Source organism: Salmo trutta, chromosome 13 (genome assembly GCF_901001165.1).
Source record: "Salmo trutta chromosome 13, fSalTru1.1, whole genome shotgun sequence".
In the NCBI taxonomy this organism is placed as follows: domain Eukaryota; kingdom Metazoa; phylum Chordata; class Actinopteri; order Salmoniformes; family Salmonidae; genus Salmo; species Salmo trutta.
This window is the reverse complement of record NC_042969.1, coordinates 30,749,141-30,819,143: the sequence shown is the minus strand read 5'-3', so window position 1 is coordinate 30,819,143 and position 70,003 is coordinate 30,749,141. Positions and strand designations below refer to the sequence as shown.

Genomic DNA, 70,003 nt, shown 5'->3' with positions numbered 1-70,003 from the left:
TTCCCTCCACCCATCCATCCTTCCATCTCTCCATTCACTTCATCCCTTCACCCTAGTCACACGCTCTTGGCCCATTTTCCCATACTGAAATAGCTGGTTGCCCCAGTTCTGTCAGACCGCTACATACATACAGTACAAGCGGTGATTTCCCTTTTCTTCAGGGGGGAATTTCTCATGCTGTACCATGAGTGACAGGGGCCTTTCTCTGTTTGTTTTGCTTTGGTGTTGGACTCTACACCCTTTATGTTAAAGTGTGCATTTACCATGCCCTGTCGTTAATAAAGCTTCAGCATGCCTTCCCATAGAGAGAGAGAAGTGGTTGGTGGAGCAAAACGGAGGCCCAGAACCAGACTTTTCAGAACTCTCTGTACAAACAACACTATGTTACTGCAGATCATGTAACAGACTGCCCCGGTACTCATGGTCCCTGGTTGGTTTATCATATAGAAATACCATTGTTACATTTACATTACATTTAGCAGACACTCTTATCCAGAGTGACTTACAGTAGTGAATGCATACATTAGATACATTTTTCTCCATGCTGGTCCCCCGTGGGAATCGAACCCACAACCCTGGTGTTGCAAACACCATGCTCAACCAACTGAGCCACACGGGACCACATAATTGATTTAGAATGGGGTAGGCAACTAGATTCAGATTTTTGTCGAAGCAGATAGTCAGGTGGCCGGAACCTAATTATAATTTGTACACCGAATTGAACACAGTTAAGCCCAAAATAAGATTGGATTTGAAAACAGCTGTAATTTAATACCTTGATTACTTTAAGACAGGGTGGGAATACTTGGGAACAGAATTACTAAATATTTTTTTTTTAGCTGAATTCCTGGTGATTTTAGTCTTTTTTTAAAACAAAAAACAAAAAACTTTTGCGGGTCGGTTTTGCGGGTCGGTTTTGCGGGTCGGGTTTGACCTGTAGGTTGCCTTTTGCTGATCCCTGATTTATAATGTTAGCGATCTGTTTTGGTATTTGTGTCAAATATAGCCTGATACAACATATTGTTATCGATGATTACTATGAGCCAGGGCTACTTACTTCTATTTAAGATGATGATAAAGTAGTTTTATAAAATACTGTGTTTTCAGTTATTGAACCAGTGGATGAATAAACAAAAACACTAGTAGATGTATAACAACCGACAAATACATCATTTATTACTTCAATATTACTTCATCAGATTACACTTCATAAATACCAAAGAACATTAGCACATGGATCGTAAGCCCAACCAAAAAAGTGACAAATTCTTGTTCAAAAAGATCTTGAAAAAGAAAGGTATAGTAAACATTGAGCTGATACAACACTTCCACTCAGACCACACAACAAGTTCATTTACAGATACAGGTATAGTAAACATTGAGCTGATACAACACTTCCTCTCAGACCACACAACAAGTTCATTTACAGATACAGGTATAGTAAACATTGAGCTGATACAACACTTCCTCTCAGACCACACAACAAGTTCATTTACAGATACAGGTATAGTAAACATTGAGCTGATACAACACTTCCTCTCAGACCACACAACAAGTTCATTTACAGATACAGGTATAGTAAACATTGAGCTGATACAACACTTCCTCTCAGACCACACAACAAGTTCATTTACAGATACAGGTATAGTAAACATTGAGCTGATACAACACTTCCTCTCAGACCACACAACAAGTTCATTTACAGATACAGGTATAGTAAACATTGAGCTGATACAACACTTCCTCTCAGACCACACAACAAGTTCATTTACAGATACAGGTATAGGACTGTTTTATTTCTTAAGTGTGATCGTGAAATCTAAATGGTACCCTATTGCCTATGTAGTGCACTACCTTTGATGAGAACCCTATGGGCCCTGTACGGAATTGGGTGTTATTTGAGATGTAACTTAAGTGTATTTCGTCTGTGGTAACATATCCGTTGACCAGCCACTAGCATAGACTGCTTGTTCTTCTGTAGGACACATGACTCACAGTTAGGTACAGCAAAAATAAAACATTAACTGTCACATGTCATAAAGACATTGAGCGACTGGATGCTTCCCGTTTCACACTGAGTATTTAAATACTGTTTTACCCACATAGCTCATTTGGATATTTCTACTACTGTACATTGTATTCAGTTACACTGTTTATACACACCACATATTTATTTATATACTGGATTCTTTACATAGCCTACTCTAATATATCTACTGTTGTACATATCATTATTAGTATATCTACTGCTGTACATATCATTATTAGTATATCTACTGCTGTAACATATCATTATTAGTATATCTACTGCTGTACATATCATTCTTAGTATATCTATGGTTGTACATATCATTATTAGTATATCTACTGCAGTAACATATCATTCTGACTATATCTACTGCTGTAACATTTCATTATTAGTATATCCACTGCAGTAACATATCATTCTTAGTATATCTACTGATGTACATATCATTATTAGTATATCTACTGCTGTAACATATCATTCTTAGTATATCTATGGTTGTACATATCATTATTAGTATATCTACTGCTGTACATATCATTCTTAGTATATCTATGGTTGTACATATCATTATTAGTATATCTACTGCTGTACATATCATTATTAGTATATCTATGGTTGTACATATCATTATTAGTATATCTACTGAAGTAACATATCATTCTGACTATATCTACTGCTGTAACATATCATTATTAGTATATCCACTGCAGTAACATATCATTGTTAGTATATCTACTGATGTACATATCATTCTTATTATATCTACTGCTGTAACATATCATTCTTAGTATATCTACTGATGTACATATCATTCTTAGTATATCTACTGATGTACATATCATTCTTATTATATCTACTGCTGTAACATATCATTCTTAGTATATCTACTGCTGTAACATTTCATTCTTAGTATATCTACTGCTGTACATATCATTATTAGTATATCTACTGCTGTACATATCATTATTAGTATATCTACTGCTGTAACATATCATTCTTACTATATCTACTGCTGTACATATCATTCTTAGTATATCTACTGCTGTACATATCATTCTTAGTATATCTACTGCTGTACATATCATTCTTAGTATATATACTGCTGTACATATCATTCTTAGTATATCTACTGCTGTACATATCATTCTTAGTATATATACTCCTGTGTGTGTGGGCCTAATGCTTATGTCTGCCCCATCCCCCTCCCCCTGCATGGTGCTTGGCTGAATGCGGCAGAGTCAGCTAGTTGGTTCTAGAATCATTGTGCATAATGACATCGTCTCTCTCTCTCAGCTTGACTGACTAGAGACACAGATTTTATACTACAGTACACCACCTTATTAAGGAAAAGCACACAGGGCCGGCCCTAAGCATAAGAGACATAGGCGACCGCTTTTTTAGGAACTCAGTCGGGGTCTCAACTTACTGTTGAGAGGTAGAATAGTAGAATACACAAGGTGTCATTTCTAAACTTGGTTGCGCATCAGCTGTTTTTCTCTTGTTATATCAGTCACTGACAGCCACTCAGTTAGCCCATGTCCGCTAACATTTTTTGAATTGGTAAATTAGTCTAGTCAGCTATCTAATCCTGGTCAAATTACCGACCAGGCACACATGTGCCTAGGGGTCCTGACCTCCAGGGGGCCCCATTGATTTTGTTAGTCATTATCACTCAGATATCATATAAGCATGGAATAAGTCATGGCAAAATGTGTAGAATTGCAGGATTACTTTTTGTTATTAACGCTAAAACATTTTATTAACTTTAAAATGTTTTTTTAACTATAAAATGTTTTATTAAATCTAAAATAAATATTTTTTCTCTACACTGTCAAGAGGAGGGGCACAATTTTTTTTTCTTGCAAGGTGGGGGGGCCCAAAAGGCTAGGGCCGGCCCTGCAAGCATGCAAATACCTGCACCCACACACATACACCACAGTGAACTTTGACACACACAGAGCCAAGGTGCAGGGAGAGGGGATGACCAGGAGGGAGCAGTGTAGATGGCCAGGAGAGGACCAGCAGGGAGCAGTGTATATGGCCAGGAGAGGACCAGGAGGGAGCAGTGTAGATGGCCAGGAGAGGACCAGGAGAGAGCAGTGTATATGGCCAGGAGAGGACCAGGAGGGAGCAGTGTAGATGGCCAGGAGAGGACCAGGAGGGAGCAGTGTAGGTGGCCAGGAGAGGACCAGGAGGGAGCAGTGTAGGTGGCCAGGAGAGGACCAGCAGGGAGCAGTGTAGGTGGCCAGGAGAGGACCAGCAGCGAGAAGTGTAGGTGGCCAGGAGAGGACCAGCAGCGAGCAGTGTAGGTGGCCAAGAGAGGACCAGCAGGGAGCAGTGTAGGTGGCCAGGAGAGGACCAGCAGGGAGCAGTGTAGGTGGCCAGGAGAGGACCAGCAGGGAGCAGTGTAGGTGGCAAGGAGAGGACCAGCAGGGAGCAGTGTAGGTGGCCAGGAGAGGACCAGCAGCGAGCAGTGTAGGTGGCCAGGAGCGGACCAACAGCGAGCAGTGTAGGTGGCCAGGAGAGGACCAACAGCGAGCAGTGTAGGTGGCCAGGAGAGGACCAGCAGCGAGCAGTGTAGGTGGCCAGGAGAGGACCAGCAGCGAGCAGTGTAGGTGGCCAGGAGAGGACCAGCAGGGAGCAGTGTAGATGGCCAGGAGAGGACCAGGAGGGAGCAGTGTAGGTGGCCAGGAGCGGACCAGCAGCGAGCAGTGTAGGTGGCCAGGAGAGGACCAGCAGCGAGCAGTGTAGGTGGCCAGGAGAGGACCAGCAGGGAGCAGTGTAGATGGCCAGGAGAGGACCAGGAGGGAGCAGTGTAGGTGGCCAGGAGAGGACCAGGAGGGAGCAGTGTAGATGGCCAGGAGAGGACCAGGAGGGAGCAGTGTAGGTGGCCAGGAGAGGACCAGGAGGGAGCAGTGTAGGTGGCCAGGAGAGGACCAGGAGAGAGCAGTGTAGGTGGCCAGGAGAGGACCAGGAGGGAGCAGTGTAGGTGGCCAGGAGAGGACCAGGAGGGAGCAGTGTAGGTGGCCAGGAGAGGACCAGGAGGGAGCAGTGTAGATGGCCAGGAGAGGACCAGGAGGGAGCAGTGTAGGTGGCCAGTTTATGCTAGATGTTCTTCTTAAGAAGCTTTTATTATTATTTATTTTTTGACACAACAGACCACAGTATTAAAGAAACGACAGAGAGATGTCCAATACACACAAAACACATCAGACCATAGTATTAAAAAAACGTCACAGAGATTTCCAAAACACATGAAACACAGCAGACCACAGTATTAAAAAAACAGCACATGAATATTCAATACACGCAAACACATACAGAACACACATGCAAGCTTTTACAGGGGAATGCATTCATTCAAATGTGGGTTCTTGATGTCCATGGCTCAAAGTCTAAAACGATGTGTCTTTTTTGTACAATTTTTGGTTTTTGTAAGCTACTACTGCAAAAGTAGTGAGATGGTTGTTAAATTTGAACATTACATAAAGTAACGAAAATAAAAACAATTATTGCTTTCACCACGTATTTATGAATATAAACACAAAATCCAATAACAAAAACTATATTTATTTGCTAGGCACAAATTGACCCATATTTACTTATTTTTGTACAGCAGGACTTTTGACAACAAGTGGTGCTTCCAAAGCTATAGTACAGGACAAAGATGTTCCTCCAAAATAACAAAATTCACAGTTTCAACACCGTTAGCTGACAACACTTGAGACGGAAAGCCACTTGCACACACACACACACACACACACACACACACACACACACACACACACACACACACACACACACACACACACACACACACACACTCACACACACACTCACACACAGGACACTAACACTGTTATAGACAGGTAGAGGAAAGCCAGGCCGACAGTAGCTACATTTAACGTGGAACTACTATGATCATAGCATACTGTTGAGTTGATCACAAGACTGTCTACAGCTAGGGGAATCGGTAAGGGTTATGTCTAAAACAGCTAGGGGAATCGGTCAGGGTTATGTCTAAAACAGCTAGGGGAATCGGTCAGGGTTATGTCTAAAACAGCTAGGGGAATCGGTCAGGGTTATGTCTAAAACAGCTAGGGGAATCGGTAAGGGTTATGTCTAAAACAGCTAGGGGAATCGGTCAGGGTTATGTCTAAAACAGCTAGGGGAATCGGTCAGGGTTATGTCTAAAACAGCTAGGGGAATCGGTCAGGGTTATGTCTAAAACAGCTAGGGGAATCGGTCAGGGTTATGTCTAAAACAGCTAGGGGAATCGGTCAGGGTTATGTCTAAAACAGCTAGGGGAATCGGTCAGGGTTATGTCTAAAACAGCTAGGGGAATCGGTCAGGGTTATGTCTAAAACAGCTAGGGGAATCGGTCAGGGTTATGTCTAAAACAGCTAGGGGAATCGGTCAGGGTTATGTCTAAAACAGCTAGGGGAATCGGTCAGGGTTATGTCTAAAACAGCTAGGGGAATCGGTCAGGGTTATGTCTAAAACAGCTAGGGGAATCGGTCAGGGTTATGTCTAAAACAGCTAGGGGAATCGGTCAGGGTTATGTCTAAAACAGCTAGGGGAATCGGTCAGGGTTATGTCTAAAACAGCTAGGGGAATCGGTCAGGGTTATGTCTAAAACAGCTAGGGGAATCGGTCAGGGTTATGTCTAAAACAGCTAGGGGAATCGGTCAGGGTTATGTCTAAAACAGCTAGGGGAATTGGTAAGGGTTATGTCTAAAACAGCTAGGGGAATCGGTCAGGGTTATGTCTAAAACAGCTAGGGGAATCGGTCAGGGTTATGTCTAAAACAGCTAGGGGAATCGGTCAGGGTTATGTCTAAAACAGCTAGGGGAATCGGTCAGGGTTATGTCTAAAACAGCTAGGGGAATCGGTAAGGGTTATGTCTAAAACAGCTAGGGGAAGTGGTCAGGGTTATGTCTAAAACAGCTAGGGGAATCGGTCAGGGTTATGTCTAAAACAGTTAGGGGAAGTGGTCTTATGGTGAGTAAACTTGGGTATAATTTGGGACACAGCCGCAGACACTTGAGGAGCATGGGGAATAGATATCCCATTAGAGACTTGAGGAGTATGGGGAATAGATATCCCATTAGAGTCTTGAGGAGTATGGGCAATAGATATCCCATTTGAGACTTGAGGAGTATGGGGAATAGATATCCCATTAGAGACTTGAGGAGTATGGGGAATAGATGTCCCATTAGAGACTTGAGGAGTATGGGGAATAGATATCCCATTAGAGACTTGGGGAGTATGGGGAATAGATGTCTCATTAGAAACTTGAGGAGTATGGGGAATAGATATCCCATTAGAGACTTGAGGAGTATGGGGAATAGATATCCCGTTAGAGACTTGAGGAGTATGGGGAATAGATGTCCCGTTAGAGACTTGAGGAGTATGGGGAATAGATGTCCCGTTAGAGACTTGAGGAGTATGGGGAATAGATGTCCCGTTAGAGACTTGAGGAGTATGGGGAATAGATGTCCTGTTAGAGACTTGAGGAGTATGGGGAATAGATGTCCCATTAGAGACTTGAGGAGTATGGGGAATAGATGTCCTGTTAGAGACTTGAGGAGTATGGTGAATAGATGTCCCATTAGAGACTTGAGGAGTATGGGGAATAGATGTCCCATGAGAGACTTGAGCCCTGTGCTCCTCCTGCTAACCGTCTGTCAGACTGGGAAAACGTTATACATCCTAATCTAGAGATCGCTCCCTGCAAGCGACTGTTGTTTAGGAGGGAGGGAGTCGTCTGATTCCCCAAGTAAACAGCAGAGATAATGGATTTATCCCCTGTTTATCGGCCTGGACCGGGCTCAGCCCTGCAACAACACAGGAATTTCCTGGTGAGAAACAAGTCAGAGAGAGACGGAGAGAGATAGATAGAAAGAAAGAAAGAAATGGGAGAGGAGATAGATACAAAGAGAAATACAGGGAGAACTACAGAGATAGATACAGAGATAGATACAGAGATAGATACTGAGAGAAAGAAAGAGATAAAGAGAGGGAAACTAATTGATACAGACATCATCAACAGCTGTAGAAATAGGTCATTGTCTAGTGAGATCATTGCAAAGATATCCTGAACGATCCAGAATTCTGTTTACTTTGGAAAAACTTCACAGAGAACCAAAGACCCACCAGCGATCACACCCTGATTAGAAACATCTCAATCGCCCAGTCCACCTGTTGTCTCATGCATGTTGACTGGTCTGACCGTATAGGGCCCTGGTCAAAAGTACTGCAAGAGATAGGGAATGGGGTACCATTTCAGACGCAGCCTGCCTGGGTCCTGTAAGCAGCACCTCTAGGGCAGGAGACAGGGACACTGTTATCTCTGGCCTGGTTCCACAGACTGTTTGTTATTCCATGGAGTCGGTCTGTACCCTTCCCTCCGATCACTGAGGAAACTACTGACTCTGCTCTCAGTAAACATGGCTACTTCCCAGAACGACAACGACAGATCCAGTCAACAAACCGCAGACTAACCACTGACTTCTGATAGAAACACCCGGAGACTTGGGAGAGGAAATGGACTTCTGTGTAGAAGGGTAAAGATAGAGCAGAGAGTTGAGGAGAGGAGAGAGGTGACGGGAGGGCTGATGTGACACTGGATCAGATCATTAAGGCTAGGGGAGGTGTGGCACAGCAGCAATTATCAATTGACAGTTAAGTCATTGAATGCAAAAGCCATGTGTGCTCAACTCTAAAAATGTAAAAGTTTTGTGTGAAACTGAAGAAAATGGTCCATGGAAAAACAAATGGAACATGGTGGACCATTTGGACCAGGATCTTTCTCTCTCTCTCTCTCTCTCTCTCTCTCTCTCTCTCTCTCTGTCTCTCTCTGTCTCTCTCTCTGTCTCTCTGTCTCTCTCTGTCTCTCTCTCTGTCTCCCTCTCTGTCTCCCTCTCTGTCTCTGTCTCTCTGTCTCTCTCTTTCTGTCTCTGTCTCCCTCTCTGTCTCCCTCTCTGTCTCCCTCTCTCTCTCTTTCTGTCTCTCTCTGTCTCTCTCTCTCTCTCTTTATCTGTCTCTCACTCTCTGTCTCGCTCTGTTTTTCTCTCTGTTTCTCTCTCTATGTCTCTCTCTGCCTCTCTCTCTGTCTCTCTCTGTCTCTCTCTATGTCTCGCTATCTGTCTGTCTCCCTCTCTGTCTCGCTATCTGTCTGTCTCTTTCTATGTCTCTCTGTCTCTATGTCTCTCTGTCTCTGTCTCTCTCTCTATCTGTTTCTCTCTCTCTCTCTCTCTCTCTCTCACTCTCTCTCACCAATTATTCATAATAATATATGCCATTTAGCAGACACTTTTATCCAAAGCGACATACATTCATGTGTGCATACATTTCACGTATGGGCCACAGAGTAAAATGGTCTTCTGGATTTATGAGCCAGTCTGGTTTCTGTGGTCAGTGAATCAATGTGACATATTTAGATTATACATGATAAGAACGTATAGATATCTGAAACGACAAGGTGAGGTAGATGGAACAATCTACATGATCTCTCTCTCTCTCTAAATATACATTCAACTTAGCAAGCCTACTGGTGAAATGTAACAAATTCCTCTCCTGTCCTCAATTTAACAAGTCTCACCTGTGCTACCCGCTCACCATTCACCCTCTATCCATCCATCCAGTCTCATCTCAGTGACTTGGTGAAGTGACAATGAGCGATAACTGTGAAACATGTCTGTCTGTTCCAAAGGTTGTTCACTTCCCTTAGCAAGGTGAGGGGTTTAAAGTACAATTGTTAACCCTTTACTGCAGTTCCCGTTCGGGTCCGTTCCGTCTGCAGCTCCACTCCCACCCGCCTCTCCCCTCCCAGAGCTCCCGTCTGCAGCTGGGTCACTGTCCTCCGAGCTCCCCTTACTCCTCCCTCCCTGCTGCTCACTCTGCCAGCTATGTCCGCTGTACACGTATCCATTAGTAGGCCCTATGTTGGGGAACCGGACCTTCTTGATGCACAGGATCTCCTTGAATGCGTATCTGAACTCAGGGCTCCTGCAGTAGATCAAGGGGTTGAATGCGGAGTTGGCGTAACCTATCCAGTTGAGTATCCTGAAGGCGAGTCCGATGTCCCCCACCTTCCAGATGGCTACCACCACGTTGAGGACAAAGAAGGGTAGCCAGCACAGCGTGAAGATCCCCATGATGATCCCGAGGGTCTTCAGGGCCTTGTGTTCCCGCAGGCAGAACTTGGTCTTCCTGAAGCCTCCTCCAACTCCTCGGCTCTCATTGTTATTCTCCACCCCTCCTCCTCCTCCTCCTCCTCCTCCTCCTCCTGCCATGTTGTTGTTATGGGCGTGGAAGCGCCCCTCACTGCGGTCGATCTTGCGTAGTTGCTGCTTGGCCTCCTGGAACACGCGGCAGTAGACAAACACCATGACGACTAAGGGGATGTAGAAGGAGATGATGGAGGAGGTGATGGCGTAGGCTGTGTTGGTGTTGAAGTCACAGCAGTTGCTGTTCTGGATGCAGGCCTTTGCCTCCGCGTCGTCACTGATCCACCACTTCATGTGGATGGGTAAGAAGGAGATGAGTCCAGCGATCACCCACACCAGCAGGACCACCACGCGCGCCTTACACTTGGTCAGCAGAGACTGGTAGCGGAACGGAGAGGTTATGGCCAGGTAACGGTCCAGCGCTATCACGCAGAGCGTCTCGATGCTGGCCGTCACACACAACACGTCAGTGGCAGTCCAGAACTCACACCAGAAGCTGCCGAAGTGCCAGGTGTTGAAGATGATGTAGCAGGCGCCGAACGGCACCACGATGAGACCCATGACCAGGTCGGCACAGGCCAGAGAGGTGATGAAGCAGTTGGTGATGTTCTGCAGTCTCTGGAACCGGTAGATGGCTATGATGACCAGGATGTTGCCAAACACGATGCCAACGACCAGCAGTGACATAACCATGCCTAGGAGGACCATCTCCACCTCACTGTAACCTGGTTCGCCGCCAGCCGCCCTGGCCCATGATGTGTTGGCTGACTCGGTGACATTGAGGGAAGGCACAGGGGGGGTGCAGCTGCCCATTGTCTAAAGGTAGGAGATGGAGAGAAAGAAAGAGAGATGGAGAGAGAGAAAGAGATGGGTAAAAACAAGAAGCAGGTTAAGCTACAAAAAAGAAAGAGAGAGAGAGGGAGAGAGGGAGAGAGGGAGAGAGAGAGAGAGGGAAAGAGGGAGCGAGGGAGAGGGAGAGAGAGATGGAAAGAGGGAGAGGGGGAGAGAGAGGGAAAGAGGGAGAGAGAGAGAGGGAGAGGGAAAAAGAAAGAGAGGGAGAGAGGGAGAGAGAGAGGGAAAGAGGGAGAGAGGGATAGGGAGAGAGGGAGAGAGAGAGGGAAAGAGGGAGAGAGAGAGTGAAAGAGGGAGAGAGAGGGAGAGGGAGAGAGAGAGGGAAAGGGGGAGAGGGAGAGGGAAAGAGGGAGAGAGGGAGGGAAAGAGGGAGAGGGAGAGGGAGAGAGGGAGAGAGAGAGGAAAAGACGGAGACAGAGAGGGAAAGAGTGAGGGAAAGAGGGAGAGGGAGAGAGGTAGAGAGAGGGAAAGAGGGAGAGAGAGAGATAAAGAGAGAAGGAAAGAGGGAGAGAGAGAAGGAAAGAGGGAGAGAGAGAGAGATAAAGAGAGAAGGAAAGAGGGAGAGAGAGAAGGAAAGAGGGAGAGGGAGAGAGAGAGAGAGAGGGAAAGAGGGAGAGAGAGAGAGATAAAGAGAGAAGGAAAGAGGGAGAAAGAGAAGGAAAGAGGGAGAGGGAGAGAGAGAGAAACCGTGTGAGGGGCTAAGAACCTTCAGGATAAAACAATGGGTAACTTGAGTGAAATAACGTCCATGACAACAGCAGACAAAAACAAACAAATAAACACTACATGTACAAACCTCCACAGGTTGTGGTCCCTGTCCAACCTCCCATACACGTTGTCATAAAAGTATTCTTCAGGTTTGAGTAGTTCCTCAGTGTATAGTTTCCCACATCCTTCTGTCAGCTCCCCCTCTCTTTTGCTCTTACACTAGCTCTCTCTGTCACTCTCTCTCTCTTTCTGTCTCTCTTTCTCCCTCACTGCCGTGCAGTGTTTCTGCTAATGTCGCTCCCAGGCTGTCTGTCAGAACCCTTATAAGATTCAGCGATGACATCATAGCATGGACTGAGCCAATCATATGCCTAGCCTGACGGGAGCGCTGAAGGCTGCAGTGAGGTGAGTTTGAACAGAGGGGAAGAGAGAGTATGAGAGGGAGACAATAATGCATGCAGAGCAGAATTAGGACTATAGCGACTACTTATCCAAATCTAGAAAAGTGCCGTTAAATTCCACAACCACCTAAAGGAAAGTGATGCCTAAACTTACAGAGAGATGAACCTAGAGAAGAGTCCCCTCAGCCAGCTGATTCTGGGGCTCTATTCACAAATATAAATAGACACCACATAGCCCCAAGACAGCACCCAATTAGACCCAACCAAATTATGAGACAATTAAATGAGAGCTACTTGAAACACTGGAAAGAATCAACAAAAGAACCGAGCATGCTGGAATGCTATTTGGCCCTAAACAGAGAGTACACAGTGGCAGAATACTTGACCAATGTAACTGGGTTGTGTCATGGCGGAGATCTTTGTGGGCTATACTCGGCCTTGTCTCAGGATGTTAAGTTGGTGGTTGAAGATATTCCTCTAGTGTTGTGGGGGCTGTGCTATGGCAAAGTGGGTGGGGTTATATCCTGCCTCTTTGGACCTGTCCGGGGGTATCGTCGGGTGGGGCCACAGTGTCTCCCAACCCCTCCTGTCTCAGCCTACAGTATTAAGGCTGCAGTAGTTTATGTGTTGGGGGCTAGGGTCAGTCTGTTATATCTGGAGTATTTCTCCTGTCTTTTCCGGTGTCCTATGTGAATTTAAGTATGCTCTCTCTAATTCTATCTTTCTTTCTTTCTCTTTCTTTCTTTCTTTCTTTCTTTCTTTCTGTCTCTCTCTCTCTCTCTGAGGACCTGAGCCCTAGGACCATGCCTCAGGACTACCTGGCCTGATGATTCCGTGCTGTCCCCAGTACACCTGTCCGTGCTGCTGCTCCAGTTTCAACTGTTCTGCCTGCGGCTATGGAACCCTGACCTGTTCACCGGACGTGCTACCTGTCCCAGACCTGCTGTTTCCAACTCTCTAGGGACAGCAGGAGTGGTAGAGATACTCTGAATGAACTGATATTTACTCCTGAGGTGCTGACCTGTTGCACCCTTGACAACCACTGTGATTATTATTATTGGACTGGTAATCTATGAACATTTGAACATCTTGGCCATGTTCTATTATAATCTCCACCTGGCACAGCCAGAATAGCCTGGTTCCTCTCTAGGTTTCTTCCTAGGTTTTGGCCTTTCTAGGGAGTTTTTCCTAGCCACCGTGCTTCTACACCTGCATTGCTTGCTGTTTGGAGTTTTAGGCTGGGTTTCTGTACAGCACGTTGAGATATCAGCTGATTTAAGAAGGGCTTTATAAATAAATTTGATTTGATTTGCTATAGGTAGACCTGGCTCTCAAGAGGAGACAGGATATGAGGAAACCGAGCTGCACTTTCTAACTACTTACCAAATGTACGACCATATTACCGTAAGATACACAGTGAGCTCCAGAAATGTTGGGATAGTGACACATGTTGTTGTTTTGGCTGTCTAGCACTTTGGATTTGAAATTATACAATGACTATGAGGTTAAAGCTAGACTGTCAGCTTTAATTTGACCTTATTTTTGGGCTAACCGTTTAGAAATTACTGCACTTTTTCTACATAGTCCACACATTTTAGGGGAAGTAGCAAAACGTAAAGTATTTGTTCCCATGTTCATAGCACAAAATGATTACACATGCACACAAGCTTGTGACTACACATTTTTCAATGCATTTGCTGTTCGTTTTGGTTGTGTTTCAGATTATTTTGTGCCCAATAGAAAGGAATATATATTTTTTTACACTTCTACATTAATGTGAATGCTACCATGATTACGGAGAGTCCTAAATGAATCGGGAATAATAATGAGTGAGAAAATTATAGATGCCCCCCCAAAAATGCTAACCTCCCCTGTTATTGTAATGGGGAGAGGTTAGCATGACTTGGGGGTATGATATAAAATGCTAACCTCCCCTGTTATTGTAATGGGGAGAGGTTAGCATGACTTGGGGTTATGATATAAAATGCTAACCTCCCCTGTTATTGTAATGGGGAGAGGTTAGCATGACTTGGGGTTATGATATAAAATGCTAACCTCCCCTGTTATTGTAATGGTGAGAGGTTAGCCTGACTTGGGGGTATGATATAAAATGCTAACCTCCCCTGTTATTGTAATGGTGAGAGGTTAGCCTAACTTGGGGGTATGATATAAAATGCTAACCTCCCCTGTTATTGTAATGGTAAGAGGTTAGCCTGACTTGGGGGTATGATATAAAATGCTAACCTCCCCTGTTATTGTAATGGTGAGAGGTTAGCCTGACTTGGGGGTATGATATAAAATGCTAACCTCCCCTGTTATTGTAATGGCGAGAGGTTAGCCTAACTTGGGGGTATGATATAAAATGCTAACCTCCCCTGTTATTGTAATGGTGAGAGGTTAGCCTGACTTGGGGGTATGATATTTGTGTCTGTAACTTTCTCACTCATCATTATTCACGATTCATTCAGGATTAGACACTGAACACTTTTTTATTTTATTTTTTATATTCATGAAACATGTTCCTATTTCAATAAAATATGACACCATAATGTGTGAAGGCTTTACTGTTTCCTGCTAGTTCGAGTTAATAGCCAGGCTAATACAGTATGTTACATACATAAGAGTTAGTTCTCCCAGCTGAGTGTAATTGGTTTGTAAGGGGATATAACCATGGAGGGTAGTTCATGAAATCTGTGTTATTTCTTCTCTCTGCCTGGTGTTAAGAGTCCTACTGGTGATTTATGATGTGGTTTATATTCTGGCCCAGCCTCAGAAGGACTTTTCCCACTGACAAACCTGAGTGTGTGTGTGTGTGTGTGTGTGGAGGTGCGCGCGGACACGGGTCTTTGCGCATGTGTGTCCATGTGTGTGTGTGAGTGTGAATAAGGACTATTCCCACTAACAACCCTCTGCCAACACTGCCAGCACAGGATTCCAGCTTGTTTCAATAGCAGGATAGGTCTGTATAAAGCTGCATGTCTTAGGTGTACAAGACCTTAGTGGAAAAAATATTAACTTTGGACCAAATAACGTGTGATCTGAGTTTTAGCCGTTCTTCCCACCCTGTCATATGGAAATATTTAAGACAAGATCTTTGAATTGGAAACTTGCGGTTTAAACTCAGTCTGAATATTACCATACTTGAGTTCCTTGCATATACAAATACGTGGAGGTTACTCTTAGTTTTGTTCTTACTGCACTACGTCATTATGTCATTCTTGTTTTAAAAATGTCTAAAATAGCAACTTGATCAAATCTAAATCTTATACTGTGTACACTAAAGAGTTGGGCTAAATTCCATTTCAAGTTACGTCATTTGAAGGTCTCTCAAGCCTTGTTCATACCGCAGATCTTAATGCTCATGTCAGTTTTGTCCAAACAGGTTACAAGTGACCAAATCAGATGTGTGTGTTCAGACAGCAGTCATTAGCTGACATGGTTACACTAGCTGAACATTTTGGTTGTACTACACAGCTGATTCAAATTCTAACCAACACACTATCAAGGTCTGTCTACAGAGATGTTTCAGAAGATATTTGCATGGCGAGGCCTCCTGTCAATGAAGACTACAAGGAAAAGCTTGTGATATGATACATGCAAACATTCAGACATGCAAAGATTCCTGGATAAACTCATCTGATAAAACCCTACCAAGAGCCCAGTAGTTTAGCCCATACGTTATCTAACCCATATTTTACTAAGTACATTCACAGAGAACACAGTGTCTTCTACAGATGACCTGTGGGAAAGATTTGAATGTGAAAGAAGAGGGACCTTGGTTATGATTAAGAGGTGTGGTTGTCTCAGAGAAGCAGTTCAGTTATGATAAACCACTCTGGTGTATCAGTGCTTTTCTCAGGTACCAGCTGTAGTCTGCGGTCTGGTTCTGAGTTCCGGTTCTCAGTCCTTCTCCTTGTGAGTGTTGGCCTGCCTTTTCTCCAGCTCTGAACAGTGTCTCTGCGTAAAGAAAGTATCCAAATGACCATCATTAGTGTGTGTGTGTATCTGTGTGCATGTGTTTGTTCTCCAGTGTAGCGCAGTGTTATCAGTACTATTTGGCAGAGCACGACACACACACACACACACACACACACACACACACACACACACACACACACACACACACACACACACACAGAGGCAGAGACATGCACCAAATAGATTATCCGTTAACTCTGTCAGAGCCGTAACACCCCATCAACCCTCATGCCCCAAAGGAGACCAAAATCAAAACTAGAATCAGTGAGAAAAATCCAGCCAGGATTTCTGTTTCCACTAGAACACTTCTGTGTTCTGACACAAAGTACCAGCTCTGAGTGACAGGGGCACCAATAGCACATAACATATCAACCAGCCTAGCGTTCTGGGCTGGTGGTTCTTGGCTGTGGATCATAGTGTCGAAGATAACTCTACTGTAAGTGTTCTGCTGTCTGCATTGTGTGCGTGTGTGTGTGTGTATATGTGTGTGTGTGTGAGTGTGTATATGTGTGTGTGTGTGTGTGTGTGTGTGTGTGTGTGTGTGTGTGTGTGTGTGTGTGTGTGTGTGTGTGTGTGTGTGTGTGTGTGTGTGTGTGTGTGTGTGTGCATACGTATGGGTTTGTGTGAATGAGAGAGAACATGCTGTCCCTTTTTGCCTTCCAGTGTCAAGCAGACTGTAACACTGATTACCACTTTTACCCTGTTAGAACTCCACCATAGAAACAGCATGGTTAGAATAGATATACACTTTTACCCTGTTAGAGCTCCACCATAGAAACAGCATGGTTAGAGTAGATATACACTTTTACCCTGTTAGAACTCCACCATAGAAACAGCATGGTTAGAATAGATATACACTTTTACCCTGTTAGAGCTCCACCATAGAAACAGCATGGTTAGAGTAGATATACACTTTTACCCTGTTAGAGATCCACCATAGAAACAGCATGGTTAGAGTAGATATACACTTTTAGCCTGTTAGAGCTCTACTATAGAAATAGCATGGTTAGAATAGATATACACTTTTACCCTGTTAGAGCTCCACCATAGAAACAGCATGGTTAGAGTAGATATACACTTTTACCCTGTTAGAGATCCACCATAGAAACAGCATGGTTAGAGTATATATACACTTTTAGCCTGTTAGAGCTCCACTATAGAAAAAGCATGGTTAGAATAGATGTACACTTTTACCCTGTTAGAGCTCCACCATAGAAACAGCATGGTTAGAGTAGATATACACTTTTAGCCTGTTAGAGCCCCACTATAGAAATAGCATGGTTAGAATAGATATACACTTTTACCCTGTTAGAGCTCCACCATAGAAACAGCATGGTTAGAGTAGATATACACTTTTACCCTGTTAGAGATCCACCATAGAAACAGCATGGTTAGAGTAGATATACACTTTTAGCCTGTTAGAGCCCCACTATAGAAACAGCATGGTTAGAGTAGATATACACTTTTAGCCTGTTAGAGCTCTACTATAGAAATAGCATGGTTAGAATAGATATACACTTTTACCCTGTTAGAGCTCCACCATAGAAACAGCATGGTTAGAGTAGATATACACTTTTACCCTGTTAGAGATCCACCATAGAAACAGCATGGTTAGAGTATATATACACTTTTAGCCTGTTAGAGCTCCACTATAGAAAAAGCATGGTTAGAATAGATGTACACTTTTACCCTGTTAGAGCTCCACCATAGAAACAGCATGGTTAGAGTAGATATACACTTTTAGCCTGTTAGAGCCCCACTATAGAAATAGCATGGTTAGAATAGATATACACTTTTACCCTGTTAGAGCTCCACTATAGAAATAGCATGGTTAGAATAGATATACACTTTTACCCTGTTAGAGCTCCACTATAGAAATAGCATGGTTAAAATCGATATACGCTTTTACCCTGTTAGAGATCCACCATAGAAACAGCATGGTTAGAGTAGATATACACTTTTACCCTGTTAGAGCTCCACTATAGAAACAGCATGGTTAGAATAGATATACACTTTTACCCTGTTAGAGCTCCACTATAGAAACAGCATGGCTAGAATAGATATACACGTTTACCCTGTTAGAGCTCCACTATAGAAACAGCATGGCTAGAGTAGATATACACGTTTACCCTGTTAGAGCTCCACTATAGAAACAGCATGGCTAGAATAGATATACACGTTTACCCTGTTAGAGCTCCACTATAGAAACAGCATGGCTATAATAATTACAGTTGTAGTCGGAAGTTTACATACACCTGTCACGACTTCTGGCGAAGTCGATGCCCCTCCTTGTTCGGGTGGTGCTCTGCGATCGACGTCACCGGTCTTCTAGCCATCACTGATTCATTTTCCATTGGTTTTGTCTTGTTTTCCTACACACCTGTTTCCAATCCCATTCATTACATGTTGTGTATTTAACCCTCTGTTTTCCCTCATGTCCTTGTCCGAGACTGTTTTGCTTGTTATTGATTTCGTGTATTTTTGTATTGGTGAATTACGGGTATTTTTACCCATGTTATTTTTATGTACGTTGGTTTTGGAGTTCGTGTTTGTTTATTATTTATTAAACAACTCCAGTTATACCAAGTTGGTTTCTCCTGCGCCTGACTTCCTTGCCACCTACACACATGACGATGACAACACCTTAGCCAAATACATTTAAACTCAGTTTTTCACAGTTACGGAGGTTTAATCCAAGTAAAAATTCCCTGTCTTAAGTCAGTTAAGATCACCACTTGATTTTAAGAATGTGAAATGTCGGAATAATAGTGGAGAGAATGTTTAATTTCAGCTTTTATTTCTTTCATCACATTCCCAGGGGGTCAAAAGTTTACATACACTCAAGTAGTATTTGGTAGCATTACCTTTAAATTGTTTAACTTGGTCAAACGTTTCGGGTAGCCTTCCACAAGCTTCCCACAGTAAGTTGGGTGAATTTTGTCCCATTCCTCTTGACAGAGCTGGTGTAACTGAGTCAGGTTTGTAGGCCTCCTTGCTCGCACACACTTTTTTCAGTTCTGCCCACACATTTTCAATAGGATTGAGGCCAGGGCTTGTGATAGCAATTCCAATACTGTGACTTTGTTGTCCTTAAGGAATTTTGCCACAAGTTTGGAAGTATGCTGGGATCATTGTCCATTTGGAAGACCCATTTGCGACCAAGCTTTAACTTCCTGACTGATGTCTTGAGATGTTGCTTCAATATATCAACATCATTTTTCCTCCCTCATGATGCCATATATTTTGTGAAGTGCACCAGTCCCTCCTGCAGCAAAGCACCCCCACAACATGATGCTGCCACCCCCATCCTTCACGGTTGGGATGGTGTCCTTTGGCTTGCAAGCCTCCCCCTTTTTCCTCCAAACATAATGATGGTCATTATGGCCAAACAATTCTATTTTTGTTTCATCAGACAAGAGGACATTTCTCCAAAAAGTATGATCTTTGTCCCAATGTGCAGTTGCAAACTGTAGTCTGGCTTTTTTATGGAGGTTTTGGAGCAGTGGCTTCTTCCTTGCTGAGCTGCCTTTCAGGTTATGTCGATATAGGACTCGTATTACTGTGGATGTAGATACTTTTGTAACTGTTTCCTCCAGCATCTTCACAAGATCCTTTGCTGTTGTTCTGAGATTGATTTGCACTTTTCGCACCAAAGTACATTCATCTCTAGGAGACAGAACATGTCTCCTTCCTGAGCGGTATGACGGCTGCGTGGTTCCAAGGTGTTTATACTTGCGTACTATAGTTTGTACAGATGAACGTGGTACCTTCAGGTATTGGGAAATTGCTCCCAAGGATGAACCAGACTTGTGGAGGTCTACAATGTTTTTCTGAGGTCTTGGCTCAGAACTTCTTTTGATTTTCCCATGATGTCAAGCAAAGAGGCACTGAGTTTGAAGTTAGGCCTTGAAATACATCCACAGGTACACCTCCAATTGACTCAAATGATGTCAATTAGCCAATCAGAAGCTTCTAAAGCCATGACATAATTTTCTGGAATTTTCCAAGCTGTTTAAAGGCACAGTCAACTTAGTGTATGTAAACTTCTGACCCACTGGAATTGTTATATAGTGAATTATAAGTGAAATAATCTGTATGTAAACAATTGTTGGAAAATGACTTGTGTCATGCACAAAGTAGATGTCCTAACCGACTTGCCAAAACTATAGTTTGTTAACAAGAAATGTGTGGAGTGGTTGAAAAACAAGTTTTAATGACTCCAACCTAAGTGTATGTAAACTTCAGACTTCAACTGTTACCCTGTTAGAGCTCCATATTGAAACAGCATTGCACTTAAATAGTTATACACTTTTACCCTGTTTTTGCTCTACCGTAGAAACAACATGGCTAGAAAATACATACGTGTTTGTCATTAGTCTGTTCCTGTGGACACTGTTAGCCCTGTGGAGATGGAGACATTAGTCTGTTACTGAGGACACTGTTAGCCCTGTTGAAATGGAGACATTAGTCTGTTACTGTGGACACTGTTAGCCCTGTTGAAATGGAGACATTAGTCTGTTACTGTGGACACTGTTAGCCCTGTTGAAATGGAGACATTAGTCTGTTACTGAGGACACTGTTAGCCCTGTTGAAATGGAGACATTAGACTGTTACTGTTGACACTGTTAACCCTGTTGAAATGGAGACATTAGTCTGTTACTGTGGACACTGTTAGCCCTGTTGAAATGGAGACATTAGTCTGTTACTGAGGACACTGTTAGCCCTGTTGAAATGGAGACATTAGACTGTTACTGTTGACACTGTTAGCCCTGTGGAGATGGAGACATTAGTCTGTTACTGTGGACACTGTTAGCCCTGTTGAAATGGAGACATTAGTCTGTTCCTGTGGACACTGTTAGCCCTGTGGAGATAGAGACATTAGTCTGTTCTTGTGGACACTGTTAGCCCTGTGGAGATGGAGACATTAGTCTGTTCCTGTGGACACTGTTAGCCCTGTTGAAATGGAGACATTAGTCTGCTACTGTGGACACTGTTAGCCCTGTTGAAATGGAGACATTAGTCTGTTACTGAGGACACTGTTAGCCCTGTTGAAATGGAGACATTAGACTGTTACTGAGGACACTGTTAGTCCTGTGGAGATGGAGACATTAGTCTGTTCCTGAGGACACTGTTAGCCCTGTTGAAATGGAGACATTAGTCTGTTACTGAGGACACTGTTAGCCCTGTTGAAATGGAGACATTAGACTGTTACTGAGGACACTGTTAGTCCTGTGGAGATGGAGACATTAGTCTGTTACTGAGGACACTGTTAGCCCTGTGGAGATGGAGACATTAGTCTGTTACTGAGGACACTGTTAGTCCTGTGGAGATGGAGACATTGAATGGTTTTTGTGGAGATGGAGACATTGAATGGTTTTTGGGTGAACCAGTCCCCAGGTCACACCTGTGTGTGTGTGTGTGTGTCGTGCAGGCCTGTTCCAGAATGCAGTGTGTGTGGTCTGTGTGTGTGAGTGTGGTCTGTGTGTGGTGTGTGTGTGGTGTGTGTGTGTGTGTGTGTGGTGTTTGTGTGTGTGTGTGTCTGTCTGCTGTGTGTGTGCTGTGTGTGGTTTGTGCATGTGTGTGTGGTGTGTGTGCATGGTGTGTGTGTGTGTATCTGTGTGTGTATGTGTGCATGTGTGTGTGTGTGTGTGTGTGTGCGTGTGTGTGTGTGTCGTGCAGGCCTGTTCCAGAAAGCAGAGATGGTTTCCAGATTGCCAACATAGCATAGGTGTGTGTGTGTGTGGTGATTGTGTGTATGGTGTTTGTGTGTGTGGTGTGTGTGTGTGGTGTGTGTGTGTGGTGTGTGTGTGTGTGTAAGGAGGTCTGCAGTGTGTACAGTATGTCAAGTCAGAAGAGTCACAATAACCACTCATACTGACTGACACGATAGAAACCCTGGTTTTTGGTCTGTCAGATAAATACCTGTATCTGGGTCTCATCTAACAAGACTTATAATAAAATGTATTTCCATTCAAATTCAGTTTTTTTTTTTCCAGAAATGAATGACGATTTCCACATTCAATTTGCAACCTATTTTCAGCCCATTTCAATCACATCAAAATAATTGTGAATAGGCTAGAGATTTGCATGATTGTTAAGTTTGTCCTACACACGACAGGGTATCTAAAGGAAAAATATATTTATTATTCTATTCTATTCTCATCTGGGCCCCCCCCCCAAAAAAAGTACACCTTCAGAATATTACACTCCTTCTGCATGTAACTACATCCTACATGTATATGAACAAAAATATATTAAAATCCATCCAAACAATGTGTCTATACCATCATTTATTTAACAGTTTTACAGGTTCTTTGGAATGTTTTACATGTTCTTTGGAATGTTTTACAGGTTCTTTGGAATGTTTTACAGGTTCTTTGGAATATTTTACATGTTCTTTGGAATGTTTTACATGTTCTTTGGAATGTTTTACAGGTTCTTTGGAATGTTTTACAGGTTCTTTGGAATGTTTTACATGTTCTTTGGAATGTTTTACAGGTTCTTTGGAATGTTTTACAGGTTCTTTGGAATGTGTTGGACTGCATGTTCATAACAATATTATTATTGTTTATAACGATTGAAAACAGGAAATGGGGTTTGTCCCAAATGGCACCCTATTCTCCATAGATGGGTTGGCTGACAACGGCACAAAAATGATGCGTGTGCTTCGATGTTGCAGGAAGGTGTGCATTGTTATGATTCAGAACGGTCAGATACCTAGCAACAAAGACAAGAAGCTGCCATGTGGAGAATTGTAGGTGACTCCTTTTAGCTCGTTGTGTCTTGTGATTGATACCATGTCTCTATATAACACAGTGCTTTTGACCAGAGCCCTGTGGGATGGGCCCAGGTCAGAAGTAGTGCACTACGAAGGGAATAGGGAGCTATTTAGGACACATCCATGGACAGTATGGTCTGGGTGTGGACAGGACTAGGTGACCTGTATGTTCACCTTGCGCTCCATCATGTCTCACTTCCTCATATACTGCCGACAGGAAATGAGAGCTCTCTCTTTCTCCCTTTCTCTCCTCTCCTACCCTCTGTTCCCCCCCCTCTCTCACTCGCTCCCTTTCTCTCCTCTCCTACTCTCTCTCTCTCTCTCTCTCTCTCTCCCTCTCTCTCTCATTCCAGTATGTTCAGAGGTGAATGTATCAGTGTAAGCAGTGTTGTTTTCTTTGATGTAAAGCCTACATGTTCTCCCTACAAGACTTAACCTCTCTCTCTCCCTTTATCTCCTCTCCTACCCTCTGTCCCTGTCCCCCTCTCTCTCTCTCTCCCTTTCTCTCCTCTGCTACCTTCTGTCCCTGTCCCCCTCTCTCTCTCTCTCTCTCTCTCCCTTTATCTCCTCTCCTACCCTCTGTCCCTGTCCCCCTCTCTCTCTCTCTCCCTTTCTCTCCACCCCTACCCTCTGTTCCCCCCCTCTCTCTCTCTCTCTCTCTCTCTCTCTCTCTCTCTCTCTCATTCTCTCCTCTCCTACCCTCTGTTCCCCCTCTCTCTCTCTCTCTCTCTACCTTTCTCTCCTCTCCTACCCTCTGTTCCACCTCTCTCTCTCTCTCTCTCTCTCACCTTTCTCACTCTCTTTCTCTCTCTCTCTATCCCTCCCTCTCTCTGGCCCTCTCTGTTTTTATCTCTCCCTCTCTCGCTCTCTCTGGCTCTCTCTCTCTTTATCTCTCCTTCTCTCGCTTGCTTCAGAAGGTTCTGAAGGGGATGTGACATAGTCATGATGTTTTCATTGATGTAATCCCTACTTGTTCTTCTAACCTTAATGTATAAAGCATTAAACACAGAGAATCTCACTGCCGATTGACTGCTGATAAGTACTTGATAGAACAAAAAGCTCTTCCTAAAACAAAAGTTGTACCTGCTGCGTGCCGATCCAGTAGCAACGGATCTTCCATTTGTACTTATAGAATCCTAATGCTCTTCAGTAGCTAACAACTTTACTTTGAGACAGTCAGACTGCACGAACCCCCACGTGTGGGATCCAACAGGAGTGATAAGATGAAAAAAGAGGGCATTATCTTTGTACATCCACGGTTAAATGTCATGAGCCAGTCACACTTCATATGCATTGTAGGCTATGGGATGGTACTAGCTAACCACCGTAGCTAGTATTGACATTATAATTAAATCACAATGGATTACTTTCCATGAAATAGCTGCCTGTATTAGCTGCCAGGTTAGTGCAGTGTCCTTAGCTAGCTAGATATGTTGTGCTAGCTAGCGAAAATGCTAGCATGACCTAGCTAGCTAAACATTTGGCTATGGGCTGGCACTGGCAGTATGGAATTATGGAGAGTGAATTAAATTGTTTTTTCGTCATCTTGCTAGATAGTTAACTAGATGTGGCCATCTACAAAAAAGCAACTAGTTAATTGGAATCTAAACCATAAACAACACACACAGACATGCATTGCTGAACAACGCTACTGACACCTTCTGGTTTGGAGTATTTCAACGAAGCTGAGTGGCACCAGGTAGGCAAGTTGAGAACAAGTTCTCATTTACAACTGTGACCTGGCCAAGATAAAGGAAAGCAGTTCGACACATTTTTTATTTATTTATTTATTTCACCTTTATTTAACCAGGTAGGCAAGTTGAGAACAAGTTCTCATTTACAATTGCGACCTGGCCAAGATAAAGCAAAGCAGTTCGACAACATACAAAAACACAGAGTTACACATGGAGTAAAACAACATACAATCAATGATACAGTAGACAAAAATAAGACTATATACAATGTGAGCAAATTATGTGAGATAAGGGAGGTAAAAGCAAAAAGGCCATGGTGGCAAAGTAAATAAAGTATAGCAAGTAAAACACTGGAATGGTAGATTTGTAATTTGAAGAAAGTTCAAAGTTAAAATATAAATAATATGGTGCAAAGGAGCAAAATAATAAATAAAATAAATAAATACAGTAGGGGAAGAGGTAGTAGTTTGGGCTAAATTATAGATGGGCTATGTACAGGTGCAGTGATCTGTGAGCTGCTCTGATAGCTGGTGCTTAAAGCTAGTGAGGGAGATAAGTGTTTCCAGTTTCAGAGATTTTTGTAGTTCGTTCCAGTCACTGGCAGCAGAGAACTGGAAGGAGAGACGACCAAAGGAGGAGTTGGCTTTAGGGGTGACCAGAGAGATATACCTGCTGGAGCGCATGCTACAGGTGGGTGCTGCTATGGTGACCAGTGAGCGGAGATAAGGGGGGACTTTACCTAGCAGGGTCTTGTAGATGACCTGGAGCCAATGTGTTTGGCGACGATTATGAAGCGAAGGCCAGCCAACGAGAGCGTACAGGTCGCAGTGGTGGGTAGTATATGGGGCTTTGGTGACAAAACGGATGGCACCGTGATAGACTGCATCCAGCTTGTTGAGTAGGGTATTGGAGGCTATTTTGTAAATGACATCGCCGAAGTCGAGGATTGGTAGGATGGTCAGTTTTACGAGGGTATGTTTGGCAGCATGAGTGAAGGATGCTTTGTTGCGGAATAGGAAGCCAATTCTAGATTTAACTTTGGATTGGAAATGATTGATGTGAGTCTGGAAGGAGAGTTTACAGTCTAACCAGACACCTAGGTATTTGTAGTTGTCCACAAATTCTAAGTCAGAACCGTCCAGAGAAGTGATGCTGGACAGGCGGGCAGATGCAGGCAGCGATCGGTTGAAGAGCATGCATTTAGTTTTACTTGTATTACGGAGCAGTTGGAGACCACGGAAGGAGAGTTGTATGGCATTGAAGCTCATCTGGAGGGTTGTTAACACAGTGTCCAAAGAAGGGCCAGAAGTATACAGAATGGTGTCGTCTGCATAGAGATGGATCAGAGATTCACCAGCATCAAGAGCGACATCATTGATGTATACAGAGAAAAGAGTTGGCCCAAGAATTGAACCCTGTGGTACCCCCATAGAGACTGCCAGAGGTCCGGACAGCAGGCCCTCCGATTTGACACACTGAACTCTATCAGAGAAGTAGTTGGTGAACCAGGCGACGCAATCGTTTGAGAAACCAAGGCTGCTGAGTCTGCTGATGAGGATGTGGTGATTAACAGAGTCAAAAGCTTTGGCCAGGTCAATGAATACGGCAGCACAGTATTGTTTCTTATCGATGGCGGTTACGATGTCGTTTAGGACCTTGAGCGTGGCTGAGGTGCACCCATGACCAGCTCTGAAACCAGATTGCATAGCGGAAAGGGTGCGGTGGGATTCGAAATGGTTAGTAATCTGTTTGTTGACTTGGCTTTCGAAGACCTTAGAAAGGCAGGGTAGGATGGATATAGGTCTGTTGCAATTTGGGTCAAGAGTGTCACCTCCTTTGAAGAGCGGGATGACAGCAGCTGCTTTCCAATCTATGTGAATCTCAGACGACACGAAAGAGAGGTTGAACAGGCTAGTAATAGGGGTTGCAATAATTTCGGCAGATAATTTTAGAAAGAAAGGGTCCAGATTGTCAAGCCCAGCTGATTTGTAGGGGTCCAGATTTTGCAGCTCTTTCAGAACATCAGCTGAATGGATTTGGGAGAAGGAGAAATGGGGGAGGCTTGGGCGAGTAGCTGTGGGGGGTGCAGTGCTGTTGAATGCAGTAGGGGTAGTTAGGTGGAAAGCATGGCCAGCCGTAGAAAAATGCTTATTGACATTCTCAATTATAGTGGGCTTATCGGTGGTGACAGAGTTTCCTATCCTCAGTGCAGTGAGCAGTTGGGAGGAGGTGTTCTTATTCTCCATGGACTTTACAATGTCCCAGAACTTTTTAGAGTTTGAGTTGCAGGAAGCAAATTTCTGTTTGAAAAAGCTAGCCTTGGCGTTTCTAACTGCCTGTGTGTATTGGTTTCTAACTTCCCTGAAAAGTTGCATATCGCGGGGGCAGTTCGATGCTAATGCAGAACGCCACAGGATATTTTTGTGTTGGTTAAGGGCAGTCAGGTCTGGGGAGAACCAAGGGCTATATCTGTTCCTGGTTCTAAATTTCTTGAAAGGGGCATGCTTATTTAAGATGGTGAGGAAGGCATTTAAAAAAAATAACCAGGCATCCTCTACTGACGGAATGAGGTCAATATCCTTCCAGGATACCAGGGCCAGGTTGATTAGAAAGGCTTGCTCGTTGAAATGTTTCAGGGAGCGTTTGACAGTGATGAGTGGAGGTCGTTTGACCGCTGACCCATTACGGGTGCAGGCAATGAGGCAGTGATCGCTGAGATCTTGGTTGAAAACAGCAGAGGTGTACATACAACAACACAGAGTTAAACATGGAGTAAAACAAACATAGTCAATAATACAGTAGAAAAATGTGTCTATATACAATGTGAGCAAATGAGGTGAGATAAGGGAGGTAAAGGCAATAAATAGGCCATGGTGGCGAAGTAAATACAATATAGCAAGTAAAACACTGGAATGGTAGATTTGCAGTGGATGAATGTGCAAAGTAGAAATACTGGGGTGCAAAGGAGCAAAATAAATAAATACAGTAGGGGAAGGGGTAGTTGTTTGGGCTAAATTATAGATGGGCTATGTACAGGTGCAGTAATCTGTGAGCTGCTCTGACAGCTGGTGCTTAAAGCTAGTGAGGGAGATAAGTGTTTCCAGTTTCAGAGATTTTTGTAGTTCGCTCCAGTCATTGGCAGCAGAGAACTGGAAGGAGAAGAGATTTCCAAGGTCTTTTCTGGGTGAACACAAAAAAGATTGACTGCCGACCATCTGTTCAGAGGTGCTAAGTTCCGTCGGCAGGCAAACATTTTACAATCCTACCGGTGTGTCTGAGCCATGAAAGGCGAAAGGTGTTCAGGTTTCCCTCATATTTTCCCAAACGTGTTTTTGAAAGCATGCCAGATCTATTACCGTGGGAACAGTTGTGTCATCCCCACTTGAATCCCCATTGACAGACACCAGTGTTTCTATGACAACTAGCCCTTTCTCAGCTCCCAGATATTCTGTTTTCACTGTTCTACTGAAAACACGGACTCTTCACGCACCATGATTGGATTATAAACTATGATAATAGAGAGAAAACATCTTGCACGAGAAAATATGATGAGAAATTACAGTTTAAACCATCAAAAATAAAGAGAGTCACACACTCCATATATAACTCCCAGTAATTTAGTTTAATGTGGGATAGTCCTCCAGTTTCCTATCGGACTCCTTTTGACTGCTTCAATCCAAAATGGCACCTTATTCCCCATATAGTACACTCTATAGACTATGGCCCATAAGTCTCTGGGCAAAAGTAGTGCACTATGTATGGAGTAGCATGCCATTTGGTACACAACCACATCACTAATAGCTCCGGTTGGTATGAGAAGACCCCCTGGGGACTGCATGGGTCTGAGTCTAACCAGCCCTGGTCACATAGCCAGAAATACAATTAGAAGAACACACACCCCTAGTCCAAGCAAAGCTCCACGGCGGGTTGAAAGGTCGCCAATGTGGGTGTGGCAGTTGAAATATTCGACCCAACTGATGCATCATCAAATGACCTCACAAAGTTCCTTTCTCAGTTTTCTGTGCATGAAACTAATGCTTCAGTTTTCAGTAAAGTTCACTAAACTAGAGCTAGTTATATCTACTGTATGTATCCGTTCTAGTCATTGTGGTTCTATGTCCTGAATCCTGTAGGGGCTGACTGGCTGCAGGTCTCATTGTTCAATGCTCCATCTACGTCTCCACGGCGACATTTCTGTTTCTAATGCCAGGAACTGGTCGTAAAAACATGGGAGTCACCACCGGCGAATCAGAACGACTTGGCTGTTTCACTCTCTGGGTGGAGGCACTAGGTATGTGGGAGACGAGAACTGACACAATCTACAAGGGGAGAATGCTGTATATATGTAACCAGTGGGATATGAACCTGGGTTTCCCCCGGAAGTAACCAAGATCATGAGCATTAGAGCAAGAGGAAATTCCCTCTAGGGCCGACACCAATTTTGAAATAGCAGACTGGGGCTACCTCATCAGGTGACCATGAGTAACCATGATCGACTCATGTCTACTACATATATTTCTACAGATATTTTTGGCTGTGAAGCAAACTGTAACAAATATAAATTAAAATCAAATCAAATGTTATTTGTCACATGCGCCGAATACAAAAGGTGTAAACTTTACCATGAAATGCTTACTTACAAGCCCTTAACCAACAATGCAGTTCAAGAAATAGAGTTAACAAAATATCTACTAAATAAACTGAAGTAAAAAATTTAATAAAAACTAACACAATTAACTAAAATAACGGGGCTATATACAGGGGGTATTGGTACTGAGTCATTGTGTAGGGATACAGGTGAGTCCAGGTAATTTGAACATGTAGGTAGGGGTAAAGTGACTATGCGTAGATAATAAACAGTGAGTAGCAGCAGTGTAAAAACATGGGGGGGTCAATGTAAGTAGGTAAATAGTCCTGGTGGCCATTTGATTAATTGTTCAGCAGTCTTATGGCTTGGCAGTAGAAGCTGTTAAGGAGACTGTTGGATCTAGACTTAGCGCTCCGGTACCGCTTGCCGTGTGAAGCAGAGAGAAGAGTCTATGACTAGGGTGACTGGAGTCTTTGGGCCTTCCTCTGACACTGCCTAGTATATGGATGGCAGGAAGCTTGGACCCAGTGATGTACTGGACTGTACGCACAACCCTCTGTAGCGCCTTATGGTCGGATGCCAAGCAGTTGCCATACCAGGCTGTGATGCAACTGGTCAGGATGCTCTCGATGGTGCAGCTGTAGAACTCCTAAGGGGGAAAAGGCATTGTCGCGCCCTCTTCATGACTTTCTTGGAGTGTTGGTGATGTGGACACCAAGGAACTTGAAACTTTTGACCCGCTCCACTACAGCCCTGTGAATGGGGGCATGCTCAGTCCTCTTTTTCCTGTAGTCCGCAATCATCTCCTTTGTCTTGCTCACGTTGAGGGAGAGCTTGTTTTACTGGCACCACACTGCCAGGTATCTGACCTTATCCCCATAGACTGTCTCATCGTTGTCTGTGATTCGGCCTACCACCGTTGTGTCATCAGCAAACTTAATGATGGTGTTGGAGTCGTGCTTGGCCATGCAGTCATGGGTGAACAGGGAGTAAAGGAGGGGAATAAGCGCACACACCTGAGAGGCCCCCGTATTGAGGATCAGCGTGGAAGATGTGTTTTTGCCTACCCTGACCACCTGGGGGCAGCCCGTCCAGGATCCAGTTGCGGAGGGAGGTGTTTAGTCCCAGGGGCATTATCTTAGTGATGAGCTTCATGGGCATTATGGTGTTGAACGCTGAGCTGTAGTCAATGAATAGCATTCTCACATAGGTGTTCCTTTTGTCCAGGTGGGAAAGGGCAGTGTGGAGTGCGATTGAGATTGCGTCCTCTGTGGATATTTTGGGGCGGTATGCGAATTGGAGTGTGTCTAGGGTTTCCTGCATGATGGTGTTGATGTGAGCCATGACCAGCCTTTCAAAACATTTCATGGCTACCGATGTGAGCGCTGCGGGGCAGTAGTCACTTAGGCAGCTTACCTGCTTTCTCGGGCACAGGGACTATGGTGGTCTGCTTGAAACATGTAGGTATTACAGACTCGGTCAGGGAGAGGTTGAAAAGACACTTGCCAGTTGGTACACGTCCTGGTAATCCATCTGACCCCGCGGCCTTGTGAATGTCGACCTCTTTAAAGGTCTTGCTCACATCGGCTATGGAGAGCATGATCACACAGTCGTCCGGAACAGTTGGTGCTCTCATGCATGCTTCGGTGTTGCTTGGCTGGAAGTGAGCATAAAAGGCATTAAGCTCATCTGGTAGGCACGTGTCACTGGGAAGCTCGCTGCTGGGTTTCCCTTTGTAGTCCGCAATAGTTTGCAGGATTCAGCCTTAGTCCTGTTTTGACGCTTTGCCTGTTTTATGGTTCGTCTGAGGGCATAGCGGGATTTCTTATAAACGTCCAGATTAGAGTCCCGCTCCTTGAAAGCGGCAACTCTAGCCTTTAGCTCGAAGTGGATGTTACTTCTAATCCATGGCTTCTGGTTGGGATGTGTACTAACGGTCACTGTGGGGATGATGTCATTGATGCACTTATTGATGAAGCCGTTGACTGAGGTGGTGTACTCCTCAATGCCATTCGATGAATTGCAGAGTATATTCCAGTCTGTACTAGCAAAACAGACCTGTAGAGTAGCATCTGCGTCATCTGACCACTTCCATATTGTGCGAGTCACTGGTACTTCCTGCTTTAGTTTTTGCTTGTAAGCAGGAATCAGTAGAATAGAATTATGCTCTCTTCTCTGTTGCTATAGACCAGAAACTATGTCTGGTCTCTCCTCTCTGTTGCTATAGATCAGAAACTATGCCTGGTCTTTCTGTTCCGTTTCCAAAACAGCAACCCCCTTCAGCCATGCAGAGCATCATCACAAATCAAAAGGCACTGTTTGGCATTCGCCAATAAAGAAATGAATAAATACAACTGGTGCCAAAGTAAACTATATGGACGGTCAGTGAAATAAAGTTTAATATCAAAGACTGTAGAACTGGTCCCCTATCCCTTTAGATGGTTTGGTGTTATCTGGAGGGCAGTGCTGTGTTGGGTGGTCTGTCTGACTCTCTCTCTCTGAATCTCTCTCTCCCCCTCCCCCTCTTTCTCTCCCGTTCCTCTCACTCTCCCTCCCTCCCTCCCTCCCTCCCTCCCTCCCTCCCTCCCTCCCTCCTTCGAGTCATTTTGTGTTTCTCATGTGTTCAATGATCTTGACATGATGATGATCTTGACAGGGTGATGATATTGACATGGTGATGATCTTGACAGGGTGATGTTCTTGACAGGGTGATGATATTGACATGGTGATGATCTTGACAGGGTGATGATATTGACATGGTGATGATATTGACAGGGTGATGATATTGACAGGGGGATGATATTGACAGGGTGATGATCTTGACAGGGTGATGATATTGACTGGGTGATGATCTTGACATGGTGATGATATTGACAGGGTGATGATCTTGACAGGGTGATGATATTGACAGGGTGATGATCTTGACAGGGTGATGATATTGACAGGGTGATGATATTGCCAGGGTGATGATCTTGACAGGGTGATGATATTGACATGTACACAAACCATCAAAGGGCTTAACGGTCACATTGCTGTATAAAAGGTTAAGGGTCACACACTGTGATTGGCCGAGTGCCCTATTCAAACAAACCCTGCAAACGAATTCCGTCTGTAAGTCACAAAACAGCATTCACTAGGTATTAAATTAATCAATTGGGTTCCATGTACTCAATGTACCTTCCCCTCCCCTGTTCATATTACAGAGAGAAGCAGAGACACACAATAATCCCTTACCGGTAATAATTCTCACTGTGTAAGAGGAATGTTAATGAAATATGTTTCTACCCACTACGGAATAAATACAGTGCCTTCAGAAAGTATTTTTCCTTTAGAATCTTTTACAAGTCTTGAGTCAATAAGTATTCAACCCCTTTGTTATGGAAAGCCTAAATAAGTTCAGGAGTAAAAATGTGCTAAACAAATCACTTAATAAGTTGCATTGACTCACTCTGTGTGCAATAATAGTGTTTATATAACATGAACACTGAGAGTCGGGAAGCAAGTACAGGGAGTGAATATTTTATAAAATAAACGGAACAGAATATGAAACACTAACAGCACACAGACAAGAAACAGAAACAACAACGCCTGGGGAAGGAATCAAAGGGAGTGACTTATAAAGGGCAGGTATTCAAGGAGGTGATGGAGCCCAGGTGAGTGTCATTATGCAGAATGGATCAACAACATTGTACTTACTCCACAATACTAACCTAATTGACAGAGTGAAAAGAAAGAAGCCTGTACAGAATAAAAATATTCCAAAACATGCATCCTGTTTGCAATAAGGCAATAAAGTAAAACTGAAAATAGTGAAATAGTGTGGCAAAGAAATGAGCTTTATGTCCTGATTACAAAGCATTATGTTTGGAGCAAATCCAACACAACACATCACTGAAGAACACTTTTCATATTTTCTTGCATGGAGGTGGTTGCATCATGTTATGGGTATGAGAGTTTTTTTATGATGAAAAGAAACGGAATAGTGCTAAGCTCCTTTCAGCAGGACAATAACCTAAAACATAAGATGACATTGAATGTTCCCGAGTGGCCTAGCTACAGTTTTGATTTAAATTGACTTGAAATGAAAATGGAGAGGATGGCTGCTGTTTTATTGGCTCTTAACCAACCGTGCTATTTCGCATTGTTTGTAACTTATTTTGTACATAATGTTGCTGCTACCGTCTCTTATGACCGAAATGAGCTTCTGGACATCAGAACAGTGATTACTCACCTCGAAATGGACGAAAACATTTCTTTAATGAGTCGGACGGGAAGGATATACTCCAAACACCCAAACACGCCCTCATCCCCGTCATTTGCTGAAGAAAGAAACGGAGACTTCGCCGGAAAGAGATCGGGGTGCCTTGTGAGGATCAGGCGACGAGTGGCAAATCTGCCTTTGCCATCTGTACTGTTAGTCAACGTTCAATTGCTGGAAAATAAATGGGACGAACTGAAAGCACGTATATCCTACCAATGGGACATTAAAAACTATCATATCTTATGTTTCACAGAGTCGTGAGTGAACGACGACATTAATAACATACAGCTGGCAGTTTATACACTCTATTGGCAGGATAGAACAGCAGCCTTTGGTAAGACACGGGGCAGTGACCTATGTATATTTGTAAACAACAGCTGGTGCACAATATCTAAGGAAGTCTCAAGGTTTTGCTTGTGTGTTGTTGAGTATCTCATTTTAAGCAGTGGACCACACAATCTACCTAGAAGGGTTTTCATCTGTACTTTTTGTAGCTGTCTACATACCACCACAGACCGATGCTGGCACTAAAACCACACTCAATAAACTGTATACTGCCATAAGCAAACAGGAAACGCTCATCCAGAGGTGGCGCTCTTAGTGGCCGTGGACTTGAATGCAGGGAAACTTAAGTCAGTGTTACCTCATTTCTATCAGCATGTTAAATGTGCATTTAGAGGGAAAAGAGCTCGAGACCACCTTTACTCCACACACAGAGACCTATACAAAGCTCTCCCTTGCCCTCCAATTGGCAAATCTGACCATAATTCTATCCTCCTGATTCCTGCTTTCAAGCAACAATTTAAGCAGAAAGCACCAGGTTTACAAAAAAGTGGTCAGATGAAGCGGATGCTAAACTATAGGCCTGTTTTTCTAGCACAGACTGGAATATTTTCCTGGATTCTTCTGATGGCATTGAGGAGTACATCACATTGTCACTGGCTTCATCAATAAGTGCATTGATGATGTCGCCCCCAAAGTGACTGTATGTACATACCATGGATTATAGGCAACATTCACACTGAGCTAAAGGTTAGAGCTGGCGCTTTCAAGGAGCGGGACTCTAACCTGGAAGCTTATAAGAAATTCCGCTATTCACTCCGATGAACCATCAAACAAGCAAGGCGTAAATATAGGACAAAGATCGAATCGTACTACACCGGCTCCGATGCTCGTCGGATGTGGCAGGGCTTGCAAACTATTACAGACTACAAAGGGAAGCACAGCCAAGAGCTGCCTAGTGACACGAGCATACCAGACGAGCTAAATAACTTACTTATATGCCCGCTTCGAGGCAGGTAATACTGGATCATGCATGAGAGCACCAGCTGCTCCGGATGACTGTGTGATCACGCTCTCCGTAGCCGATGTGAGAAAGACCTTTAAACAGGTCAACATTCACAAGGCCGCTGGGTCAGATGGACTACTAAGATGTGTACTCCGAGCGTGTGCTGACCAACTGGAAAGTGTCTTCACTGACATTTTCTACCTCTCCCTGTCTGGGTCTGTAATACCAACATATTTCAAGCATACCACCACAGTCCCTGTCGCCAAGAACACTGAGGTGACCTGCCTAAATGACTACCGACCCGTAGCACTCACGTCTGTAGCCATGAAATGCTTTGAAAGGCTGGTCATGGCTCACATCACCACCATTATCCTAAAAACCTTAGACCCACTCCAATTTGCATACCATCCCAAAAGATCCACAGAGGATGCAATCTCTATTGCACTCCACACTGCCCTTTCACACCTGGACAAAAGGAACACCTATGTGAGAATGCTATTCATTGACTACTGCTCAGCGTTCAACTCCATAGTACCCTCAAAGCTCATCACTAAGGCAAGGACCCTGGGACTAAACACCTCCCTCTGCAACTGGATCCTGGACTTACTGGCGGGCCGCCCCCAGGTAATCAGGGTAGGAAACAACACATCTTCCATGCTGATCCTCACCACGGGGGCCCCTCAGTGGTGGGTGCTCTGTCCCCTTCTGTACTCCCTGTTCACTCATGACTGCACGTTCAGGCACGACTCCAACCCTAACCCACCATCATTAAGTTTACCGATGACACAACAGTGGTAGGCCTAATCATTGACAGCGATGAGACAGCCTATACTAAGGAGGAGGTCAGAGACCTGACCGTGTGGTGTACGGACAACAACCTCTCCCTCAACGTGATCAAGACAAAGGAGATGATTGTGGACTACAGGAAAAGGAGGACAGAGCATGCCCCCATTCTCATTGACGGGGCTGTAGTGGAGCAGGTTGAGAGCTTCAAGGTCCCTGGCGTCGACATCACCAAAAAACTAACATGGTCCAAGCACACCAAGACAGTCGTGAAGAGGGCACGACAAAACCTGTTCCCCCTCAGGAGACTGAAAAGATTTGGCATGGGTCCTCAGATCCTCAAAATGTTTTACAGCTGCACCATCGAGAGCATCCTGACAGGTTGCATCACTGCCTGGTATGGCAACTGCTTAGCCTCCGACTGCAAGGCACTACAGAGAGTAGTGCGTACGGCCCAGTACATCACTGGGGCTAAGCTTCCTGCCATCCAGGACCTTTATACAAGGCGGTGTCAGAGGACTCCAGCCACCCTAGTCATAGACTGTTCTCTTTGCTCCCGCATGGCATGTGGTACCGGAGCGCCAAGTCTATGTCCAAAAAGCTCCTAAATAGCTTCTTCCCCCAAGGCGTAAGACTCCTGAACAGCTATCAAATATATAACCAGACTATTTGCATTGCCCCCCCCCCCCTCTTCTACGCTGCTGCTACTCTCTGTTATTATCTATGCATAGTCACTTTAGTAACTCTACCTACATGTACATATTACCTCAATTACCTCAACACCGGTGTCCCCGCACATTGACTCTGTACCGGTACCCCTTGTAAATAGCCCCGCAATTGTTATTTTACTGCTGCTCTTTAATTATGTGTTATTTTTATCTCTTGCTTTTTTAAAGTATTTTCTTAAAACTACATTGTTGGTTAAGGGCTTGTAAGTAAGCATTTCACTGTAAGGTCTACACCTGTTGTATTCGGTGCATATGACAAACAACGTTTTATTTGATTTGAAAACACTTGAAATGGCTGTCTAGTCATGATCGACAACCAACTTGGCACAGCTTGAATAATTGAAATTGAATAATGTGCAACTATTGTTCAATCCAGGTGTGCAAAGCTCTTAGAGACTTACCCAGAAAGACTCACAGCTTTAATAACTGCCGAATGTGCTTCTAACATATAATGACAGGGGTTGAATTCTTATCTAATGAAGATATATTAATGTTTTCTTTTCCATAAAGTTTTTTAAAATATTTTTTTTAACAATTTAATAATACAATAAAACAATTAAATCAATATAATAATACAACAAAATGTGGACAACTCAGAGGTTGACCTTCGGAACAGATACAGGATCAGATTCCCCTCCTCCCACCCTAACATGAATTATTAGGAGGAAAAACACTAAACTGACCTTAGATCAGCGACGTTGGAAAACTTCTGCTTTGGTCTTTATGACGTCTGAATACCAAGGGACTGTGATCTTAGCGGTGATCTCCCACTTAATGTTTTCCCTGCGATCAAATGAAAGGGTGATGGAGAAGAGCAGAGGAACAAAGGAAGATAAATAGAAATATGAATAAATCAAAAGCTAATATTTGATATCCTGGGGGGTGTTAAAAATGAAAGAGAAAGAGATGAACAAGAAGCGTCTGACATCCTCCAGGGCTGTGTCCCCAAACGGCACCCGTTTCCTTTTGTAGTGCCAACATTTGACCAGAGCCTTATTGACCCTGGTCAAAAGTAGTGCACTATAAAGTGAATAGGGTGCCATTATGGAACGCGCATAGATCTCCTCACAGTATTAGGGATGTTGTCTGCCAATATGAATAAAAACATGTTCATTATCTCACCACTCTCTATTCATGACTGAAAGTTAGGTTAGAGAGGGATGCATTGGACTATTTCAAAAGTACTTCCCTCCTCCTATTACCCCCTTCCTCTTCTTCTTTCTCTCTACCAGGTGTGTGTGTGTGTGTGTGTGTGTGTGTGCACGTGTGCGTGTGAATGCTTGTGTTTGTGTGTGCATGCCTGCTTGCCAGTGTGTGTACTAGTGTGTGTGTGTAATTCAGACAATAGCTAACCGTGTTAAACCCATGTTGAACCATGTTGAACCCTGAACTGACTCTAACAGATGTAGATGTCAACAGGAAAACACACTCCGTTGTTCCTCCCACGCAGCTCTACTGTACCTTAATGAACGACAGAATGAACCGGGGCATAGGCTGTTATTTCTCTTTTTCACCGCTGCTCTGCATCTCCACCCAGCCAACTATTGAACCAGCTCGATCTGACTGGGGAAGACCTGGGGAGACTCTGACACGCTCTCCCTCTCCATCTCTCTTTCTTTCTCTCCCTCTCTCTCTCTCCCCCTCTCTCTCTCTCTCCCCCTCTCTCTCTCTCTCTCTCTCTCTCTCTTTCCCACTCTCTCCATCTCACTCTGACTCTCTGGTGCTGAAATGGTATTTTCTCTGTGATGTTTGGCATCTCTGCAGCTGCACATAGATCTCCTCACAGTATTAGGGATGTTGTCTCCAATATGAATAAAAACATGTTCATTATCTCACCACTCTCTATTCATGACCTATCTCCTGATTCTGCCTCCTCAACCCTCCTCTCCTCCCTTTCTGCATCCTTTGACTCTCTATGTCCCCTATCCTCCAGGCCGGCTCGGTCATTCCCTCCTGCTCTGTGGCTCGACGACTCATTGCGAGCTCACAGAACAGGGCTCCGGGCAGCCAAGCGGAAATGGAGGAAAACTCGCCTCCCTGCGGACCTGGCATCCTTTCACTCCCTCCTCTCTACATTTTCCTCTTCTGTTTCTGCTGCTAAAGCCACTTTCTACCACTCTAAATTCCAAGGATCTGCCTCTAACCCTAGGAAGCTCTTTGCCACCTTCTCCTCCCTCCTGAATCCTCCTCCCCCTCCCCCCCTCTCTGTGGATGACTTCGTCAACCATTTTGAAAAGAAGGTCGACGACATCCGATCCTCGTTTGTTAAGTCAAACGACACCGCTGGTCCTGCTCACACTGCTCTACCCTGTGCTTTGACCTCTTTCTCCCCTCTCTCTCCAGATGAAATCTCGCGTCTTGTGATGGCCGGCTGCCCAACAACCTGCCCGCTTGACCCTATCCCCTCCTCTCTTCTCCAGACCATTTCCGGAGACCTTCTCCCTTACCTCACCTCGCTCATCAACTCATCCACGTCCCTTCCGTCTTCAAGAGAGCGAGAGTTGCACCCCTTCTGAAAAAACCTACACTCGATCCCTCCGATGTCAACAACTACAGACCAGTATCCCTTCTTTCTTTTCTCTCCAAAACTCTTGAACGTGCCGTCCTTGGCCAGCTCTCTTGCTATCTCTCTCAGAATGACCTTCTTGATCCAAATCAGTCAGGTTTCAAGACTGGTCATTCAACTGAGACTGCTCTTCTCTGTGTCACGGAGGCTCTCCGCACTGCTAAAGCTAACTCTCTCTCCTCTGCTCTCATCCTTTTAGACCTATCTGCTGCCTTTGATACTGTGAACCACCAGATCCTCCTCTCCACCCTCTCCGAGTTGGGCATCTCCGGCGCGGCCAACGCTTGGATTGCATCCTACCTGACAGGTCGCTCCTACCAGGTGGCGTGGCGAGAATCTGTCTCCGCACCACGTGCTCTCACCACTGGTGTCCCCCAGGGCTCTGTTCTAGGCCCTCTCCTATTCTCGCTATACACCAAGTCACTTGGCTCTGTCATATCCTCACATGGTCTCCCCTATCATTGCTATGCAGACGACACACAATTAATCTTCTCCTTTCCCCCTTCTGATAACCAGGTGGCGAATCGCATCTCTGCATGTCTGGCAGACATATCAGTGTGGATGACGGATCACCACCTCAAGCTGAACCTCGGCAAGACGGAGCTGCTTTTCCTCCCGGGGAAGGACTGCCCGTTCCATGATCTCGCCATCACGGTTGACAACTCCATTGTGTCCTCCTCCCAGAGTGCTAAGAACCTTGGCGTGACCCTGGACAACACCCTGTCGTTCTCCACTAACATCAAGGCGGTGACCCGATCCTGTAGGTTCATGCTCTACAACATTCGCAGAGTACGACCCTGCCTCACACAGGAAGCGGCGCAGGTCCTAATCCAGGCACTTGTCATCTCCCGTCTGGATTACTGCAACTTGCTGTTGGCTGGGCTCCCTGCCTGTGCCATTAAACCCCTACAACTCATCCAGAACGTCACAGCCCGTCTGGTGTTCAACCTTCCCAAGTTCTCTCACGTCACCCCGCTCCTCCGCTCTCTCCACTGGCTTCCAGTTGAAGCTCGCATCTGCTACAAGACCATGGTGCTTGCCTACAGAGCCGTGAGGGGAACGGCACCTCCGTACCTTCAGGCTCTGATCAGTCCCTACACCCAAACGAGGGCACTGCGCTCATCCACCTCTGGCCTGCTGGCCCCCCTACCTCTGAGGAAGCACAGTTCCCGCTCAGCCCAGTCAAAACTGTTCGCTGCTCTGGCACCCCAATGGTGGAACAAGCTCCCTCACGACGCCAGGACAGCGGAGTCAATCACCACCTTCCGGAGACACCTGAAACCCCACCTCTTTAAGGAATACCTAGGATAGGATAAAGTAATCCTTCTAACCCCCCCCCCTAAAAGATTTAGATGCACTATTGTAAAGGGGTTGTTCCACTGGATATCATAAGGTGAATGCACCAATTTGTAAGTCGCTCTGGATAAGAGCGTCTGCTAAATGACTTAAATGTAAATGTAAATGTAAATGACTGAAAGTTAGGTTAGAGAGGGATGCATTGGACAATTTCCAAAGTACTTCCCACCTCCTATTACCCCCTTCCTCTTCTTCTTTCTCTCTACCACTCCACTTTCCTCCCCCTTTCTCTACCTCTCTACCACTCCACTTTCCTCCCCCTTTCTCTACCTCTCTACCACTCCACTTTCCTCCCCCTTTCTCTACCTCTCTACCACTCCACTTTCCTCCCCCTTTCTCTACCTCTCTACCACTCCACTTTCCTCCCCCTTTCTCTACCTCTCTACCACTCCACTTTCCTCCCCCTTTCTCTACCTCTCTACCACTCCACTTTCCTCCCCCTTTCTCTACCTCTCTACCACTCCACTTTCCTCCCCCTTTCTCTACCTCTCTACCACTCCACTTTCCTCCCCCTTTCTCTACCTCTCTACCACTCCACTTTCCTCCCCCTTTCTCTACCTCTCTACCACTCCACTTTCCTCCCCCTTTCTCTACCTCTCTACCACTCCACTTTCCTCCCCCTTTCTCTACCTCTCTACCACTCCACTTTCCTCCCCCTTTCTCTACCTCTCTACCACTCCACTTTCCTCCCCCTTTCTCTACCTCTCTACCACTCCACTTTCCTCCCTCTTTCTCTACCTCTCTACCACTCCACTTTCCTCCCCCTTTCTCTACCTCTCTACCACTCCACTTTCCTCCCCCTTTCTCTACCTCTCTACCACTCCACTTTCCTCCCCCTTTCTCTACCTCTCTACCACTCCACTTTCCTCCCTCTTTCTCTACCTCTCTACCACTCCACTTTCCTCCCCCTTTCTCTACCTCTCTACCACTCCACTTTCCTCCCCCTTTCTCTACCTCTCTACCACTCCACTTTCCTCCCCCTTTCTCTACCTCTCTACCACTCCACTTTCCTCCCTCTTTCTCTTTCTCTTCCTCTTTACTCCTCTTCTTCCTACCCGGAGTCAGTGTGTATTTGGCCAGTCCATCAGTGCCATTGTGTTTCACTTCACCAGAGATATAGATCTCTGCTGTTTGGCTTCAATATAATCTGGGTTAATAAGCCACAGTCCACAGTCACACACTGATAAGAACTGAGCTAACTGTTCTGTCATGTTGCCAGTGCTTTATTCAGATCCCCTACCTGTTCGGGAGACTCCTAGGTGTGTGTGTGTGTGTGTGTGTGTGTGCACGTGTGCGTGTGAATGCTTGTGTTTGTGTGTGCATGCCTGCTTGCCAGTGTGTGTACTAGTGTGTGTGTGTAATTCAGACAATAGCTAACCGTGTTAAACCCATGTTGAACCCTGAACTGACTCTAACAGACGTAGATGTCAACAGGAAAACACACTCCATTCTTCCTCCCACGCAGCTCTACTGTACTTTAATGAACGACAGAATGAACCGGGGCGTAGGCTGTTGTTTCTCTTTTTCACCGCTGCTCTGCATCTCCACCCAGCCAACTATTAAACCAGCTCGATCTGACTGGGGAAGACCTGGGGAGACTCTGACACGCTCTCCCTCTCCATCTCTCTTTCTTTCTCTCCCTCTCTCTCCTTCTCTCTCCTCTCTCTCTCTCTCTCTCTCTCTCTCTCTCTCTTTCCCACTCTCTCCATCTCACTCTGACTCTCTGGTGCTGAAATGGTATTTTCTCTGTGATGTTTGGCATCTCTGCAGCTGTTATGAGTAGCCATTAGGGACCACAAACTTCTTCTCCAGCAGAGCATTGAAGGGGAACACAGCATGCATATTCAGGGGATTGTGTGTGTGTGTGTGTGTGTGTGTGTGTGTGTGTGTGTGTGTGTGTGTGTGTGTGTGTGTGTGTGTGTGTGTGTGTGCATGCAAACAAGCATACTTGCAAGCGTGTGTACGTGCATGCCTGTGTGCCTGCATGTCAGTGCGTGTGTGGCGGTGCTAGGTGCAAGCGTAGTACAGTGCAGAAGCCTGTTCATAAAGCTAAGACCTGACATGCAGTGCCTTCTGAAAGTATTCAGATGCCTTGACTTTTTCCACATTTTGCTACGTTACAGCCTTATTCTAAAATGCATAAAAAATATTTTAAAATCCTCAGCAATCTACACACCCTGTAATGAAAAATAATACATTTTTTCCATATGTAAAAGAAACGTTAAAAAATATGAACGGAGCAAAGTACAAAGAGATCCTTGATGAAAACTTTCTCCAGAGCGCTCAGGTCCTCAGACTGGGGTGAAGGTTCACCTTCCAACAAGACAATGACCCTAAGCACACAGCCAAGACAACGCAAGAGTGGCTTTGGGACAAGTCTCTGAATGTTCTTGAGTGTCCCAGCCAGAGCCCGGACTTGAACCCGATCGAACATCTTTGGAGAGACCTGAAAATAGCTGTGCAGCAACGCTCCCCATCCAACCTGACAGAGCTTGAGAGAATCTGCAGAGAAGAATCGAATAATCTCCCCAAAAACAGGTGTGTCAAGCTTGTAGCGTCATGCCCAAGAAGACTTTAGGCTGTAATCGCTGCCAAAGGTGCTTCAACTGAGTAAAGGGTCTGAATACTTTTGTAAATGTGACATTTCATATATATATTTTTATATATATATATATATATATATATATATATATATATATATATATAAATGTTGCTTTATCTTTATGGGGTATTGTGTGCAGATTGATGAAGGAAAAAACAATTTCATACATTTTACAATAAGGCTGTAACATAACAAAATGTGTAAAAAGTCAAGGGATCTGAATACTTTCTGAATGCACTGAATACACAAAACTTGTCATTAAGTTAATAAACCCCATTCAGCTAACACCTGTTATGAATACAAAACTAGTCATAAAGTTAACCTCTCTCGGGTATGTGGGACGATTTCGTCCCACCTACGTAACAGCTACTGAAATTCCAGTGGCGCGATTTTTGAATCGTTAGAAATACTATTACTTCAATTTCTCAAACATATGACTATTTTACAGCTATTTAAAGACAAGAATCTCGTTAATCTAACCCCACTGTCCGATTTCAAAAAGGCTTTACAACGAAAGCAAAACATTAGATTATGTCAGCAGAGTGCCCAGCCAGAAAAAATCATACAGCCATTTTTCAAGCTAGCATATCATGTCACATAAACCCAAACCACAGCTAAATGCAGCACTAACCTTTGATGATCTTCATCAGATGACACACCTAGGACATTGTGTTATACAATACATGCATGTCTATTCAATCAAGTTCATATTTATATCAAAAAACAGCTTTTTGCATTAGCATGTGACGTTCAGAAAAAGCATAACCCCCGCAAACTTCCGGAGAATTTACTAACAGTTTGCTAAATTACTCACGATAAACGTTCACAAAAAGCATAACAATTATTTTAAGAATTATAGATACATTACTCCTCTATGCACTCGATATGTCCGATTTTAAAATAGCTTTTCGGATGAAGCACATTTTGCAATAATCTAAGTACATAGCCCGGCATTACAGGGCTAGCTATTTAGATACCCACCCAGGTCAGCCTCCACCAAAATCACATTTCCTATAAGAAGAATGTTCTTACCTTGCTTGTTCTTCATCAGAATACACTGCCAGGACTTCTACTTCAATAACAAATGTTGGTTTGGTCCCAAATAATCCATCGTTATATCCAAAGAGCGACGTTTTGTTCGTGAGTTCTAGAATGCTTCTTCACGGTCTCGCGCATGGCGCATTGGCGTGTCAAAAATGTCTAAATATTCCATTACCGTACTTCGAAGCATGTCAACCGCTGTTTAAAACCAATTTTTATGCCATTCAACTCGTAGATTAGTGATAATATTCCGACCGGGAGTATGCATTGAGCCTAAACAGCCGAATAAAATTTCTCCTCAGAAGCGACTCATGCACGCGCCTCATTCAAAGGTCCTCGGAGCAGCCACTTACAAAAGGTGATAATGTGTTTCAGCCTGAGGCTCCCTCGTAAACCTTCAGGTTTTTCGCGGGTTCTGAGAGCCTATTGGAGCCCTGGGAATTGTCACGTTACAGCTAAGATCCTTACTTTTCAATAAAAAGATGCAAGACGCACGACTCCTTGTCAGACAGGGTACTTCCTGCTTGAAACCTTGTCAGGTTTTTGCCTGCCATAGGAGTTCTGTTATACTCACAGACACCATTCAAACAGTTTTAGAAAATTCAGAGTGTTTTCTATCCAAACCTGAACAATAATATGCATATTCTAGCTTCTGAGTTGGTGTAGGAGGCAGTTAAAAATGGGAACATATTTTTTCCAAAATTCTCAATACTGCCCCCTAGCCCAGACAGGTTTAAACCCCATTCAGCTAACACCTGTTATGAATACAAAACAAGTCATAAAGTTAAACCCCATTCAGCTAACACCTATTATAAATACAAAACTAGTCATAAAGTTAAACCCCATTCAGCTAACACCTGTTATAAATACAAAACTAGTCATAAAGTTAAACCCCATTCAGCTAACACCTGTTATAAATACAAAACTAGTCATAAAGTTAGAAATCTACTAAAATCCCTGAATTCCACCATTCCTGTCTGCAACTCATAGGAGTAAACCATAGTGATACACATGTTAGATATACAGTATATTATAATGTGTGTCACGAATCCCCTGCCTGCTCGGGCGGCGCTCGGCGGTCGTCGTCGCCGGCCTACTAGCCACCGCTGATCCCCTTTTCCTTTTCTGTTGGTATGTCTTATTGTTTGCACCTGTTCCTTATTTGTGTGTGTTGATTTGTGGTTATTTAAGCCTGTTTAGCACGCCCAGGTTTGTGTGGGATTATTTTATCGTCAGTGTGCTTGTTTGATGTGCTGGCGATCTGCTTGGATTATTTTCTTTCCGGACTGTGTGCCCGTTGTGTATGGGTTGGTAATTTTGTTTCCTCTTTCCAGCATAAGGCGCTAGTCGATTCATGCGCAGCTGGAAACTTTATGGATCGTGGGCTCGCATTAAGGCTAGGGATTCCCCTGGTGTCGTTGGGCCAACCTTTCCCCGTGCACTCCTTAGATAGCCGACCATTAGGGTCAGGACTGGTCAGGGAGGCCACGGTGCCACTGGACATGGTAACGCAGGGGGATCATGGGGAACGGATTAGTCTCTTCCTCATTTATTCGCCTGCGTTTTTGGTGGTGCTGGGGATTCCCTGGCTGGCAAATCACAATCCTGATATTTCGTGGAGACAGGGGGCTCTCAGAGGGTGGTCAGAGGAGTGTTCAGGCAGGTGTAAAGGAGTTTCCATCGGTGCGACGACGGTGGAGAGTCCAGACCAGGTTTCCACTGTGCGCATTCCCTCTGAATATGCCGATTTGGCTATCGCCTTCTGTAAAAAGAGGGCGACCCGATTACCACCTCATCGACGAGGGGATTGCGTGATAAACCTCCAGGTAAACGCTACACTTCCCAGGAGTCACGTGTACCCATTGTCACAAGAGGAAACGCTGGCTATGGAGACATATGTCACGGAATCTCTGAGAGAGGGGTACATTCGGCCCTCCATGTCACCCGTCTCCTCGAGCTTCTTTTTCGTGAAGGAAAAGGATGGAGGTCTGCGTCCGTGCATTGATTATCGAGGTCTAAATTCCATCACAGTGGGGTTTAGTTACCCGCTACCTCTCATCGCTACGGCGGTGGAATCATTTCACGGAGCGCGTTTTTTCACGAAACTGGATCTCAGGAGCGCGTACAATCTGGTGCGTATCCGGGGAGGAGACGAGTGGAAAACCGCGTTTAGTACCACATCGGGCCACTATGAGTACCTCGTCATGCCGTATGGGTTAAAGAATGCTCCAGCCGTATTTCAATCCTTTGTCGACGAGATTCTCAGGGACCTGCACGGGCAGGGTATGATGGTGTATATTGATGACATCCTGATCTATTCCGCCACACGCGCCGCGCATGTATCCCTGGTGCGCAAGGTGCTTGGGCGACTGCTGGAGCATGACCTGTACGTTAAGGCTGAGAAATGTGTGTTTTCCAAATGAGCCGTTTCCTTCCTGGGGTATCGCATTTCCACCTCTGGGGTAGTGATGGAGTGTGACTGCGTTAAGGCCGTGCGTAATTGGCTGACTCTGACCACGGTAAAGGAGGTGCAGCGGTTCTTAGGGTTTGCCAATTACTACCAGAGGTTTATCCGGGGCTTTGGTCAGGTGGCTGCTCCCATTTCCTCACTGCTGAAGGGGTTCCAGCGCCCTTGCGCTGGTCAGCAGAGGCGAACAGAGCTTTCAGTCGTCTGAAGGAGCTGTTTACCGACGCTCCCGTGCTGGCTCATCCGGACCCCTCTTTGGCATTCATAGTGGAGGTGGACGCGTCCGAGACTGGGGTGGGGGCCATGCTATCACAGCGCTCGGGCACGCCACTTTCTTTTCTAGGAAGCTCGGTCCGGCGGAGCAGAACTATGACGTGGGGGACCGGGAGTTGTTAGCTGTAGTCAAGGCTCTGAAAGTGTGGAGACATTGGTTTGAGGGAGCTAGCACCCTTTCCTCATCTGGACTGACCACCGTAATCTCGAGTACATCCGGGCAGCTAGGAGACTGAATCCACGTCAGGCCAGGTGGGCCATGTTCTTTACCCGATTACGGTTCACAATCTCCTATCGGCCAGGTTCACTTAACACGAAGGCCGACGCACTGTCCCGCCTATATGACACCGAGGAGAGGGCCATCGATCCAACTCCCATCCTCCCAGCGTTGTGCTTGGTAGCACCGGTGGTATGGGAGGTGGACACGGAGATCGAGCGGGCGTTACGGTTGGAACCTGCACCATCGCAGTGTCCAGCAGGTGTTCAGTACGTGCCGCTTGGTGTCCGTGATCGATTGAATCGATGGGCCCATAATCTCCCCTCTTCGGGTCACCCTGGGATCGAGAGGACAGTGTGGAACCTGAGGGGAAAGTACTGGTGGCCCACCTTCGTAAAGGACGTGCGGTTTTATGTTTCCTCCTGCTTGGTGTGCGCTCAGAGCAAGGCTCCTCGACACCTGCCTAGAGGGAAATTACAGCCCCCCCCCCCGTTCCACAGCGGCTGTGGTTGCACTTGTCAGTGGACTTCCTCACCGACCTTCCCTTATCTCAGGGGAACACCACAATCCTGATTGTTGTGGATCGGTTCTCGAAGTCCTGCCGTCTCATGCCCGGTCTCCCTATGGCTCTGCAGACTGCGGAGGCCCTGTTTACCCATGTCTTCCGGCACTACGGGGTGCCTGAGGACATAGTTTCTGATCGGGGTCCCCAGTTCACGTCCAGAGTTTGGAGGGCGTTCATGGCAAGGTTGGGGGTCTCGGTCAGCCTGACCTCGGGTTTCCACCACGAGAGTAATGGGCAGGTGGAGAGAGTGAACCAAGAGGTGGGTAGGTTTCTAAGGACGTATTGCCGGGACCGGCCCAGGGAGTGAGCGAGATACGTCCCATGGGCAGAGGTAGCCCAAAACTCCCTCCGTCACTCATCAACCAATATGTCACCGTTTCAGTGCGTGTTGGGCTACCAGCTGGTCCTGGTTCCTTGGCACCAGAGCCAGACCGAGGCTCCTGCGGTGGAGGAGTGGGTGCAGCGCTCAAAGGACACTTGGAGAGCCGTCCAAGACGCACTCACTAAGGCGAGTGGACGGCAGAAGAAGAGTGCTGACCAGCACCGCAGTGAGACCCCTGTGTTTGCACCAGGGGATCGAGTCTGGCTCTCGGCTCGAAACCTACCCCTCCGCTTGCCCTGCCGGAAGCTGGGCCCGCAGTGTGTAGGGCCGTTTAAAGTCCTGAGGAGGATAAACGAGGTGTGTTACCGGTTACAACTTCCATCTTACTACCGTATTAACCCCTCGTTTCATGTGTCTCTCCTAAGGCCGGTGGTGGCTGGTCCTCTGCAGGAAGGTGAGGTGCCGGAGGTCCCTCCACCCCCTCTGGACATTGGGGGGTCCCCGGCGTATACGATACGCGCCATTCTGGACTCCAGACGTCGGGTGGGGGGCCTACAGTACCTCGACGACTGGGAGGGGTACGGCGCGGAAGAGAGGTGCTGGGTACCTAGGAAGGACATTTTGGACCCCTCACTACTGAGGCATTTCCACCGCCTTCATGGGGATCACCCTGCGCCTCGTCCTCTGGGTCGTCCTCGAGACGGTGGCAGCGCGCTGCGGGAGCCGCGCGTCAGGAGGGGAGTAATGTCACGAATCCCACCGAAGGTGGCTCCACCGCCTGCTCGGGCGGCGCACGGCGGTCATCGTCGCCGGCCTACTAGCCGCCGCTGATCCATTTTTCCTTTTCTGTTGTAATGTCTTATTGTTTGCACCTGTTCCTTATTAGTGTGTTTTGATTTGTGGTTATTTAAGCCTGTTTAGCCAGCCCAGGTTTGTGTGGGATTATTTTATCGTCAGTGTGCTTGTTTGATCTGCTGGCGATCTGCTTGGATTATTTTCTTTCCGGACTGTGTGCCCGTTGTGTATGGGTTGGTAATTTTGTTCACACGCCTGTTGTGTTGGCGTCGACCGTGTCGTACCAGAGAAAATAAATCTAATTTTTCCTTACCTCTGCTCTCTGCGCCTGACTCCTACCACCACTCCTAGCATTCTTGACAATGTGCTCGATTTAATATTGTGTAGTAGACCAATTAGATGTCAAACACACACCCACACACTCAACATTATTACTACTGTACACACACACACACGCACAAAACACACACACTAACACACACACTGTGCTCTCAGGTCCTGTGGACACGGGCTGGGCTTTGCGCCATGCTGATCTCCTTCATACTGAACCCTGCTGAGATCTGGCACTGCCTTCCCCTCTCCAGTCAGCCTCTTGTTCTGAGATCTGGCACTACCTTTTTCTCCCCAGTCAGCCTGTTGTTCTGAAACCTGGCAGATCCTTCCTCTCTCTAGTCAGCCTGTTGTTTTGAGGTCTGGCACTGCCTTCCTCTCTCCAGTCAGCCTGTTGTTCTGAGATCTGGCACATCCTTCCTCTCTCTAGTCAGCCTGTTGTTCTAAGATCTGGCACATCCTTCCTCTCTCCAGTCAACCTGTTGTTCTGAGATCTGGCACTGGGTTCCTCTCTCCTGTCAGATCCTTCAGAGCTCCCATGGATTAATGAACTTGATGTTGTGTGTGTGTGTTTGTGTGTGAGAGAGCGAGAGCTATATAAGGCCCATCTGCATGTGTGTGTGTATGCAAGTGTGTAATTGTATGTAGCTGGCTTTGGTATTTGATTCACAGTGGAAGATCAGAACAACACAAGGATATTTATCAGGAGTAAAAACCTTTAAGTCTGAGTACAATTTCACCATTCCACCTTTCATCAGCCACTACCAAGATGCCGTAGCGGTCAGACATCTTTGTCCTCATCTTTGTCGTGTCCCATGTATATATCTTTTATATATTTTTTCTTCTAATATCTTTTTTATATTTAACTTCAACTTCAAAATACTCTCCTGCTTCCCGCCTCACCCAATGTGATGTGGATCTGCTTTTTTCTAAAATATTTTTCTTTACTTAGGAATCGGGACCCCCAACAGAAGCTAGCCAGCTGACTAGCTACTAGCTAGTAGTCAGCTAACCACTGCTAGCGGTCATCAGCTAACTTTTAGCTCGGAAAACTCTTGCCAGTTTGCACAACGCGATTCAAACCAGAGCATACCGGACCTATTTTCTCTCCATATCCCTGGACTCTCACCGCAAGCTCTAAACCTTTTCACCTGCATCATCGCAGCTGGCTAGCTGCAATCCGAGTGTCTACTCTTGGCTAACGTCTCTGTCCCGAAGCAAGCAGCAATTAGCCTGGAGCTAGCCCATGCTAGGCCCATCAGCCACTCCTGGGCTACAATACCTATTTTGCCAATTGGCCTGGACCCATTTTACTGCCGGTGCGGAGCCCCGCCGGTCCTTCATGACTGGACTACCGACGTAATCTGCCCGAGGGTGGTATTCAACTGGCCTCTCCGTCGCAAAGTCCCCGGAAAGCCCATTTGCTATCCTGCTAGCCGCGGCCCGCTAGCTGTCTAGAGCATATTGGCTGTTAGCTGAATAGGTCCATCAGACAATTTCTTGGGCCACTATACCTATTTTTGCCAATTGGACTGGTCCCCTTTACCACACGGAACCCTACTAATCAAACACGACTGGTCTACCGACATAAACGCATGAGGAGGCTCTGCACGAGGAGGCTATAAACAGACTTCCTCCGTTGCGACGTCCCTCTGAGACCCATCTGCTAGCTTGCTAGCCCCGGCCCGCTAGCTGTCTGAATCGCCGTGTCTCCAACAAGACTCAATACTTACTGAATCCTTACGATCACTCGGCTACGCATGCCTCTCCTTAATGTCAATATGCCTTGTCCATTGCTGTTCTGGTTAGTGATTGTCTTATTTCACTGTAGAGCCTCTAGCCCTGCTCAATATACCTTATCCAACCCTTTAGTTCCACCTCCCACACATACGATGACATCACTTGCTTTAAATGATGTTTCTCGAGACAATCTCTCTCATCATCACTCAATGCCTGGGTTTACCTCCACTGTATCGACATCCTACCATACCTTTGTCTGTATATTATGCCTTGAATCTATTCTATCGCGCCCAGAAACCTGCTCCTTTTCCTCTCTGTTCCGGACGTACTAGACGACCAGTTCGTATAGCCTTTATCTGTACCCTTATCCTACTCCACCTAATGTTTCTCTGGTGATGTAGAGGTTAATCCAAGCCCTGCAGTGCCTAGCTCCACTCCTATTCCCCAGGTGCTCTCATTTGTTGACTTCTGTAACCGTAAAAGCCTTGGTTTCATGCATGTTAACATTGGAAGCCTCCTCCCTAAGTTTGTTTTATTCACTGCTTTAGCACACTCTGCCAACCCGGATGTCCTAGCCGTGTCTGAATCCTGGCTTAGGAAGACCACCAAAACCCCTGAAATTTCCATCCCTAACTACAACATTTTCAGACAAGATAGAACTGCCAAAGGGACGGTGTTGCAATCTACTGCAGAGATAGCCTGCAGAGTTCTGTCTTACTATCCAGGACTGTACCCAAACAATTTGAGCTTCTATTTTTAAAAATCCACCTTTCCAGAAACAAGTCTCTCACCATAGCCGCTTGCTATAGACCACCCTATGTGAACTGATTGCCCCCATCTATCTTCAGAACTCGTGCTGCTAGTTGACTTAAACTTGGACATTCTTAACACTCCGGCCATCCTACAATCTAAGCTTGATGCCCTCAATCTCACACAAATTATTAATGAACCTACCAGGTACAACCCCAAAGCTGTAAACACGGGCACCCTCATAGATATCATCCTAACCAACTTGCCCTCCAAATACACCTCTGCTGTTTACAACCAAGATCTCAGCGATCACTGCCTCATTGGCTGCATCCGTAATGGGTCTACGGTCAAATGACCATCCCTCATCACTGTCAAACGCTCCCTAAATCACTTCAGCGAGCAGAACTTTCCAATCGACCTGGCCCGGGTATCCTGGAAGGATATTGACCTCATCCCATCAGTAGAGGATGCCTGGTAATTCTTTAAAAGTGCCTTCCTCGCCATCTTAAATAAGCATGCCCCATTTAAAAAATGTAGAACCAAGAACAGATATAGCCCTTGGTTCTCTCCAGACCTGACTGCCCTTAACCAACACAAAAACATCCTGTGGCATTCTGCATTAGCATCGAATAGCCCCCGTGATATGCAACTTTTCAGGGAAGTTAGGAACCAATATACACAGGCAGTTAGGAACCAATATACACAGGCAGTTAGGAAAGCTAAGGCTAGCTTTTTCAAGCAGAAATTTGCATCCTGTAGCACAAACTCCAAAAAGTTCTGGGACACTGTAAAGTCCATGGAGAACAAGAGCACCTCCTCCCAGCTGCCCACTGCACTGAGGCTAGGAAACACTGTCACCACCGATAAATCCACTATAATTGAGAATTTCAATAAGCATTTTTCTACTGCTAGTCATGCTTTCCACCTGGCTACCCTTACCCCTGGCCAAGGTTTTAGACTTTTGTCAATCACCACATTCTTATCGGCAGACTCAACAGCCTTGGTTTCTCAAATGATTGCTTCCCCTGGTTCACCAACTACTTCTCTGATAGAGTTCAGTGTGTCAAATCAGAGGGCCTGTTGTCCGGACCTCTGGCAGTCTCTATGGGGGTACCACAGGGTTCAATACTCGAGCCGACTCTCTTCTCTGTATAAATCAATGATGTCGCTCTTGCTGCTGGTGATTCTCTGATCCACCTCTATGCAGACGACACCATTCTGGTTACTTCTGGCCCTTCTTTGGACACTAACCTCACTAGGGTAGGGGGCACTATTTTAGAAAGCGTACCCAAAGTAAACTGTCTGTTACACAGGCCCAGATGCTAGGATATGCATATAATTGGTGGATTTGGATAGAAAACACTCTAAAATAAAATAATGTATTTGAGTATAACAGAACTGCTATGGCAGGCAAAAACCTGAGAAAAATCCATCCAGGAAGTGGGATTTTTTTATGTTTGTAGTTTTCTATTGAATGCCATTACAGTATTCATTGACTTAGGACTGAAATTGCACTTCCTATAGCTTCCACTAGATGTCAACAGTCTTTAGAAATTGTTTCGGGCTTGTATTCTGAAAAATGAGGGAGTAAGACCACTCTGAGTGAGTGGACCCTGGGAAGTCCCCAGACCTGTTATCTGCGCACGACCGAGAGTGCACCTTCCTTGTTTTTCTTTTATATTGACGAAGCTATTGTCCGGTTGAAATATTATTGATTATTATGACTAAAAACAACCTGATGATTGATTATAAACATCGTTTGACATGTTTCTACGAACTTAACTGATTCTGTTTGGATTTTTCGTCTGCCTGTTGTGACTGCCTTTGAGCCATTGGATTACTGAACAAAACGCGCCAACAAAACGGAGGTTTTTGGATATAAAGAGGGAATTTATCAAACAAAACAAACATTTATTGTGAAACTGGGAGTCTTGTGAGTGCAACCATATGAAGATCATCAAACGTTACATTTTCATCAAACGTTCATCAAACGTTACGATACATTTTATCGCTATTTCTTACTTTTGTTACTCCAATACTTGGCTGGTAACTGTTTGTAATGTTTTGTGTGCTGGGCACTGTCCTCAGATAATCAGATGGTATGCTTTCGCCGTAAAGCCTTTTTGAAATCTGACACCGCAGTCAGATTAACAAGAAGTTAATCTTTAAGCCGATGTACAACACTTGTATGTTTAATGAATTTTTATTATGAGTATTTCTGTTTTTGAATTTGGCGCTCTGCAATTTCACTGGATGTTGGCCAGGTGGGACGGTAGCGTCCCACATACCCGTAAGAAGTTAAGAGCAGTTGGAGGCCACGGAAGGAGAGTTGTATGGCATTGAAGCTCATCTGGAGGTTAGTTAAGGGCTTGTAAGTAAGTATTTTGCTGTAAGGTCTACACCTGTTGTATTCGGGGGAAATATGTGTTCTAGTGTTGTATTCGGCGCATGTGACAAATAACATTTGTTTTGATTTTATTTTAATTGATTAAACCAAGATATAACTCTTTTGCCTGAATGCCAAGCGTCACATCTAGAGGAAACCTGGCACCATCCCTACGGTGAAGCATAGTGGTGGCAGCTTCATGCTGTGGGCTATTTGCATTGCTGCCCCCCCCCCCCATTTGTTTTTACACTGCTGCTATTCACTGTTTAATATCTGCGCATAGTCACTTTACCGCAATCTACATGTACACATTACCTGGACTAACTTGTACCTTGTATATATACTGTAGCCTCATTATTGTTTTTTTTTTTGTGCTACATTTTAATTACATTTTTTTACTTTAGTTATTTAGTAAATATTTTCTCAACTCTATTTCTTGAACTGCATTGTTGGTTAAGGGCTTGTAAGTAAGCATTTCACGGTAAGGTCTACAACTGTTGTATTTGCACGACATTGTAGCCTAGAGTCCAACTGGTGGCAGTTGCTGTGGTGCTAGACTGAAGCATGCCTGTATCTCTCTCAGATTCACTTTCTATGATCTCTCTCCCTCTCTCTGCTCTGATAGACATGAGCCTGCAACTACCATCAAAAGCAGAAACCCACACACTGCTCTTGCTAGTATCACTGCTCTATATTAAGCTTTACGTATCGGCCTCAGGGCCTTTGTCAGAGCTTTGCATCATTGGGTGAGTCATTGAAACTGGAAAGCTTTTTTAGGACTATCATTTCCTCCTCATATTGTGCAATATGTGTCTCCTCCAACACCTCCACACACCTAGCCTATTGATGTTTTCAATACGAGGTAGTTTTTAATTATCTCACATTCTCAGTTTGCCAGTGTCAAAATAGCCTGACATTTAAATCATTTGTGCAGTATTTAAAAAGATTCTGCTGAAGTCTCTGTCATGTAAAAATGACATAGAATTGCATGAAATGCGTTTTTATAAAAGGCCCAATGTTTCCCAGACCCTATGCTACAAAAACTATTTTGCAAGCACCTCTACTCTGCTGCTCTAGTCTAGACCACTACGCAAATGTGATGATATGCATGCAAAGCGTAATTATAAAGGTGATTTTCCGGTACCTCACAGCTCCCCAGTTCACCCGACTCTTGCTCTCACCATTTGTTCAGGCACCTCCCAATATACAAATTAAGCACTGGGGAAAATAGTACCTGTGCAATGTTGTAGACCTTTTTTCCTTCATAAAGAACCTAACATGAGGTATGTAGCTCAAATCGTTTGTGAGTTATTGAAGTTTGAATGTCCCAAATATTGAATCTGAAATCAACTTAACCAGGGTAAAGCACCGACCGGGCTTCTGTAGCCATGCGAAAATGGAAGTATAGCGCCAAACCTACCGAGTTGATTTACTATTTCAGGAATGTTTTAATTATATGCCTACTTTTCACTGTATTTATTACAACTTCATGTTAAATATTAACCACGGTCGGAAGCCATCGTCAGTTATATCCACATACACTTCTAATTTTCACTTTAGTGTTAGTTTCCTTATACTTTGCATTCCATTACATCGTTAGTTTACCTTTCTTTCTTCTGTCACGTTCATGTGGTTGTTCCGTGTCTGCAGAGTGTCTGTAGTGGCGCCTCTAGCACTGAGATGCAGTGCCTTAGACCACTGAGCCACAAACAGAACCAGAGTGTCTGTAGTGACGCCTCTAGCACTGAAATGCAGTGTCTTAGACCACTGAACCAGGGTCTATAGTGACTCCTCTAGCACTGAGATGCAGTGTCTTAGACCACTGAGCCACAAACAGAACCAGAGTGTCTGTAGTGACACCTCTAGCACTGAGATGCAGTGCCTTAGACCACTGAGCCACAAACAGAACCAGAGTGTCTGTAGTGACGCCTCTAGCACTGAGATGCAGTGTCTTAGACCACTGAGCCACAAACAGAACCAGAGTATCTGTAGTGACGCCTCTAGCACTGAGATGCAGTGCCTTAGACCACTGAGCCACTCAGGAGCCCAGAGAAGTGGATTTATATTGAAAATGTTTAAATCTACTCTACTTATCGGAAGAAACGGTTGGACTTTCATTGAAGTTTATGTTTTTGGTAGCAAGCGTCACCATCTCTGTGCTCTGCAATTTGATGGAGAAGAGGAGGTTATGAGTACATCCCAAATGTCACCCTATTCCCTAACTAATTTTGACCAGGGCCTATGGGGATTTGATGATGGAGAGCTTGTAATCAATGTTTATTTCAACGTCAGCAGACTGAGACAGCCAGAGTTCATCTGTAGAGTCCTGCTCTGTGAGCGTTCCAGACTTCAGTGTGTAATAGTGTGTAATCTGACAGGCTGACTAGATTAGGCCCAACAGTGACATTAATCCTCACAGCAGGTCGTTAAATGACAGCAGAATTACAGTTAACATGCAGACCCTAATCAAAATAAACCATCACATTAAATCAGTCTGCAGGGACATGGCTGTGACCAGCGCTGGTTATTTCTATTGTCTTCTAAAACCACCTTCATTGGCAGAATGTAACACATTTATACAGCCAATTCAATCCCAGATATGACCACCCTCTGGTTAGAGACCCTGAGGATTATGGTTAAATCACATTCTGTCTGTCCCCACAGATACCATGCAGACATGGCGTGAGCATGGTGTTAGCAGCGCCAAGGTTGTGGTTCCAATTCCTGCATTGGGTGAAATACACTTGAAATGTATTCAATCTCTGCACTGTAGATCATTTTGGTTACAATCCAGGACCTACGTGGTCCAGGACCTTCCTGGTAATAGCACTTCTAGTATTTTGAACTATTTGACCTAGGTGTGTCTAGCTGTAGATCTGTCCAACCAGTTTTTCTATCACTGCTCTGTTCTGTTCTATTCTGTCCTGTCCTGTTCTATTCTGTCCTGTCCTATTCTGTCCTGTTCTGTCCTGTCTGGCACCCTGCATGATATAATTTTATAATGGTCTCTTCTCTGATAACTGATACAGTTCTATACCGTTCTCTTCTCTGATAACTGATACAGTTCTATACCGTTCTCTTCTCTGATAACTGATACAGTTCTGTACCGTTCTCTTCTCTGGTAAGTGATACAATTCTATACTGGTCTCTTCTCTGATAACTGATACAGTTCTATACAGTTCTACACCATTCTCTTCTCTGATAACTGATACAGTTCTATACTGGTCTCTTCTCTGATAACTGATACAGTTCTATACCGTTCTCTTCTCTGGTAACTGATACAGTTCTATACCGTTCTCTTCTCTGATAACTGATACAGTTCTATACAGTTCTACACCGTTCTCGTCTCTGATAACTGATACAGTTCTGTACTGGTCTCTTTGATAACTGATACAGTTCTATACCGTTCTCTTCTCTGATAACTGATACAGTTCTATACTGGTCTCTTCTCTGGTAACGGATACAATTCTATACCGTTCTCTTCTCTGATAACTGATACAGTTCTATACTAGTCTCTTCTCTGATAACTGATACAGTTCTATACTGGTCTCTTCTCTGATAACTGATACAGTTCTATACTGGTCTCTTCTCTGATAACTGATACAGTTCTATACCGTTCTCTTCTCTGGTAACTGATACAGTTCTATACCGTTCTCTTCTCTGGTAACTGATACAGTTCTATACTGGTCTCTTCTCTGATAACTGATACAGTTCTATACTGGTCTCTTCTCTGATAACTGATACAGTTCTATACTGGTCTCTTCTCTGATAACTGATACAGTTCTATACCGTTCTCTTCTCTGGTAACTGATACAGTTCTATACCGTTCTCTTCTCTGGTAACTGATACAGTTCTATACTGGTCTCTTCTCTGATAACTGATACAGTTCTATACTGGTCTTTTCAGAGCAAGGTGATAACCGATGAGTTTATTTCTGTCGTCCAAAGTGGTGTCTGCATCCCAAATGGCACCCTATTCCCTATAAATGTGACTATATTTTGACCAAGGCCGATGAGGAATACAGTGTCATTTTGGGACTCAGATAATGATGTGAGGGAACTGTACTGTTCAACCTTCATTCATGAACTAGATCTGCATTCCTACACTCCAGCTGTGCTTTTCAGGATTATTAGATCTACTGTATTTTCATACATTATCTTTTCTCTTACTAGATCCCTATTCTATTACATTATCCAAATATTAAAAGGTCAGGTTATGTGTCTCTGATAAAGGAAATGTATACAAGTCGATGATTTATTATTTGGCAACAATACATTTCCAAGTGTTTAGGGTTAAGTTAGGAATTAACTCCGAAATCTTAAGGTTAGGCATTAACTCTGAATCGTCAATGTAAGGGTTAAAGTTAGGCATTAACTCTGAATGGCTAAGGTAAGGGTTAAGGTTAGGCATTAACTCTGAATGGTTAATGTAAGGGTTAAGGTTAGGCATTAAGTCTGAATGGTTAAGGTAAGGGTTAAGGTTAGGCATTAACTCTGAATGGTTAATGTAAGGGTTAAGGTTAAGCATTAACTCTGAATGGTTAAGGTAAGGGTTAAGGTTAGGCATTAACTCTGAATGGTTAATGTAAGGGTTAAGGTTAGGCATTAACTCTGAATGGTTAAGGTAAGGGTTAAGGTTAGGCATTAACTCTGAATGGTTAAGGTTAGGCATTAACTCTGAATGGTTAAGGTAAGGGTTAAGGTTAGGCATTAACTCTGAATGGTTAATGTAAGGGTTAAGGTTAGGCATTAACTCTGAATGGTTAAGGTAAGGGTTAAGGTTTGGGATTAAGGTTAGGCATTAACTCTGAATGGTTAAGGTAAGGGTTAAAGTTAGGCATGAACTCTGAATGGTTAAGGTAAGGGTTAAGGTTAGGCATTAATTCTGAATGGTTAAGGTAAGGGTTAAGGTTTGGGATAGACTTAAAACAAAAATCTCAAAACAACTTACTATTGCTGGATTCAAACTTGCAACCTTTAGAATCAGAGGCAGAAGTCTTCAAACAAAAATCTCAAAAACAACTTTCTGTTGCTGTATATGAAACCTTTAGATTCAGAAGCAGATGATTACACCCAAATTCCATCCCAATCCACAACACCCAAGCAAAACCAAAACCTACTTGAAGGTAACAGCGCTCACTGTTGCCCCTAGTAGCCGGTTTCCACGTCATTTCCCAACATCCTCAGACATGGATGGACATCGAAAACTGACTTGTATCACGGTGTGACCTGGCAAGTGAAGTGAGTGGTTGTGATGTCTCGGTAGTGTGGTTATAAGTACCCTCTCCTGATAAGAAGAGGAGCACTACAGTATAAATAGACTGTGTGTGTGTGTCTTGGCTGTGTGTTTGTGCATGTGTGTGTGTCTCTGTGCTGCTGTCGTGCTCTGAACTACTATCAGGAGACGTCAGGGGAAGCTGGTTCAACTGTACACCAGCAGTACAGTACACTACCCAGCTCTGTTCTGCTCCACTCTGCAGTGTCAGCTGACGACAATGGGACACCCAGATGCACTATCACAGTCCTAAAACACTGAATGACAACGATGCGCACACACATTCACATTCACTCAATTGCACGCACACACGCACGCTAGAGGTGAAGAGGAGTGGAAACTAAATCTCTGTTATAGACTAAAAATGCTTTTGTTTTTGAGATACCTCTACCCGAAGTGGAACAAAACACAACCATTGACATCTCTTTTCATGTATTTATTTTTATTTAACCTTTATTTAACTAGGCAAGTCAGTTAAGAACTAATTCTTATTTACAATGACGGCCTTCACCGGCCAAACTCGGACGACGCTGGGCCAATTGTGTGCCAGCCTACAGGACTCCCAATCACGAGCGATTGTGATACAGCCAAATACAGGGGTGCCAAGCTTGTAGCATCATACCCAAGAAGACGTGACGCTGTAATTGCTGCCAAAGGTGCTTCAACAAAATACTGAGTAAAGGGTCTGAATACTTACAAGGCTAATTGATCATTAGAAAACCCTTTTGCAATTATGTTAGCACAGCTGAAAACTGTTGTTTTGATTAAAGAAGCAATAAAACTGGCCTTCTTTTGGACTGGTTGAGTATCTGGAGCATCATCATTTGTGGGTTTGATTACAGGCTCAAAATGTCCAGAAACAAAGACTTTCTTCTGAAACTCATCAGTCTATTCTTGTTCTGAGAAAGTAAAACTATTCCTTGCAAGAAATTGCCAAGAAACTAAAGATCTCATACAACGCTGTGTACTACTCCCTTCACAAAACAGCACAAACTGGCTCTAACCAGAATAGAAAGAGGAGTGGGAGGCCCCGGTGCACAACTGAGCAAGAGGACAATTACATTAGAGTGTCTAGTTTGAAAAACAGAAGCCTCACAAGTCCTCAACTGGCAGCTTCATTAAATAGTACCCGCAAAACACCAGTCTCAATGTCAACAGTGAAGAGGCGACGCCGGGATGCTGGCCTTCTAGACAGAGTTCCTCTGTCCAGTGTCTGTGTTATTTTGTTATCTTAATCTTATATTTTTATTGGCCAGTCTGAGATATTGCTTATTCTTTGCAACTCTGCCTAGAAGGTCAGCATCCTGGAGTCGATGAACGTTCTTCCTCACTGAGCTCTACAGGTATGAGATCCACTGAACAGGGCCATGCCTCAATACGGTTTGGGAAAGGTTTCGATCCTCCCTCTGTGACTTGCCCCACAATGGACCCCTGCTGACCCCTGTGGCAGGGCTGCCCCTCGATCTGCCTGTCTCATTGTGGATGGCTGTTGCCTCTGACCTGCTGGCTTCCACACTGTGAGGAGCAGGAGCTCGCCGCTAGCAAGCGACGACACAATATATGCTCTCTCAATTCAATTCAATTCAATTCAAGGGGCTTTATTGGCATGGGAAACATATGTTAACATTGCCAAAGCAAGTGAGGTAGATAATATACAAAAGTGAAATAAACAATAGAAATTAACAGTAAACATTAAACATACAGAAGTTCCTCTCTCTCTCTCTCTCTCTCTCTCTCTCTCTCTCTCTCCTACCAGCCTATTCCCTACATAATGCACTGCTTTTAAACAAGGCCCGTAGTGGTGCACTACCTTCGTATATGCTCTAACTGGCCAGTTTATTAGGTACACCGCCCTGTTCGCGAAAAGGGTTTCTCCTACAGACAAAGAGTTACAGTTGGATTGAACGTTAGAATGAGCAAAATGAGTGACCTAAGCATTTTTGAGCGTGATATGATTGTCGGTACCAGTATCTCACAAATGGCTGGCCTCCTGGGCTTTTCACGCTCAACAGTGTCTAGGGTATACTGAGAATGGTGCGAGAAATAAATAATATCCAGTCAGCGGCAGACCTGTGGGCGAAAAACAGCTTGTTGATAACAGTGGTTGAAAAAATACCCATTTGTCAATAAAAGTAAAGATACTTTAACAGAAAATGACTCAAGTAAAAGTGAAAGTCACCCAGAAAAATATTACTTGAGTAAAAGTATAAAAGTCTAAAAGTAAGCACATCAGATGGCACCACTTTCTTGTTTTTGGACCATTTTTCTGTCCTGCTAATTATTGCAAATGTGACAAATACTTTTGGGTGTCAAGGAAAATGTATGGAGTAAAAAGTATATAATTTTCTTTAGGAATGTAGTGAAGTAAAAGTAAAAGTTGTCAAAAATATTAACAGTAAAGTACAGATACCAAAAAAAAACAACTTAAGTATTACTTTAAATATTTGTACTTTACACCACTGGTTGATAAGAGGTCGAAGGAGAATGGCAAGAATCGTGCAAACTAACAGGCTGGCCACAAACAGCCAAATAACAGCACAGTGCAACAGAGGTGTGCAGAACGACATCTCGGAACGCGCAACTCATCCGTCCTGGTGTCACTGAAGGACTATTGCAGCAGACGACCACACCGGGTTCCACTCCTATCAGCTAAAAACAAGAAGAAGCGGCTCCACACAATCACCAACACTGGACAACCTGCCTGGTGTCAACGGTACAGGCTGGTGACGGTGGTGTAATGGTGTGGGGAATGTTTTATTGACCAATTGAGCAACACTTCCATTCCCCAAAGAATTCAGGCTATTCTGTAGGCAAGGGGGGGGGGGGGTCCGACCCGGTACTAGATGGCTGTAACAAATAATAATGTAGTGCAGTACTTTTGCCCATGGTCAATAGTAGTGCACTATGAAGGCAATAGGATGCTATTTGGGACACGACACTAATCATCTAAACCCACTGTGATCGCTATTCCCTCCCTACTTTCTCTCTACAACCCCTGTAACTTCCTCTCTGTATGAATGTTCCTGTAATGGCCGGTCTGTGCTATGTCGGTCAGAGCAAAGCATTCCAGCCGTGTAGATAATGGGTTGATATTGGAGGCCAGCAGCACAGGACCAGTGAAGCAGCTCTCTCTAACTGGCAGCCAGGGACAGGTCCAGGGCCAGGGTGGTTCTACACTGGCCTAATTATATCTACAGGGAGGGGGCAATCAGGATAGGTTATTTCCATCTGATGAAGGGCCCTGAGAGAGAGAGAGAGAGAGAGAGAGAGAGAGAGAGAGAGAGAGAGAGATGCATCGTTCATTGTGGATCATAGTGGAAAGCATGTTTCACTGGTAACATATCATGAACAGAGGAATGTGTGAATGACGTGGGTAGCATGACAGACACTGTAGTTGTTGCTAACGTGACTTGTTGTAATTAGATGACCTCTATGATAGCTTACCATTAGACAGTAGCATAGTTTAAGACTGTAAGAGGTGACCTCTATAATACCTAACCATTAGACAGTAGCATAGTTTAAGTCTGTAAGCAAGGTACTTCTTCAGAAAGATATACAATGTCACCATTACTGACCAAACAGAAGTTAGCATTCCTGATATGACACAGTATTTCACAGACCTGCTGTAGCCTCACTTCTTCTGGCTCTATAGACACTATCTGATCTCTATGTAGTTCAGAAAGTAGGTCATGTATTAGGGCTTCTCAGTAGCTTCCACACAACTATGTCCCATACCTCCCCCATCAGCATGGGGTCATATACAGGGTAAGGAAGGGGATGCTGGATTTCCTTTGGTTTCCAACCAGACAGGAAGCAATTCTTCCCAGCATTGGGTGTGTTTGTGTTGTTAGCTTTTAAAATGTGTGTGTGTGTGTGTGTGTGTGTGTGTGTGTGTGTGTGTGTGTGTGTGTGTGTGTGTGTGTGTGTGTAAGAGACCCGCGGCGTCACAGGGAAGGACAGGGAACTAACTCTGGACTAGAGGAAATCTGGTCATAGAAGAGTTGATGAGAAAACAGTCAGGGTGAACAACTGTCCCTCAACCTATCAGATCAGACCATGGCCCCTACTTCTCTCAACCTATCAGATCAGACCATGGCCCCTACTTCCCTCAACCTATCAGACCATGGCCCCTACTTCCCTCAACCTATCAGATCAGACCATGGCCCCTACTTCCCTCAACCTATCAGACCATGGCCCCTACTTCCCTCAACCTATCAGACCATGGCCCCTACTTCCCTCAACCTATCAGACCATGGCCCCTACTTCCTTCAACCTATCAGATCAGACCATGGCCCCTACTTCCCTCAACCTATCAGATCAGACCATGGCCCCTACTTCCCTCAACCTATCAGACCATGGCCCCTACTTCCCTCAACTTATCAGACCATGGCCCCTACTTCCTTCAACCTATCAGATCAGACCATGGCCCCTACTTCCCTCAACCTATCAGATCAGACCATGGCCCCTACTTCCCTCAACCGATCAGATCAGACCATGGCCCCTACTTCCCTCAACCTATCAGACCATGGCCCCTACTTCCCTCAACCTATCAGACCATGGCCCCTACTTCCCTCAACCTATCAGACCATGGCCCCTTCTTCCCTCAACCTATCAGACCATGGCCCCTACTTCCCTCAACCTGTCAAATCAGAGTACAGGATTGGGAGGGAGGGAGTGGGCAGGCAGGCTTATGTAAGGGGACAGCAAACACACACACACACACACACACACACACACACACACACACACACACACACACACACACACACACACACACTCTAACATACACACTCTAACATACACACACTATGGTCCATGGAAAAACAAATTTTGGACCAGGATCTCTATCTCTCTCTCTCTCTCTCTCTCTCTCTGTCTCTGTCTCTCTGTCTCTCTGTCTCCCTCTTGGTCTCTCTCTGTCTCTCTCTCTGTCTCTGTCTCTCTCTCTCTCTTTTGTGCTCTCTCTCTCGCTTTCTGTTTCTCTCTCTCACACACACACTCACTCACAAAAAACTGCTATGCCCTAAGGACATACCTGATTTAATCAGAATTTTGCATTGACCTCCTATCATGGGACTAGTCTCTAAAGCTCTAGAAGGTGCCCTGTAGCGGCAGGGGGACTAGTCTCTAAAGCTCTAGAAGGTAATCTGTAGTGGCAGGGGGACTAGTCTCTAAAGCTCTTGAAGGTGCCGTGTAGTGGCAGGTGGACTAGTCTCTAAAGCTCTAGAAGGTAACCTGTAGTGGCAGGGGGACTAGTCTCTAAAGCTCTTGAAGGTGCCGTGTAGTGGCAGGTGGACTAGTCTCTAAAGCTCTAGAAGGTAACCTGTAGTGGTAGGGGGACTAGTCTCTAAAGCTCTAGAAGGTAACCTGTAGTGGCAGGGGGACTAGTCTCTAAAGCTCTTGAAGGTGCCGTGTAGTGGCAGGTGGACTAGTCTCTAAAGCTCTAGAAGGTAACCTGTAGTGGCAGGGGGACTAGTCTCTAAAGCTCTTGAAGGTGCCGTGTAGTGGCAGGTGGACTAGTCTCTAAAGCTCTAGAAGGTAACCTGTAGTGGTAGGGGGACTAGTCTCTAAAGCTCTAGAAGGTAACCTGTAGTGGCAGGGGGACTAGTCTCTAAAGCTCTAGAAGGTAACCTGTAGTGGCAGGGGGACTAGTCTCTAAAGCTCTAGAAGGTAACCTGTAGTGGCAGGGGGACTAGTCTCTAAAGCTCTAGAAGATAACCTGTAGTGGCAGGGGGACTAGTCTCTAAAGCTCTAGAAGGTGCCCTGTAGTGGCAGGGGGACTAGTCTCTAAAGCTCTAGAAGGTGCCCTGTAGTGGCAGGGGGTCTAGTCTCTAAAGATCTAGAAGGTGCCGTGTAGTGGCAGGTGGACTAGTCTCTAAAGCTCTAGAAGGTGCCGTGTAGTGGCAGGTGGACTAGTCTCTAAAGCTCTAGAAGGTAACCTGTAGTGGCAGGGGGACTAGTCTCTAAAGCTCTAGAAGGTGCCGTGTAGTGGCAGGGGGACTAGTCTCTAAAGCTCTAGAAGGTAACCTGTAGTGGTAGGGGGACTAGTCTCTAAAGCTCTAGAAGGTAACCTGTAGTGGCAGGGGGACTAGTCTAAAAAGCTCTAGAAGATAACCTGTAGTGGCAGGGGGACTAGTCTCTAAAGCTCTAGAAGGTAACCCGTAGTGGCAGGGGGACTAATCTCTAAAGCTCTAGAAGGTAACCTGTAGTGGCAGGGGGACTAGTCTCTAAAGCTCTAGAAGATAACCTGTAGTGGCAGGGGGACTAGTCTCTAAAGCTCTAGAAGGTGCCCTGTAGTGGCAGGGGGACTAGTCTCTAAAGCTCTAGAAGGTAACCCGTAGTGGCAGGGGGACTAGTCTCTAAAGCTCTAGAAGGTAACCTGTAGTGGCAGTAACCTATTGGCAGTTCTAATGGGGTACAACCTGAGGGCGGGCAGGGGAGCAATCTCACTTATATCACATTTATGTATTTGTTAACAGGCTGTTTATCTGCTTCCCGAGGAATCTAGGTTACCATGAACTCTTCTAGCCTGTGTCCCAAAAGTGTATTGTTAAACCATAGACACCTACGTAAAGTGTGTAAGTGTGTTATTTGGGAGGTTGGTCAGAGTCAATTCAAAACAACTAATTTGCTACTGAAAACAATTCTAAGATGGAGGGAGATAGAAGCCGTTGTCAGTCAAGTTGCCGATTGACATCCACACAGACGATGGCCTCGACTTTTTCCTGGTCAGAATATCATTCATAATACTTCTACAAAAGAGAAAAGAGGTTTAGGTGAGTGCAGTTACAGAGTATGTGTTATAAAGGCTTTATAACTCCAAGGGGCTGCAGTAACATATGACCCACTTCTTAGAAATGACAGAAAGAGTAAGGGTTATATTGAGGTGTTAATTAGCATGGTGCTGAGGTGGTCCCCCGAGCCAGGAGAGGAGGTTATATACACACACTCCTGTGCGCGTCACACGCACACACACACTGTGAGAGGAGGTGATTTGTGCTCCAGAAGTATTGGGATCATGATGTTCACTATGTGTGTGAAGTGTGCAGTTGAAGAACCGGCTTCACACCATCAATCTGCCACCCACACACACACTCCATCATTCATTGAATCAGATGGCTCATTCATCACGAAACCCACTGATATTGCCAACAACTTTAAATAAGCAAACTTAAGTATGACATGCCAGAAACAAACGCACATCCAAGTATATCTGATCAAATTATAAAAGACAGAATTGTACTTTTGAATTCTGTAGTCAGTGTGGAAGAGGTGAAATATTTATTGTTGTCTATCAACAATGACAAGCCACGAGGTCTGACAATGTGGATGGAAAATTACTGAGGATAATAGCGGACGATATTGCCACATTTTCAATTTAAGCTTACTAAAAAGTGTGTGCCCTCAGGCCTGGAGGAAGCCACAGTCATTCCGCTATCTAAGAATAGTAAAGCCCCCTTTACTGGCTCAAATAGCCGACAGATCAGCCTGTTACCAATCCATAGTAAACTTCTGGAAAAAATTGTTTGACCAGATACAATGCTATTTCACAGTAAACAAATTGACAACAGACTTTCAGCACGCTTATAGGGAAAGACACTCAACAAGCACAGCACTTACACAAATCACTGGTTGGCTGAGAGAAATTGATGATAAAATGATTGTGGGGGCTGTCTTGTTAGACTTCAGTGCAGATTTTGACATTATCGATTATAGTCTGGTGCTGGAAAAACGTATGTTATGGCTTTACACCCCCTGCTATAATGTGGATAAAGAGTTACTTGTCTAACAGAACACAGAGCCTGTTCTTTAATGGAAGCCTCTCAAATATAATCCAGGTAGAATCTGGAATTCCCCAGGGTAGCTGTTTAGGCCCCTTACTATTTTCAATCTTTACTAACGACATGCCACTGGCTTTGAGTAAAGTCAATGTGTCTATGCATTCGGATGATTCAGCACTATACACATCAGCTACTACAGCAACTGAAATGACTGCAACAGTTAACAAAGAGCTGCAGTTAGTATCGGAATGGGTAGCAAGGAATAAGTTAGTCCTAAATACTTCCAAAACTAAAAGTATTGTATTTGGAAAAAATAATTCACTAAACCCTAAACCTCAATTACATCTCATAATGAACAATGTGGAAATTGTGCAAGTTGAGGTGACTAAACTGCTTGGAGTAACCCTGGATTGTAAACTGTCATGATCAAAACATATTGATACAACAGTAGCTAAGAGGGGGAGAAGTCTGTCCATAATAAAGCGCTGCTCTGCTTTCTTAACAACACTATCAAAAAGGCAGGTCCTACAGGCCCTAATTTTGTCACATCTAGACTAATTTTCAGTAGTGTGGTCAGGTGCCACAAATAGGGACTTAGGAAAATTGCAGTTGGCTCAGAACAGGGCAGTACGGCTGACCCTTAAGTGCTAACATTAATGATATGCATGTCAGTCTGTCATGGCTGAAAGTGGAAGAGAGATTGACTTCATCACTACTTGTTTTTGTAAGAGCTGTTGACAAGCTCAATGTACCGAGCTGTCTGTTTAAAATACTAGCACACAGCTCGGACACTCATGCATACCCCACAATACATGCCACCAGAGGTCTCTTCACAGTCCCCAAGTCCAGACCAGACTATGGGAGGTGCATGGTACAACTTAGAGCCATGACTCTATTCCACATCAGGTAACTGATGCAAGCAGTAGAATCAGATTTTAAAAAACAGTTAAAAATACACCTTATGGAACAACGGGGACTGTGAAGAGATGCACACAAAAGTACAGACACATGCATACGCATACATTGTGATATTGTTTTATGGTGGTATTAAACATTTTGTCTTGTAGATGTGTAGTGGTGTAATAATGTTATATGATGTAATGTTTTATATTTTAATTCATGTGTAATGTAAATGCTTTAATATGTTTGAACCCCAGGGAGAGTAGCTGCACACACACAAACACAGACGAGGTGTAATATATGTCTATATTTAAAATGGAACTCAACATGCTGTAATTTGTGTGTGTGTAAAGATGCATGCGTGCTTTCACGTTTATGTGTGTGTCTCAGTAAGTTACACTGCAACCTGATGCACCAGGAACCAACAGGTCCAAGTCTTGTAACATTAAACTGGACAGAAACTGCCTACGAAACTAATGAGGTGGTTGTGAACTCAAATATGGTACAAGCATACAGTTGAAGTCAGACGTTTGCATACACCTTAGCCAAATACATTTAAACTCAGTTTTTCACAATTTACGGACATTTAATCCCAGCAAAAAAATCCCTGTTTTAGGTCAGTTAGGATCACCACTTTATTTTAAGAATGTGAAATGTCAGAATAATAGCAGAGGGAATGATTTATTTCAGGTTTTATTTCTTTCATCACATTCGCTGTGGGTCAGAAGTTTGCATTAACTCAATTCGTATTTGGTAGAATTGCATTTAAATTGGTTAACTTGGGTCAAATGTTTCGGGTAGCCTTCCACAAGCTTCCCACAATAAGTTGGGTGAATTTTGGCCCATTCCTCCTGACAGAGCTGGTGTAACTGAGTCAGGTTTGTAGGCCTCCTTGCTCGCCAAAGACTTTTCAGTTCTGCCCACAAATTTTCTATAGGTTTGACGTCAGGGCTTTGTGATGGCCAATCCAATACCTTGACTTTGTTGTCCTTAAGCCACTTTAACACAACTTTGGAAGTATGCTTGGGGTCATTGTCGATTTGGAAGACCCATTTGCAACCAAGCTTTAACTTCCTGACTGATGTCTTGAGATGTTGCTTCAATATATCCACATCATTTTCCTTTCCTCATGATGCCATCTATTTTGTGAAGTGCACCAGTCCCTCCTGCAGCAAAGCACCCCCACAACATGATGCTGCCACTCCCGTGCTTCATGGTTGAGATGGTGTTCTTCGGCTTGCAAGCCTCCCCCTTTTTCCACCTAACATAATGATGGTCATTATTGCCAAACAGTTCTATTTTTGTTTCATCAGACCAGAGGATATTTCTCAAAAAGTACGATCTTTGTCTCCATGTGCAGTTGCAAACCTTTTTTATGGCGGTTTTGGAGCAGTGGCTTCTTCCTTGCTGAGTAGCTTTCCAGGTTATGTTGATATAGGACTCGTTTTTACTGTGGATATAGATATTTTTGTACCTGTTTCCTCCAGCATCTTCACAATGTCCTTTGCTGTTGTTCTGGGACTGATTTATACTTTCCACACCAAAGTACATTCATCTGTAGGAGACAGAATGCGTCTCCGTAATGAGCTGTATGACGACTTTGTGGTCCCATGGTGTTTATACTTGTGTTTTATTGTTTGTACAGATGAACGTAGTACCTTCAGGCATTTGGAAATTGCTCCCAAAGATGAACCAGACTTGTAAAGGTCTACAATTTATTTTCTGAGGTCTTGGCTGATTTCTTTAGATTTTCCCATTATGTCAAGCAAAGAGGCAGTGAGTTGGAAGGTAGGCCTTGAATTACATCCCCAGGTACACCTCCAATTGACTCAAATGATGTCAATTACCCAATCAGAAGCTTCTAAAGCCATGACATCATTTTCTGGAATTTTCCAAGCTGTTTAAAGGCACAGTCAACTTGGTGTATGTACATTTCTGACCCACTGGAATTGTGATACAGTGAATTATAAGTGAAATAATCTGTCTGTAAACAATTGTTGGAAAAATTACTTGTGTTATTGTAACGCCCTGGCCATAGAGAGGGGTTTTTGTTTTTATTTTGGTTAGGCCAGGGTGTTACATTGGGTGGGCGTTCTATGTGCATTTTTCTATGTTGGTTTGTTTCATTGATTTTGGCCATGTGGCTTCCAATCAGGCACAGCTGTAGAGCGTTGTTGCTGATTGGGAGTCACACATAAGGAGCATGTTTTTCCTATGGGTTTTGTGGGTAATTGTTTCTGTTGAGTGGTTTGCACCTGACAGGACTGTTTGGCTGTCAGTTTTCTCGTTTTGTTTTGTGAGTGTTCTTTATTAAATTAA

General features: G+C 44.5%; 1 protein-coding gene across 5 annotated transcripts; it reads right to left on the bottom strand.

Moving 5' to 3' along the window:
- Window positions 1-9,553: 9,553 nt before the first annotated feature.
- Window positions 9,554-58,816, bottom strand: LOC115205627 (beta-2 adrenergic receptor-like). 5 transcript variants are annotated; one of them, XM_029771807.1, is made up of 3 exons: window positions 58,680-58,816; window positions 37,003-37,102; window positions 9,554-11,076 (listed from the first exon to the last, which is right to left on the bottom strand). In XM_029771807.1, exon 3 carries the CDS (start codon window positions 11,071-11,073, stop codon window positions 9,775-9,777), a length of 1,299 nt encoding a protein of 432 aa, XP_029627667.1. In that variant the 5' UTR covers window positions 11,074-11,076; window positions 37,003-37,102; window positions 58,680-58,816; the 3' UTR covers window positions 9,554-9,774. The 5 variants fall into 5 exon arrangements, with proteins under 5 accessions (XP_029627667.1, XP_029627666.1, XP_029627668.1 ...); XM_029771806.1 differs by lacking the exon at window positions 58,680-58,816 and having other exon boundaries at window positions 37,003-37,143; XM_029771808.1 differs by lacking the exons at window positions 37,003-37,102; window positions 58,680-58,816 and adding an exon at window positions 33,491-33,634.
- Between the last annotated feature and the right edge of the window lie 11,187 nt (window positions 58,817-70,003).

Coding starts and splice junctions, on each gene's coding strand:
- LOC115205627 (XM_029771807.1), bottom strand. CDS start 11,073: ATGGGCAGCTGCACCCCCCCTGTGCCTTCCCTCAATGTCACCGAGTCA.